The sequence below is a fragment of the Rousettus aegyptiacus genome, unplaced genomic scaffold, assembly GCF_014176215.1.
Source record: "Rousettus aegyptiacus isolate mRouAeg1 unplaced genomic scaffold, mRouAeg1.p scaffold_m13_p_1, whole genome shotgun sequence".
In the NCBI taxonomy this organism is placed as follows: domain Eukaryota; kingdom Metazoa; phylum Chordata; class Mammalia; order Chiroptera; family Pteropodidae; genus Rousettus; species Rousettus aegyptiacus.
This window is the reverse complement of record NW_023416284.1, coordinates 74,332,935-74,405,023: the sequence shown is the minus strand read 5'-3', so window position 1 is coordinate 74,405,023 and position 72,089 is coordinate 74,332,935. Positions and strand designations below refer to the sequence as shown.

Here is a 72,089-nt window from a genome sequence, read left to right as displayed (position 1 = left end):
CATAAAATACGTGATTGATCAATTTGACTAGATAAAAAAATGAGAACTTCTATTCATAAAAAGAAAACATTAAGAGACTGAAATCAGGCCACAGAACGTGAAAAGATATTGGCAATATATCAACTTTTTGTCAGCTTGATAAAAATTTACTATCCAACATAGATAAAGAAATCCTATAAATTGATAAAGAAAAGACAGCCCAATGGATAAGTAGGCAAAAGTCATAAACAGGCACTTCAAAAAGAATATCTCTAAACAACATGTATATATATGTATGTATATATATACACATATATATGTATGTATATACACACATATATACATTTATATGTAAATATATAAGCCTTGTATACAATAATATATAAATGTATATTTATATGTGTGTGTGTGTGTGTGTATACACACACACACACCTTGAATATCATTAGACTTCAGGGAAATGCAAATTTAAACCATAAGTGACATTGTTACACATCTACTATAATGGCTAAAATCAAAAAGACTGACAATACTAAGTGCTGTTGAGGATGTGTGGTGCAACTGAAATTCTCATATCCTATACATGTAGCGTAATACAGTATAAATTGGTGCAATACCTTGAAAAACTACATCAGTATCTACCAAAAGCTGAATCTGCACATACCACGTGACTCAGTAATTTCTCTACTAGCATTTGCGAGTAGCCCTCTCTCACTTGCTGTCTCTAGGTCTGCTCCCTTGTAAGTGGATGTCCAGTGCTTTCGAGGATCCAAGGGAGCAGAGCTTCATTGTGGCCATTCTCTTTTCAAGGTACCATCTCCTGGGACTTATAAAGCTGTAAGTCCTCCTGGTAACCAAATAGTGCTGCCATCCTACCATCCTAACTGGGCCTGAGCCAAGTCGGGTTCCTCATAGACCTGGGGAGCAGATCGTTGTCGCCAGGTATGTGCTGTACTTTGTAACTGAGGCCCCAAAGCAGTTCTGCTTGTGCCTATTTTCGCAAAACCCCCTTGCTTTCAAAATACTCTTGCCTGCTGGCCTTCTCTCCATAGACCAAGGCCACAGACTCCATGCTGTCCCTTTCATATCTGTCTTTGTCCCTAGGTACCTGTCATCAACCTATTCAAAGTGCCAACGGATGTCTGCAGGCTACTTATGACACTGGTTCATCAGACACTCAGGTTCCAGCTCCTGCTGTAGGCCCACTGGGACCCCTGCTACATGGTGTGTCGGTTAGGAATGCTTTGAGAGTCAGGTAACAGAAGTCCTGTTCAACAATACCTTAAATTCGTAGGCATTTACTTTTCCATTTAAAAAATCTAGAGGTAAGTGGAGGCTGGTATTGGTTCAACTGCCCAGTTGAGTCTTCAGAGAGCCAGGTGTTTCCTCTCTGTTCACTTTGACATCCTTTGTTGTTGGCTTTTTGTCCTCGTACTTCCCATCTTGAGATTGCAAAACAGTTACTGCAGCTCAAAGCATCAAAACCACGTGCAGGACAGAAACACATGAAAGAGGTAGTGTAACTCACTCTTTTTTATTATCTGTCTCTTTTATCAGTTGGGAAAGCCTTCCATACTCCAAACCTCATCCTCAGCAAATTTTCTTGTATATTCTTGGCCAAAACCAAGGCACGCTAGCACCACTAGATACAAAAGACGTTGTAAAGTGAGTGTTGGATAATTCGTAATCGTTTTTGCATAGCCAACCAGCAGTGCCAGAAATACAAACAGGAGCAATGATGTTGTTTAATCCACCTACAACTCTAAATAATCAAGGGTTGGATTTACCCGTTCAGCTTGTCTTCCTTTGAGGACAGATGTACTTGACTAATCTTTTCCATCCAGCCTTTGAAATTACTTGCTTGATTTTTCTGTGTTTGCAGTCAAAATGAGGTTTTCCTTCGGTAAATATAATGATTTCCTATTAAAAGTGCCAAATTATTTCATTGAGTGGTGACTTTAGACTCTCCTCCCTGCTACTTGTTTGAACATCAGAGTCAATTCTCCTAGTGTCATTTTAGACAGTTTGACGGAGGAAAGGAATGAGAAGCCTCTGCTCAATCAAGTATCTGATTAATACAGGTGCAGTATGCAAATTGCTGACTTTCTAAAAATTCGAATAAGATAAAACATGCTTATAGCTGCTCTCACAGTGTCTAATCTCTTTTTCTAAATCTCTTAACATCTTCTTCCCAAACACCATCTCTTACGGGTGGTAGAATGTTATGTTTCAAGACCGTTTTTACTTTTTCCTTTTTTTTTTTCTGCCCTAATTGCTTTCCTCCAGACTTCTGTGCTTCTCTGCCATTCTTTCCTGACTGTCTTATATGGGTGAAGCACAAACCCAGCTGAGAAAATGACAGGTTGCAATGTTTACCCCAGCATTATATCTAATCGCAGTATATGCCCTGATCTGGACATGGTGCCTCCCTGTGAACAACAGACACTTATTTATATATAAGGTGTTTTCACAACCCAGTTCTTCTAGCATTGCTAGTTGAGTATTTTCAAGCCTCTTTCACAATGCTTTTACAATAAGACCACGTCAGAAACTCTAGATTATCCTTTCCAATGTAGTTCAAGGAGTTAAATTTACAAGTTGTTTCTGTTTTTGTATCTACCTGTATTTCTTGTGTATAAATATACAGAGTATTGAAAATTGTTACTATTCAGTGATTCCTTCAGTCAAAACATTCTATGACTCTGCATGGAGCTCTCAGCACTTAAAGGTGTGATGTAGCGAAAAGCTAAAGGCTTAAGGGAAAACCATAATAGAAGAGATTGTTTAGAAATTGCAAGATGTGCTAATTAAGAGAGGAAAGGCAAAGAAAGGACTTATACACTGGGTTTTAGAAAACAGAAAAGAGAGAACATTCAACTGTTAAGGCCATAGTCTGAAAGATGGGCAGCCCGATAGATGAGTTAGGTGGCTATTGAATCAGAGTTCCAAAACCAAGGTTTTTGCCTGCAGCCTAACACCATTTCCTGCCTTAATGTCTCCAAACCTGAGCTTAAGTCTGGAAGGCGGAGGGAGGGCAAAGGAAATAGCCATAAAAAGGGGGCCAGTTAAAGACAGCGCAAGGCTGGTGGCGTCAAGGGACTCTGCTAGCACATGCAGTCTCTTAAAACTTTTTTTTTTTCACAGACCCAGTTTAATTGGAGCCTTAAGTTTTTTATTTGGTTTTTGCAAAACGTGTCTTTTGTTTGCATTTTTTTAAATGGCTTTATTGACATATAATTCACACATACCATACAATCCATCCATTTAAAGTTTACAATTCAATGGTGTTTGGTATGTTACCTTATTAATCTTTTTTAAATTGTGGTAAATTTATCTATAACAAAACTTGCCACCGTAACCATTTTTAAGTGTACGATTCAATGGCATCAATTATATTTGCAATGTTGTGCAACTGTCACCACAATCTATTTCCAAAACTTCTTCATTGCCCAACAGTATCTTTTCATGACTTTAAAAGATGCTCGCTTTGAGTGGGCAAACTGAGACAAGATGCATCTCTGGACCATCACAACCCAGGCCTGGGTATTTTTGTGGTGAACAGAGCATGGCTGGAATTCAACCCCCATTTCCCTGTGGCCAGGCAGGATGTGCAGCACACACCTGCACAATCTTTCACAGCAGCTCTGTTGATACTATCACCTCAGCACAGCCATCCAGACAGAGCAAGGACCTGCCCTCCGAGGCAGCTGAGGGGAGGAGAAAGAGCATATTCATTTGCTCATTCGTTCTGTGTGCTGATTCTGGGGCAGGCCTTGTGCTGTGCACACGCGTGTCTCTTCTGCAAAGGACTGCTTCCTGCTTTAACTCCTCACCCAGACCACACAACGTACTTCCAAGAGTCCTCCCCTGATTCTCCTAACTCTAGTGGAGACTTGGGGATCCATGTAACTGTATGGAGTAGATGAGATAGAAGAAAGTGGTGCTTTCGAAGATGAAAAGAGGAATGAGGAAGGCCGAGTACTCAGATGGCAAATCTGTCCCTACCCACTCACATTGGTTTCTCTGGGCAGCCATAACAAATTCCCCAGGGCTGTGCCTGTCTCAAGGCTCTAGGAGAGAATCATTCTTTCCCTCCTGTAGCTTCTGTTGGTTCTAACATTCCTTGACTGGTAGCAGCATAATTATAATCTCTTCCTCTATTTTCTTGGCCTTCTCCTCTTCTCTCTGTGGGTCTCTTATAAGAGACCCTTTCATGTGATTTGGGGCCTATTGAATAATCCAGGATGATCTCAGCTCAAGATCCTTACTTTAATTACATCTGCAAAGACCCTTTTTCCAAAAAGGGTCATATTCTAAGCTTCTGGAGTTTAAGATATGGACACATCTTATTGGGGGCTACCATTCGACACACTATGACTCTCTATGCCTTTGGTTGACAGCAGTGGAGAAGAAACCCTTTGATCCACCATGGCTGAGACTCAGTGCAGTGATCACCATTGAATATCCTGACAATGATGGCAGAACCGAGGCCCAAGGCTGGTGCCAAATCTGCCATTTATGAGTGATGCAACCATTTCTGTTTTAGGTACAAATTACATGGCACAACCTAACATTAGGTATCAGGCTTCCTATTGGGTGTGTGTTCACACCCAGGACCATGGCAGCCTCACAGAGAGACACTTGATTTTCTGGTTAGCTGTGGAATGATGGTGCTGTGTAAGCTGGCATATCTCCTCAGGTGGGAGCTAGAGATTGCCTGAACTTGAACAGAGTCTGTAACTCTTTGAGCTGCTTCTCTTCGATCACTAAGAGCTGAGATGCCAGTGGAGGAAACACTTCTTTTTAAACAGAGCTTCTCTTCTCTCAGAGCTGAGAGTAGAAATATATCCCTTAAATCAGAAGACAGGTGGAGAAGGTTGAACCTGCTAACTGTCTTCTGCAACTTCCCAAGATGTTTTCCTCCCCACTCTCCCACACCTTCCTATCCCTTATTTCGGCGAGCAAGTGCTGAGGCAGAATTCACTTTGGAGCTCAGAACTTGAAGCGCCCCAAGGTGGGAAAAGAGGTGGGGAGAAGGATTCTCAGCATTTTTTCTAGATGTTTTCTGTGAAGAGAATTTGACAGCTTTTCCCCCTTAACTCACATCTAGCTTTTTCCTTTTCGAAGAACCCACTTCTAAATAAGCAGTGTCCAAATAAAAAAGAATCGCAGAATATGGGTAACAGGGTTTACTAGGTGCTTACTGGTTGACCTGTACAAGGATGATTGACCTTTGAAGAACACAGCTTTGAATTCTGCAGGTCTACTTACTTGTGGATTGTTTTCCATAAATACTTATAGTACTGTAAATGTATTTTCTCTTATGATTTTTTAAGTAATATTTTTTCTAGCTTACTTTATTTTAAGAATACAGTATATAACACATACAACAGAAAATATGTGTTAATCGGTTATTTGTTATTGGTAAGACTTCCAGTTAATATAGGCTGTTAGAAGTTAAGTTTTTGTGGAGTTAAGGTTATATATGGATTTTTAACTGTGCAGCAGGTGGTACCCCTAACCTCCGTGTTGTTCAGGGGTCAACTGTATATATATACTAAACTTGCGAAGACTGAAAGGTAAGGAAAGAAGCAAAGCAGTCATAGGCATATGCATGGGAACGTCAGTGAGATATATAATGTCAAGCCTTCATTGATGGACAGTGTCATTGTGAAAAAATCCCCTGGAGGAGGCAGGTTGTAGGCTTCTGCTTAGGGGCAGGAACAATAGTTGACAGGAAGAACAAGTTTTCCACGTGGGTGAGAAAGACATCTAAGCAAAGACCAGATCCCGGAAGGCAAGACCAAAGACTCAATAAGAAGTAACTATGCCCAAAAAAGAATAACAGGGCTATGTGGGAATTTAGACAGTGTTCCACAGGGAAGTAGTACAGAGTGGAAGGATGGGGTTGTTTAGCAGAGGGCATCAAGCTCTGAGGCTCTGGTCTGCATCGTGCAGGCGAATGCCGGTAGAAACTGGGACAGCGAAGCGATGCCTTTGCAGTGAGGGGCTCAGACATCTGGGAAGTCCGTGGAATTAATTATTTCTATTCTTGCTTCTCAATGGCTGGGTAGGATTCACATGTATACTTAGTACATTTAACCTATAAATAAGGGCCTCTTTGGCAGGAATCCCTGACTCAAATGGCTTTCACAAAATGTGTAAGTAGGATGCAGGGTACAACAAGAAAACCAACATTAACTCAGGACCTACTATGCACCAGGACACTGTGATAGAGGTGTGTGTGTGCGTGTGTGTGTGTGTACACATATTATCTCATAGCATCCTCATAATGAGTCTCTGAGATAGTTATCGTCACTTATGAGAAAAATGAGGCTCAGAGAGGTTCAATGTTTTCCCCAAGGCCACACAGTCAAAGTCATGGGCCTACGTTCAAATCCGGGTCAGCTTCAATCAAGGCCTAGTCATTTTCTGTAGGTCGACTCTAACCCTGGCACTGGTTCTCTTTCTGCATGGAGCAGGAAGCTGCTCTGCTTTCCTGTGTGTTCTTTCCAGTATCTCCATGGCTGGGCGTGGCTGAGCTGACAGACACCTGTTTTTTTTTTTTTTTTTTTTTCCCAGACTGAACACTTGGGAAGATTCCACGCTGAGTTATGGTGACTCTACTTTAGAACCTGTTGGTACTTGTGACTTTGCCTCTTGCCATCAGGCAACATGTTGCCTTTGATCAAAGCAGCTGCTCCTCTGGAAATAGCCCAAGGCAGGGTGGTATGTGCTGACCTCCCCACATGAGCAACACTGAGTGGCGGGACATGGGAGCATGATTCCTCAGTGCATTCTGCCCACACCCTCAGCTCATAGTGGCTGCGTGGAGATCTGAATTATTCCCGTCCTCTATGTCTTTCTTGTCCAGAAGAAGCTGGACTGGGATTTCTTTTCTTTAGACGTTATTTTATTTTATTTATATATAATGCTGAAAACATTAGGAAAATTACTGTGCTTTTTAAAAAATTTATTTTTATTATGGTGACACTGGTTAACGAAATCCAGTTTCAGCTGTACAGTTCAACAGTGCGCCATATATGTATTGCATTGTGTGTTCTCCTCCCATAGTTCGATTTCTTTCTGTCACACATATTTGACTCCTTTTACCATATCTACTTCCTTCTTCCCCCCTCTCCTAGCCACTAGTCTATTGGGACTGGAATTTCTTAAGTTTTACAAAAATATATTTGAATATCAAAGGTGCCAACCTCCTCACTACACAGAAGAAAGGGAAAAAATGATGACCCCTTTGCAGTCTGGGCCCCCCACTGCCCTCCTTGCCTGGCAAATTTGGAGCAAGTTTTATTGGAAGAGCCTATTGATAATACTACCAACCATCCATTCTTGAGATTGCTGTATGGTATTAGGTCACAGTGTGACAAAATGGACACAGTAATTAAAGGAAGGCAGATACTGGAAGGGCTAGTAACCCAAAACGACACATGGTATCTATGGGCCTTATAAAACTGTTAGATCTGCCATTTATTGAATTGGTTTAAGAGCTTCATTTCCTTTTCGTTGGCTTCATAGGATATTTAAAGTAACACTGTCTCAGCCAGTCTTATCACAAGGGGTATTAAATAATAGGTCAAATTTTCAAGTTTTTCTCTGTAACCTCAATCTTAAACCTAAAGGGAAGATAGAAACTGGTATTATCTGGATTTCTAGTTCTTAAAAAAAAATTTTTTCTGCTTAATAGGTGATAAGGATCATTCAATATCTTTGACAGAATCATCCCCTATTCAGCCAGGAGGCAGTTGTGATAAAGAGGGCAGAGCTGGACACCTGAGAATTTGGCCACAAATAAGGTTCGGAAGCTGGGAATGTTGACACTGTTCCATGCTTGCACGTCTCGGACATGGCAGTGACAACACTTTCTTCTCAGGGGGGTGACGTCAGGCCTAGCATGGCCCACTAAACTCTAACCTCCTTGAGTTCAAGGACTCTCTTGTTCTTGCTGCAATCTTACCCCCATCCAAAGGAGTTCGCCAGTGGATTTGTCCCATGGATCCTTCTAGACCTGCCATCCTTCCTCCTCCCTCAATTCTTCCTTCATATCGCATTTATAGGATCAGAACTGAGACTTGTTTGGACCAGTCCGATCTCTGTCACATCTCCATAGGTTGTGGAAATAGCCATTTCCAAAGAACAATTTTCCTTTACATAAAGTCACATGATGCATAAAAAAGTCAGAAACCAATATGAAAAGGGGAAGAAAGTTGAAAGACTCAAAGGTAGGAGGAGAGAGTGAAAGAGAGTGCAAGAGCAAGACTGAGGCCCACCCTAAAATGGATTAGAACACATGCAGCTTTATTCAAAGTCTGCCAAATACATCTTGCTGTGCCTCAGAATGGAAAATGGGATAGAACAATGAGCTGGAATTTACAGTGCTTTTGAAAAGCAACTGCTGTCAGTATGCACTCTGAATATGCCAAATATTGCATTCAGACCAAAGAAGCTTTTTCTGGCCATTGTGGCCCCACGACAGCCCATAGAAGACAACAAACCCTACCTGGCTGTGACCTCTAGTTCTATTCCATGAGCATTCTGTGTGCTTTAAAAGGTCATGCATGTTTCTAGAAGGAAGGTGAACACAAGGTACATATTTTATGAATTATATATCAATAGAGTATACATTTTATGGCCTGATTTTGCCATAAAGGCCAGATGTTCTGCAGCTCTTGAACAAATTTCTCAGAGAGATGAATGAGACATTTCTGACTTGATATTGAAGGAGTCAGGCTATATCATTGCTTAGTCTTGTATTTCAAGAATACTTTATGTATACTTAATATGTTCCTGATTTCAGTTAATGGTGGTATCCTCCAACCTCAGTCCAACAGAATCTGGAACAGCCCATAACTTTCTGTCCTCTCTCTCACCCCTTACATCCATTGGGTACCCGGTCCTGTCTTTTTTTCCGATATTCAGGTCAATGTCTCAGTCTGTCTCATAGCTTACCTCACTGTGATAAATGAATTCACTTCTCTTGTCTTCCAGTCTTTCCTTGGTTCCATTCAACCTTCTTGATTCTGCCGGCTTTGGCTTTCTTCTCCAAAATCCAATCACATCACTCGCATTTCACAACCTCCACTGGGTCCCACTTTACTCAGCAGAAAACTGAGACATGTTTAGCCGTCCAGACAAGGGGATGTGAAGTAGGTGAAGCCCACACTGGGAACAGTCCCCAGGGGCTGGCCGGGCTACTGCTTTGAGTTTTATTAATAGGCCACTTTATGATTCATTCTGATTGCAAATTTTATTAAGCACCTATTATGTGCAGACAGTGTTCTAGGCATTGGAGATATAGCAATGAACACAAAAGCCACCCTGGCCCTCCTGGAACTTATTTGACTGTGGACCAGCTTCTAAAAGAATCAGACACTTGGTAGAGGGACCTAGGCTCAGTTCTCAAAAAGGCTAGGTATCACCGAGGAGCCAGACCCAGAAGCTCTGAGGTGATAGGCCTATGTGGTGTCAATGATAGAGGTGAAGAAGGGCTCCCGATACTGAAACACAGGTGCCTCCTTGCTTGCTGAGGTTGTTTGAAGGGTCTATCAGAGAAGAAGAGTGAGGAATAGGGCACTGAAAATACCCAAGGTGCTTCCAGAAATCTCTGGATGCCTTGGCTCCCATGGTGGAGAGCTTGCCAGATGCAGTGGCCTGAATTTTACCTTGGAGCTCTAAACCCACCTGTGTCAGGGTTGGGGTAAAAGGTGCTGCTATGGCACTGCTCAAGGAATCAACTAGAACAGCTTTGAATGAAGACAATCTTCCTAGGCATTAGCAGCCCTTCACCTCCTAAGACGACTACATTGTCATTAAATATCCAAATGATGATTGACCTTAAGACCCCACCCCAAGGGGATACCCCATCACTTTTGAGGTTCATTTTCTGCCACTTTTGCATATCTGCTCACAGTTATTTCGGCTATATGTGGGGCTTGGTGGCCCAAGGATGCTCTTGGGCTTTTAGAAACTCTAAAAATCTCCATACTTGTGCTCCTTGCTTCTCTCAGCAGTGGTCAGCCTGGCAAGGTGCGTAAGTCTAGGGTGAGGCCCAGGAGTGTCTCCTTCAGCCTGCATGTAGCAACGGTAATGAGACTACAGACACAGAGTAGAGTGAGAGCCCCAGGGAGCGAGGGTGATGAGGGAATACTGTCTGTCCCCCATATTTTCCCCCATGAGAGGGGTGTGACTGTGACTGGGTTGGGGAGCTAGCCGTCTTAGGGGCCTAGAGTAGATTGGAAGGGCCTCCCTATGGGGGTCAGTGTAGAGTCAGAGGACCTGGCAAGGGGAAGTTTCTCTTGGGGAAGCACAAGTCAGAGGCCGTATGGGTCCCAGTACCATGTCATCAGTCAGAGAGATGTCTTGGTGCCGGTGTCTCTGAGTGCAGATGCTGTGGCAAGAATTCAGGTGCAAATTATTTAGAAAGTGATTCTAGGAAGCATGGCTAGAGGAGAGGGAAGAGAAATAGAAGGGGAGGGATTTTTTAAGGCACCTAGAGTTCGATCCCACCAGGAAACTCTTTAGAACATGCCTCAGATTTACTCCAGCTGAGGGGCGAGAATGCTGGGCATGTCTAACAACTCCCTACTCATCAATGATTGAAAGGTGCTTTCTGGTTCATTGACCTCCAGGCCCTCTCGCTTTCCCTTCACATGGCATGGAGGGTTTCCATAGCCATCAAAAAGCAGAGTCACAGGGTTTGCATCCTCTGGATGTAGAGGGGAATGCTGACCCCTGGGCAGAGTGCCAAGGGCCTCTCATAAAAGTAAGAGGACACAAACATGGTGCCACTGACCAAGCTAGGTCAGAATGGGAGCCCAAAGAGGATGTGAGTAGAAGGTGGAGCATGAAGGAATCCCCTGAGTGGAGAAAAGACAAGCACTCACCTTTTTAATGAGGCACCTGAGCCTCTGCTAGGGGTTGAGAGGAGGTGCCACTTGCCCAGATAATGTGCCCAATCACTCTGGTCTAAAGGGGGGAAGCTGGATGATTGCCTTTCCTCCCTATTATAGACTGAATTGTGTCTCCCAGAATTCACATGTTGAAGCCCTAACCTCCAACGTGACTGTGTTCAAACAGGGTGGGGTCCTAATCCAATAGGACTGGTGTCCTTAGAAGAAGAGGAGAAGCCACCAGAGATCTCTCTCCCTCTGTGTACAAAATGTGAAGACACAGTGAGAAGGTAGCTTTCTACGAGCCAAGGAGAGAGCTGTCACCAAAAGTTGAATTTGCCAGCACCTTGATCATGGACTCAGAGCCTGTGGTACTCTGAGAAATAGCATCTGTTGTTTAAGCCCTGCAGTCTGTACATGCACACTAGTACATGCCCTCACTCTTCCTAAGCACTCCCAGGAATATCTGGAATATTGGATATGTCCCCTCACAGTTAGGGGATAAATTTTAATGAACGGGAAAGGCTGTGGCACGTAGCACGTATGTCAAACATTAAGTCTTTAACTGATTAGAGACATTCTGAGCTTCTGAATGGCCCAAATACGCGATTCCCATCCTCCATACCCGCAGTCACTGTTGGAGTCACGAGTATTTCCTATTGCCAGTCCTCCTCCCCTCCCCCTGCTCTTTCTATTTCCCTTCTCCTCCAACTCATCCTCCTTCAGACTGGTTGCCATCTCTAAAATTGTAATTTGCTAAAAGCAACAATGACAACAACAGCAAAACATAAATATATTTAAAAATAAACTAGTGAGGGGATGGGGATGTAGTTTATTTTGATTTGTCTTAGGTTCTAGATACATGAGCCAGTGCTTATTTTCAGATCTGCCTCTTCCTCTCTATGTATCTTGTAATATATATGTTTAACTCACTCTCCTCTCCATGAATAATGAGGGAGCCAGACTATAAAGACAGGAGTTTTCAAAGCAGCTAAGTGCACTAGGTCTTTTTCCAACTTAAAATCATTAAAAAATGATGCTATATTTTATTTTTATTAAGTGTCTGAAAAAATCCAGGAGACAGAGCATTCTGCACTTGGAATTTCATGGGCAAGGCCTATCAAATATTCTCCTTCTACTGATCCAAGTATTTCTCTCCCCCTCTATGCAGTCCATCTAGTCTAAGCCATCATCACCTCCCACATGGGCCATTGTCATAGCCTCCCTGCTCAATCTGGTTCCCTTCAGTCCCCTCTGAGCATAGTGACTGGGGTAACTTGGGAGAACATACAAGATCAAGTCCCTCCTCTGCTCGAAGCCCTCCCATGGCTTTGTGTCTCATAGAGGCGACTGAGTGAGCTGCCCTCGCCCCATTTTGCCTCCCCTCCTACTACTTTCACCACACTCACTCCCACCTCTCCTGCTGGCCTGGTCCTTTTGCTACATACCTCAGGAACTATGCTTTTGTTGTTTCCTCTCTCTCTAGAATGTTCTTCCCTGGATATCTACATGGCTCACTCTCTCACCTCCTCAGGTCCTTGCTGACATGTTGCCTCCTTACTGAAGCTTTACCCAATTTCCCTCTTCAAAAGTGGACCCCAACTCATACTCCCTATGGTTCTTACCCTGTTTTCTTCTTCTCCATAGCACTTCTCAAATACTACATGTTTTTTCCTTCTCACTTTACATACCGTCTCTCTCCTCTGAATATGGCTTATCAAGGGCAGGAGTTTGATTGAGTTCTACCTGCCATATACTCACACAGAACAGTGCCTGGCATGTAGTTGATGTTGGAAATGAAAGCTGAATGAGTGTGTGGAAGGCCCTGGGGTGGTGGTGGGAAAAGAACACCCTCTGGTTTTCCCTTGAACCGGAGGTGCAGCCTAAAGGCTCACAGAAACATTTTCTTTCACTTGCACAGTGTATTTCAAACTCTTATATTTGCTACCAATTCTTTAAAAATCTGTCGCTTGACATAAAATCCAGGGAACTGGCATCACCTGATAAACATGTGACGATTGAACATGTCCCCATCCTCAAGACAACGATGAGTGGAGCTAAGCAGTAGCCACCCACTGAGAATGTTAGTGAAACACCCTCTCCTGATTTGCGCACTCATGGAGCCACTGGTCCAAGGTTGATTTGGGGGAGACAGGAGGTCATGGAGTAGTGAAGCGTGGGCGGGCACCAGCACAGGTCCCAGATGTTGCTTTACCAAGGAGGGTAAAGTGTTCCTGCCATTTAGCCGCCCAGATTCCCACTGATGCTGCTCCCAGCTTCCTGATCCCTCTGATCTTCAAGCTGTAAAGCCCTTGGTCACATCCCAGCCCCTTATCAATGGTAGCCATAAAAGCAGGTGGTCAAGAATGGATAGGAGAAAATGCAGCTAAAAAGAGAAAGAAAAACATATCTATTGGTAAAGTGCACATGATTCTCTACACACATGTTAGAAGGGTAAAGTGCCCACAAATTACCATTTTTGCTAAATTGGGCAATCCCACAATGTCATTGGCTAAGTATGCCTGAGCATATATTACACATAGTGTTCAAGGAACGGAACTAATTAAAGAGAAAAAAAAAAAAGACAAGAAGACATAAGCTTCCAGCATCTAAGGAGTTATTGTGATTAACAAGCACAGGGAAAATGATATTACTTATTCCTCACCCAGTATTCATTATATCCTTTATATTTTGTCTTTTTCTCACACTTGCCTTTGGAAGAGCTGGGGCCAAGGTGCTCAGTCAACAGCCTCTGTTAATAGATTTAGAAATAAAAAAGACTTGACAGTTAATTCTATTATCTATAAATATTTCTTTTTCACCTGTTATGCTCACATTATTTAAAAGGCACAAAAATAACCTAGCAACACATACAAGTTACTATGTCCCCTACCCTTAAGTTTCTTCAAAATTTAAAGAGCACATCCTTCCCATTCCCCATCCTTCATGCTAAATAGTTTTGATTTAGACCTAAACCTTGAGATACAAAGAACTCAAAGTATAAGTAACATGAATTTCTGTAATTGATTTCTTCTCTCAGGTTATTCAATGCGACACTAGGAAAATAATCAGACTTGCTTGCATAATGACACATATTCATTTGAAAAGAAAAAAAAACTAATAACATGTTAAGTTACTTGGACCTTTGGTTCTGCAAAGAAGTTATGATTTCACACTGCTCAGCATATTATATTTTCTACATAGATGCTGAAAATGTATTTCAGGACTAATTATTGGGCCCTTGTTTATTTGCAGGTGAGAGAGATCTCAGCCAGCCTGTCATTTGCTTTAGCACTTATTATGTAACAATCACTGCACCTTAGTCAGTTTGGGCTGCTGTAATACCACCGACTGGTTGGTTTAAACAACAAACATTTATTTTTCACAGTCTGAAGAAGACTGGGAAGTCCTAGATCAAGGTGCCAGCTGATTCAGTTCCTGGTGAGAATCCTCTTGCCGGTTATGACCTCACATGGCCTTTCCTTGGTGAGTGCAGGAAGAGAAAGAAGGAGAGATCTTCTGTGCATTCTCTTTTTTGAAGGATACCTATCCCATCATGAGGGCCCCACCCTCATGACCTCATCTAACTCTGATTACTTTCTGAAGGCCCATCTCTAAATACCATCACACTGCGGGTGAGGGCTTCAACATAAGAATTTTATGGGAATACACTAACAGCATGGGCCTGAGGTTTCAAAGATAAATGAGGCAATGAGACCCTATGGGATTCAGTTTATGCAGAGATAGACGTATAAGCATATATAGCACTTAGAAAACAAAAAGACCTACAAGGAAAGTGCCCTGGAGAATAGTAGAGGGAATAATGGCTCTTGATGAGCAAAGGGGTAAAGGGGTATATCACATTCAGGAAGTGGCATCCAGCTGACAAGAGCAGTGGTGGCTGCTGCTCCGTTGGCTTCCTTGGACAGCACTGTTGGACAGTCTCTGTTCCCATTTTGTTGTCACACCCAGCCTCACCGACCAGTTCTTTTGGGGTCTGATTCTGTCCAGTGAATTTAGCCTCACAAGCTTCTATACTTTTCTTGTTGCCTTCTTTGAGGAGCCAAAACAAGTTCCCCAGTAACAAGAAAAGAGGATACTTTGAGATAACTGACCCAGTATGGCAGCCAAGCTCATTACTTCAAGCAATATTCTAACTGCTGTCTACAGAAAGTGCTCTCTCCAGCCACCTTCAGGACACTGGTGGTCCTTTGGCTGTGTCTGGTAGAGGAATGTTGGGGTGGCGGGGGAGCCAGCATGATATAGCAGGGCCTGGGGTAGAAGCAGTGCTGCTGTCTTCACTAGGTGGGAGCCACAACTCATCGCAGACAAGTCCTAGGGTTCTGGTACTGGTCCAGTCCAGTTCTCACCATGCATCATGGGGCTGATCTAAAGAGATAAGAGAATGAATGGATTTGGGAGTGTGGGAGGCAGCAATGCTGCATTTCAAGTCATCAAATGGCAGTGGTGCATTTATGTGAGAGATGAATGACAGAAATAGCCTCCTGAAAATCTGTCTTGCTGCAAAGTTGAGTTAAGGGAATAAGGCAAGGGTGGTTAACCACATTTGTCTCTCCTTTTTACATCTGGTGGTGCCAGGGCCTAACAGTACACCTTCCCCCATTTCTTTAGGAAGCCTTGAAACCCTTCAGCAAATAGGACTCTTGCTGGTACTCCCTGGTGTCTCAGCGTTCCCTGGGGTTTGCATGCACATTAGGTCCTTATCATCATCCTCTCTTTATTGTGAGACTATCTCATTTCTGCTGAGTTTTGAGTCACATCAAACCCTAAGTGCTAAGGACCCTCACCATTCAAATAAACCTGATGATTATCAATGCTTCTAGAAGTTTCCTGATGCCTTCTCTTGAAGGAGCTTTGTCAGTAACTATGGCCCTTTAACCAAGTCGCTGAATCCCAGTTTCTACATCTGTAGCGGAAGGAGGTAGAATTAGGTAATCTCTAAGATCTCCACTAAGTAAAGAGTAGTAGCAGCCGATCAGACTCCTCCTACACACATCGGATCCCCGCAGAAAGTAAATTGAAAGGATATGGAAAGGAGAGACAGCACGTATTGAAATTCTCATTAGCCCCACTGCCTGGTTCTCATTAGTGAGCCTCCTGGGCTATGGGCACAAGGGCCAGGACTTATTTTCATGGCTGAATAGCACATGTGAAACGCAGGCTATTTTTAATTTATATTATATGAGCTCCACACTTTACTATCTTATGAAGTAATGGGCAACGCTCACAGAAAACCCCACCAGAATGACGGGCTAATCCTTGAGGGGGAAAATATTGCTGTTCTGCCTAAGCTTTTGCTCTCTGCTTAATTAATCTCTAAAACTTTCAGACCTTAATGAGAATAATTAGACTTGACAGTACTGAGCTTAATGCACAACTACAGACAACAAAAATCGTGTTCAGTTCATAAGCTTCCCAGAGCTTGCTGAAAGGCAGGCTAATGTTATTTACAGCAGCCCCAGTTAGGGGCAGACGAAGGTTCGGGACTTGAAATGTGCCTAGAGCTCCCTGAGGACAATTTCTCTGAGGAGCAGAGTACTATAGGCCCCCTTTGTGGCTTTCACTCCATAACAAACCGTGGTCTAGACAGGACCTGGCTGGAAATTCCCTGATTACCACCCCGGCCAGACTACATTTATCGTCACCTTGAATGTAATGCCAGTGCAAAACCTCCGGGCCTCTCCCGTTCAAATGATGAATCGAGGGAGCCAGAGCACCGCTGAGCACTCACGGCGCTCCAGTCAGTGTCTGCCAGCTTCTGGAAATACCTCATTTTCCAGAAAAGCGTTCATTTGTCAACAGAGGGATAATGCTAAAACCTTAAAGACAAATCAGACAGAAGGCAGGGGTGGGAGGATCGGGCAGAGTCTGGCCTGGAAGAGGCAGCCGCTTTGGCTCAGTACAGCTTCTCTGATTTGTTAGCCTCGTGCCACCCTCGGTCTTCTCCAAGAAAAGGTTTAAATCTCCTTTGCAGCAGTTTGGGCTCATCTTCCCCAGATGGAGAGTCTAGAGCTTTCCTCTGGTGCTGCAGGGATGGCTGAGTTTGTCTGTCTGCCTCCGTGGGAGTTTCTCACAGAGGGAATGAACAACCAGACGGGTTCTCGGCCTTTCTGCTGCGAAGCTGCTGGAGCTGGGAGCACAGACTTGGCGAGATCCTTAGGAGTGAGGATGGGTTACTGCACATTCACTTGGTGGTAGTTATTGCAGGAGGCATGAAAGTAGGGAGTGAAACTTCCTGAACTATCTTCCAGGTCCATAGCAAGAGTCATAATGTCTATTTGGAGAGAGTTCCTTCTCAGAATTAAAGAACAACATATAAGCAAAATGACTGCCCAGTACTTCTCAGTTTTAAAAGAAAAGACTTTAGAATTCTTACAGATCTAAGGAGATTAAAGCAAAAGTGTGCAACACATTGTTAGAAGCCAACATGTGACCCCTTAACTAGAAACTAACACACACGCCAACGTGAGGACAGGAACTTTGACCCTGTAAATGGCACTAGGGTAGAGATTTTGTTTTTAATTTTCAATCAAGGATCTAAAACAGACTTCAAAGGGCATTTAAGCTGACAGTTTTATTTTCTCCTTGAGGAAGACGAAAGATGAATAAGCGTAAAGCCAGATCATTCTCAAAATAATTGCAGCCCTGACATATCTAAATGAGTTTGTAAAAGAAAATACAGTGGCAATTGATCTTATTAATTAGAGATGCACCGGAATCGTAATACCCACTTATCCACAGACTGCCTGCAGCTACAAAAATAAAATAATAAAGTAAAATAAACCACTTTCTCCTGGCGAACACAATTTCTCTTCCTCTCTGCACAGAAAGGCAGTTGGAAAGAACCCCTGCTTGCGCCACTTTTCCCCTCCGCAGTAGGTAACAGTCTTTAGAGAACAGTTCGCATTGGTTTCCCTTCTACCCAGAGATCCCAGGATTTACACTGGATTATGCAACGCCATGCATAGTGCAGTGGCTTGTCACAATTGATTGAACATGTAATCTGACAAATAAACAAACAAAAATGTGCTACAAGAAAATGGGAGAGTGGTTTTTTTCAGCTTGCGTGTGTCATTTACCTGTGAAGGATGGCAGCGGGAGCCCATGGCAGGCGGGCCCGACTCTATCAATTGCTCATTCTGTCTCCACACCCCTGGAATCCTATTTCTACTAACAGTCACTTAACATATGGAATGGACTTGAAGAAAACAGCAGGGCGATAAAATGCTGAGTGACAATTACCTCTGAGTGTGGCCCAGCTCTGAACAATTAGAGGTGAATCTTCAGGTTGACCAAATTTAAAGCTTATGCGAACTTTCACTGTATTATTACAAAAGAGTGAGAACTGGAGAGAGAAAGGAGGAGAAGAGGAAAGAGGAGGAAGGGAAGAGGTGGAGGAATAATAAATTGTTTAGCAACGGAAGGAGCATCTGGTGCTACTCCAGTGATGTCAGTGTGTGTGTGTCTGTGTGTGTGTGTGTGTGTGTGTGTGTGTGTGTGCGCGCGCGCACATACATGCATGCGTATGTGTTTGGGGCAAATGAGGGCAGGGGAATTGAAATGGAAGGGCAGGCACCACCGCGCTTACAGTTGTGAGTAGGAGTTCAATCCCAGTGTCTGGTGGATCACCCAGACAGGCACCCAGGCATGGACCTGAATCACCTTTTAAGGAGAAGCTTTCTCTAACTTGTACTAAGGTGCAGTGGGGGCCAGAGGTGGTCTGGCAGAAAGAAGAGTGATGTCACTTAAAAACAAAGCAGGGCAACAAGTTTGATGCTAAAAGTGACCCAAGTCACTTTTTATTTTCCGACCTGTCTAGAACAGAAAAACTCATGGCCAGCAGGCTCCGGTACAAATTGGTATCACTCGCATAAAGTAAAATAAATAAATCACTAGCCCATTAACTAAAGACAGGAATCTTTCAAAAGCAAACTACATTTTAACATTACAAAGGCTGGGAATTGGCTTTATTGGAGTAAAAGATTAAATTTGTTATGAAATTCTGAATAATGTAAAGAAAGGCCTGGCAGCTTCTGTTGGGCATAAGACAACCAAAGCCCATCTCACCTTGACCTTATATCTAGAAAGCAGGGTAGTTATTGAGGTGTGACAAACGTACTGGCCCTGTGGCCCCTGGTGTAGGGACTCAATAGTTCCGATCCCAAAATTAACTAGGGTGACTGCAGATGCAGGAGATGCTGTGCAGATGCCAGGGAAGGCCATGGAAAAATACAGGCCCTGAGAGCAAGGCTCCAGTTTTTCCTGGAGCAGTAGACATGCCCCAGTCAGGGAAAGCAAAGGAATGCTCCCAACAGATCAAAGCCCCGAGTCTCTCAAAATGGAAATGAACATTTTAAAAAAGGCCTTCCTCAAGGGAGAAATATGTAGTAAATCAGAGCTTTTGAGAGACAACTGGGGCCTGTGCTGGTTTTTGAATAACTTGCCATTTAATACATGTTCTATTTTTGACCCTTTAGGGAAAAATATACAACCCCATCTGAAACTTATGGGCCAAAATAATTTAACTTTTTTTAAATCTCATTTTTATAAGTTTTGTAACGGAGACAAATAATCTGGAAGCTTTCTTTTTACAGTTTCATGATGAGGCCAGGTCATTTAACAAGAGATAAGTGGTTTTCTCTGCATACCAATCCATCTTGGTGAGTTTTTTGGCAAATTAAGTCCAGTGACTGAGGTCTCAGGACCCATGAAAAGAAGAAATACTTTTGGGTGTCCTTTGCAAGACTTTGATGATAATGTAAAGTACCAATGTATTCATTGTATATTATCTTTTCTAAAACACGTATGCGTACATACGCAGAGAATTTGAAGCCAGATTATCATATTTCATGTGTCCCCAGTCCTGGTGAAAAGGAAGTATTCGATGTAAGTTCAAATTCAGTTTTGGGATGTCTTTCTCATCCTTCCTAATCCCTGTGGTTCTGGGTACACTGTCTGTACACATATCTTCTTGCTGTCTTGTTAAATCTTACCTGTCCTTGACCATCTTTGGACTCGGCGCATAGTTGGCCTGGGAAAGTAGCATTCTTCTAAGAAGAGCCTTCAATTGTTAAAAAAAAAACCACACAGGCTCATTTTACCTTTGCTTTGGAGATAGAATCTCATTTTCATAAGCAAATGCTGCAAGCAGAAGCCCCTTATTTACTCACATCACTCCCGCACTTCTCTTTCTGCTGAGTCTTGAGAGCAACTATCTCCACAGCAGCCAGCTGGCACTCCCACTGAACTAACTCTGATTCCAGGGCTGACAGAATTCAGGATCTGAGGAATGACTCAAAGACCACGTGGAGTTCAGTTTTGCATGACTTTTTCTGAGTGCAGGCCAGCAAAGACCATGGCCTCACATAATTTTTCTGCTGGGTGTGGAATAGTGCCCTAGAAAGATGATTCATGAGAAGAAATTGTCGAGTTTCTGCCTGGAACTGAATGGAAAAAATTTGGTTGAAAAAAATCTCAGTCATGCACACAAAACACACATAGAACTAAATATATGTCTTTAGCTTTGGGACTCTACATTTATTATTTCTCTCACTTGACTTGAAAAAAGGTAAAAATCTGGCCGCAAAACTCCTGTTGGGTTATAAATAAGATTTTTTGATTATGCATTAGAGTCTGGGCCATAATAGTAGCTAATATTTGCTTTGTGTTCCTCAGTTCAGAAAATGCTTTTCCTATATATTTAAACTTCACATTAACCCTGAATGTAAGTATTATTCTTTTGCCAACATTAACTAACGAGAAAACTAAATCTGTATAAGGCATCTCATGGATGGTACCAGCATGATGGAATGTTGACCTCTGGGGAGCTCAATTAAACCCAAGCCCTCTGCATCCTGAGACCTTTCTTTGAGCCACAAGGTGACTTGTTGCAATCTAACACCAGTTCTCCAGGACCAGCTGGGTGTCCACATTTTAATTCAATTCTGACACTAAGTATCCGGAGTTTGCATCAAATCCTGCATGTTCAAGAGCAAGGTTCCCAACAAAGACCGCCTTTACTTCAAACACCAGCCACAAGTGGGGTCCCAGGCTACCCCTCTGTCAGACACGGCTACAATTTCAGAAGTTCCCACAACTCCTCCTTGTTTCAGAATTCACCAGAACGACTCACAGAATTTAGAAAAGTGCTATACTTACAATTACCATTCTACCGTAAAGGATACAAATGAACATCCAGATGGAAAGACACATAGGGCAGGGTCTTGAGAAGTGGGGGAGTGACTCAGCTTTCACACTCTCTCCTGGAATAGGGGCATATCTCCTCCCAGCACGTTGATGTGTTCACCAACCAAGAAGTTCTCTGAGCCTCCTTGTTTCTGTTTCTGTTTTTTTTTTGTTTTTGTTTTTGTTTTTTTAAATCGAGGTTTCATTATATAGGTATGATTGATTAACTCATTGGCTATGTGACTGAACTCAATTTCCAATTCCTTTCCCCTCCTCAGAGGTCAGAGGGTCAGAGGGTGGGGCTGAAATTCCAACCCTCTAATCATGTTGTTAGTTTTTCTAAAGATATCTAGGGGCCCTGCAATGAATCACCTCAGTAGCATAAACTCAGGTATGGTAGAAGGGTGCTCATTATGAATGACAAAAGACACTCCAAACACTCAGAATATTTCTAGGGTTTTTGAAGCTCTGTGTCAAAAACTGGGGACAAAGATCAGCTAGATTTTCTGTTATGTCACAGTGGTCTGTAGCAGGTAGGTTTCAACAAGGCTACCTATCACTTTCCCCAACCCCTGTAGGCACAAGCAGCCTCTAATCTCAAGGGGTGGATCTATGTCCGCTCCTTCGAATGTGAGATAACCTTGAGTGGTGCTGTACTAAAAGAACGCAAAGGAAGTAACATACTACAACTTCGGACCCCAGGCCTTAAAAAAACTGATAGCTTCTACTTTTTCTTTCTTGGAACATTCACTTTGGAAGTCAGTGGCCATGCTTTTAGAAAGCTCAGCTTAGAGGTTTGCATGACCAGAGACTTTACTAGGAGAGACCCTAGAGGATGAGAGGTTGTCTTGGATGTTCTTATTCCTGCAGATCTCCTGGCTGGATGCAGCCATGCCACTTACCCCATCTACAACACATGAAGAGGAAGAAACGCCCAGGTGATCCAAGTCAACTTACAGCACTACCAGAAATCATACATTTTTGTAGTTACATGCCATTAAGTGTAAGGCAGTTCGTTACACAATAGCAGATAATTGAAACATGGACCCATTGAGATCCTTTTGATTATTTCGAATTTTGGCAACAAAACCTCATGAAATGTCCTTCCCAGTGGCATCTCAGTTATGGAGAATTCTGTTACATAGAGAAGAATGCTAAAGTGAGTCTCGATGTCAGAAAATTTTAGGGGCTCATGTCCTGTGTTAAAAGTTATATTGAGCCTGATTAATTTTCGTTGTGCTTTCTCCAGTGTTTCTTTTATTTGTCTTCTTGTCATTGCCTTCCATGCACTTTTCTGTGTCTTTCCAGTTCATCGACTTCGTGAACTTAATACAAGAACTAACTGTAAACTAATGAAACTTCTTCCTAAACATCCATGTAGGACTTACTCATCCAAGTAGATTTTATTACTTATTATAATCATTTTCAGTGCCTACATTTCGTAGAACCTATAACCAAAGATCCACCAAAGCAGTGGTATTTCAAAACACATAACAAATTCAAGAGGAGAGAATACAGTTGGCAAGGCAGATTTCCTCCATGTAGTCATTGAGGGACCTGGGTTCCTTCTATTATGCCGCTCTGCCATCTGCTAGGGCATGGCTCAGTGCTGGGTTCTTATAGTCCTGGAGGACAGGAAAAGTCATAGAGGAGCTCATATGCAATATTTTAATCCCAGGTCTGGAAGTGACCCACAGCACTTCCCATTTTCTGCTGAGAACTTTGTATGTGACCACACCTGGTAGTCACCAGCTAGGTAGCCATGTGCCCAGGGGCCATTTTACTAGTATGGAAGCCACATACTCAGCTTTCACGCTTCTACAGGAGAAGAAAGAATGAGATTTAGTAAATAATTAGAAATATATGGCACACATGTCTTGCAGTCTTTGAAGACAATCTCAAAAAAAATGACATTAAAAAAAATAGCATTGTTGTAATATTTAGATTGGCTACCAACAAAGCTAATACTTTAAATGGACCACTTTTTTTGTATGTATAAAATCTGAAATATTTATTTTAAAGCTCATTAAATTATTTCGAGTCATACCTAATGTTCTACCCTTTTCACTACCTTTATCTTCTTCTGAGAGCCAAGCCAAAAGTGGCAACAACTCAACAGCTTTGGGTCCCAAAGAGATGTGGAATAATTGGCACATAGCAGTTCACATTCTGCCTGCTAGTTACTTCAAAATGACTCCTCCAATAAGTATGCAGAGCCATTTCCTCATTTCCTTGACTTCTAACAGCCCTTTTCCACCCTTGTATTTTCACTAGTGTTAACTTGTGAGGGAAAGCTTGCACCTCATCTTCTTATTTTGTGTTACTTACGAATTGCCACATATCAAACGGACATATTTGATTCAGTAGCATACATTTAAATGTTTAAAATATGAGGAGTGTTTAAGGGATGCCATTTCACTTAGCAGTCAGTGCTAACATCATTCTTTGAAATGCTCCCCATTTCCATGATGTAGCCAAAGCTTTATTTATCATCAGATTTGCATTTTGTGATGTATTCTTGAACCAGCCAAACTCATCTAACAGCAAGCTCATTTAATGCAAAGTAGATTTAAATGTGGCTGCTTTAAAATGGACCACCCTGTTTAAATGATCCTCTGGAAGTAATTAGAAGAAACTTGAGTTCCATAGATAGGAAAAAAGAGGCAAGCTAAATGATCTCTCTCTCTCTCTCTCTCTCTCTCTCTCTCTCTCTCTCTCCCTCTCCCCCTTCCTCCCTCCCTCCCTCCCTCCCTCTCTCAGTAATTGTTTAGCATGCATCAATAAAACTGCTTATCAAGAAATGATTTATTTTTAATGTAACTTTCCCACACACAGTTAAATAGGATGTAGTTTAGTAATGACACACCACATTTAGACATTCAAAGTGAACAAATCATAATGTTTCCAGCTTCTAGCATTCCTTTTCTCTTCAGACAGGAGAATGAGAAAGAAGGAAAGGAAAGGAGAGAGAGAGAGAAAGAGAGAGAGAGAGAGAGAGAGAGAGATAAGTAAGCGAGAGAAAGCACGAAAGCAAGAACAGAAAAAAGAAATAATAAAGAACGAAACGCACGAAAGAAAGCAAGAATAAGAAAAAGAAAGAAAGAAAGAAAGAAAGAAAGAAAGAAAGAAAGAAAGAAAGAAAGAAAGAAAATAGAATTATGAGACAGCCTATACTCTAATTTTGACTTATATTCAGAAGCATCTTGTTGATTCATGAGTGAACTAAAATTCTGTCACTTAACTCTACTTCCATCCCAGCCGCAATGACTGATGCTAATGTTATTTGGAGCTATTCACATAAAAAGTCACCATCCAAATGAGATCTGGTAAGATTAGCTTGATTGTCAAATCTCTCATCCCCTACACAATGAAGAACCTCATAACAGAACTGCTGTTTCCCGAGTCCTGGTGGATCCAATTTTTGAACCAGTCATTAAAAATAAAAGCCCGTTAAACTTTCAGGACATGCTTGTACATTTTTTGGAGCCGCCAAGTTTTAAAGAGTTGAGCCAGTTCAGTGGTGATATCACCAGACCAGCGTCGCCTAGGCAATGAAAGAAGTTGCCATGGAAACCTCAGTGCTGCGCCCATCAACAGCTTTACAATTTTGACAGTTCAGAAAGTGACTATTTAGGAATTTCAATTAGAACTGAAATATACACATTTAGGTGAACAAAATGCTTAAAAGTCTATAGAAAATAATTGGTGTTTGTTTGTTTGTTTGTTTGTTTTTAAATTAGGCAGATCCCTAAATATATTCTTCATGTGGAAATGATTTTTGGGAATAATGTAAAAAGCACTCTGAAAAGAAAAAAGATGTTAAAGTTCTTTTAGCCCCTTTCCTTCCTTGGAAAGGAAATAGGCACCAAGAATAAATAAGTTGTGAAAAATGATCAGCAGATTTTTTTCAAAAAAACAGGGTAGCCACAATATGCTATGCTTGTTAAGTCGGAACTCATTCATATTATTAAGATAATTTTTTAGAATTATTTTATCTGTAATTCTTCATATTTGTACAGTTCTGGTAGGGGATTCACAACTCTACTGTAAGAGTTAGAACTCTTCTTTCTTTTTTATGCTAAGGGAAATTGGGGCTCCTGAGGATGTGAGACAGCCTCCAAGCAGGGGAGTGCTTGAGATTTCAAGTCAAGACCAGACTCTGATAGGATTAATCTCTGGTTGCTCCTTAACTCATGGAGGACGGCTGCCCAAATGACAGCAACGATGTCCTTCAAACAGAAAGTCAGGGCCCATTACGAAAACAAAACAAAACAAAGCCTTAAGCCATTTAAGAACAAAACTTAAATCCATAATAAAGGAAACAGTTCCTATCATCAGAGATAGCCAATGTTAATGAAAATAATATTAATTTATACCAACTAATGTTGCTATTAATACTAATATCAAAATCTCTTCTAAGAACAGATGTGCTAGTTATTCTTGGTTAGTCTCCTCTGTCAGGTCCAGGCTCTATGTCCCCATAGGCTGACCCCATGGACCTCAACCCCTAGATATGCCCTCGGTTTCTGGTTGGTTTGGGCGCTCGAGGCATAGAGACAGATCAGACTTGGTGGAGAGAAAGATCAGTGTGTTCGTTTCCTCAGTCCCTGCCTCGCCTCTTCTCTAGATCCAGCCTCCAACTGTTGCTATCCTGGGTCATTTCTCCCTCCTTCGTTGACTTCTGAAACCTGCCATGACCTCTGTAAACAGTACCGACATTCAATAACTCTTCAGTTAAACTTCTTGTACCTTTATGTCCTTCCCAGATCTAACTGTTAAAACAGCAAACATTCATACAAATGCTTACTCTATTTTTGCCACTAATCTAAGCTTTATGAATATTAAATTTATCCCTTCCAATAACCCTACGAGGTCGTTGCTATTACTATATCGATTGAAAGACCGAGGCAGGACCTGTAGGTATGCTTTTCACATCTATTCTTTCTTTTATCTTCCTGAATCCCCTGTGGGGTCAGGGTAGGGAACTGTGTGTGGTACAAGTGAAAAGTTAGGAGAGAACTCAAGGGCTCAGCTACTCAAGGGCACTCTTGACTCTGTCCATGGATTTTCTCTCTTTACCCTGTTCTGTCATTAGCTCTGGTTTTTGCCAGCGGGAGGTGTAGGATTCAATAATATGGTTTTAATCCCCAGGTCTGGCTTTCTGCCAGAAGCCCTCACTTGAAGAATGAGAAAGTAGAGATTTATTGCTTCAGATGGTAGAGAGACGAAGGGCCCCCTGGACTCTTTTATTATATGGGTTCTTGCTCAGGATTATATGTAGAATACAGTAAGTGAGTAGAGGGTGTACTCAGTCCTAGCCTGGTGATGTTGGATGCCCTGAGATATTTTTAATCAGGCAGTTAAAACTACTTCGGGATGAGAAGTATGAGGAAAGAGAAGGAGAAGTCCTACCTGAAAACCTGTTAAAAGGTTTTAAAAGTTCCCATACTGAGAGAGGGGACTTTCCCCACTAGGCTACCAATTGCATCTTCTTGTCCCATCTCCATTCCATGCTCCTTCCACCTGCACCTCAGGCTACAAGTAGCTCATTTAGGAAATTTTCTTCTGCTGCTTCCCCAAGGTTTTCTTGTTTATTTTAATTAGAGTTTAGCTTCTAAGAGAAGAGAAGGGGACAAAAAAGCACTCTTGTAAGGTGTGACTTGTCCTGGGTCCATTGCTGCATGTGGGTAGCCCTGGCCACTTTGATTAGTAATAACAGGGACACACTGCACAATCCCTAAGTATCAACTGTTATCCTGGGCATTGAAACAAAGAATTAAAATAAATGAACCAATAAACAAAATTCTTGACCTAGAAAGATTATGAAGGCAAAGAAGCATCTCACTGGTCACTGAAACAAAGAATTGAAACCAAACCAAAGCAAAAACAGAAATACATTCTTGTCCTGGAAAGATCTGAAGGGTAAACCAATATGTCCTGCACTATTGTTTTTCCAAGGCTTGGTCAGGTAATTGTCACCTAGAGAATATTTATAGATATTTGATCAATCAATGAGTGAGTAAATGGATGACTCTTCTGTTTACAGATAAATGCACACCTGTGGGAAGATATGACGACCAACAAGTATTGAAGAGAAAGAACATAAGATAGGGGTCTACTGCCTGCTCCAGTGGAAGTCCTCCTGACTGGCCCCAGAAAGGCTGAACCTAGCCTAGGACTTCCTTCTACGTCTGTAGCACTGCCTGGGGCTTGGAAGTGGGGAGCTCACAGGTCTGGCTGGGAGGTTGTAAAGGTGGGAAAAGCTCATTCACAACCATGTACTCCTCTCTCCAAACGGCTTGGAGTTGCCAGCCTGGATCCGGATTCCTCTGCCCTCTTCCAAATCAAACATGTGTGGCTAAAAGGGGTTTAGCTCACCTCCAAAGCAGAGAGAGCCTGGGACATGTGGCAGCTTCCAATTTTGCTCAAGGTCATTCCACAATTCACAACTACGAGCTCAACACTCTGCTTCTCTTAATACCCTCATTTCTCCAGTGAAGAGGTCATAGGATTGCTAACAGCATCCTGGATCTGCCTCATTCATTTCAAAGATGGTATTAAGAAGGAGACGACCCAGACTCTCTGAGGCTGTGTAGTATACTGTGATGACTTTAGCAGAACACTGTATACTACTCTGATCTCATCCAGGGCTGACTGATGCCCATGAAGTCTTGAGCCTTGGAATGGACATGGTCCAGGGCAACAGCTTAAAGCTCTGGCCGATCTAAAGGGCTAGAAGGAATGGGATAGAAGATCGAAACTGCTTTAGTTTTATTTCTTCAGCAAGAAGGATTGGCATCTAGAGCTTCCCCTTAGTATCAAAGAGGTAGTTGAAAATACATATATATTTAGACAGAAAAAGGAGAGAAGAAATATAACATTCCTTTTGCCATCCATGCTGGCCACAGACCTCAAAACTGCTCATGCCTCTGTTATCAGACTCTGTACACCTCTAGTATCAGTTCTCCAGTGCACCTTTCCAACGTAGACTCTAGCCTTTCTATTTTAAACTGAGGTGGGAAGAAATGATCAATGATTCTTTCCTTTTAAGCAATTTTGAGGTTTTTGGACTTAAACAGCTATAAGACTTCTGGCTAAAAAATACTTTACGCCCTTTGTTGCTTTGAACAAATTGCTTACATTATTTAAAACATCTGTACCTTCAAATGTTTACAATTGCATAATGCATTGAAACATACCTTTATTCTCAAAGCATATTCATATTCTAGTTCATGGTTACACCACAGCCCCTGTGATGTAGCTCAGCAGAAGTATCAACCCCATCACTTTGATGTAGGGATTGATCAGTCACAGACCCAATGCCACCAGATTCCCTGGGGGAGAACTTGAACTGAGCCTGTCTGACTCTAAGGACCATGCTCTTTAATTAAACTGCTGCATTCAGAATTTTGTTTCCGTTAGGACAAGCTGGTAAATCTCTTTCTTTAGTGTCATTACATCCCCATTCAATGAGCATTCTTTCCGCCACTACTAGGAAATGTTAGGTCAGGGGATATAGAAATGAGGAGCTCACAGTCTATTCAGGGAAATAGGCAAAGAAGTATTTTGCAATAAGTCTTCATTCTTCACCCAATTCAGAGCCCATATTAGTAACATCCATGAGAAAACCCACAGCATACACATGCACACAAACTTGTGCAGTGAGGGAGTGTGAGGTCATATAAACTGATCTGAAGTAGGGAAAAAGAATTTCCTGGATTTTGTCTAATGAATTTCATTGACGTTCATGGACCACCTTTACATGTGATGCAGCAATGATTCCACCTCTCCGAAGAAGAACCCTGACATTAGTAAAATCACTATGGGACTGTTCTGGGATTTCCAAAGCTGTTAATGGAAAAAGGATTGGTGACTTCAAGGCTTCAGTCAGATTGAGCCTTCCACCCTTCCTTTCGTAGGCTCTTAGTTCTTAAGTAGGACCTGCTATAGGGCTGAATTTTTACAAACTTTTTATATTAGAAAATTTAAAATATTCACATAAGTAAAGAGAATAATCACCACATGTACTCATCAGCCATCACTCGGTTGCAGTAATTATCAGTGTCAACCCTATTTTATTTCTCTACCCCCTCCACTTTGGTGTTTTTGTTTGTTTGTATAAGACGACATCATTTCACTCCTGTATACTTATGGGAATTAGTATTTCAAGCATCAGTTAGACACAGGGACAGGAACCTGACCTGGCAGGCACTAGATTCCCTGAGCTCTAGGGGCCCCGGTTTCTGAAGAATTTTTCCAACGGCCTCATTTGCTTCGTTAAATTACATCTATTAATCTGAGGGTTGATTTTCACATTTCCTTCTCGACGGTTCTTATTATGTTTGCTTTGAGGACCCAGTTTGTACACCTCTACTTAAGGAAAAGCTTGAATGGCTTCATTTGCTTTGAGAGAAAAGCAAAAGGAGCCAGTCCACATTACGATTTAATGGAAGAAAGCAGATAAGCACAACTAAGTCATTGAGCAAAGATGAGTGCAGTTTGAAAAACAGGGAGATTTCCCAAACATTGAGAGAAACAGATCTGTTCATTGTACAGCATGTGCAGAGTTACCTGCCACCCATTGTTAGTATCGAATTGCAGGTTTTTAATATCAAAAAGGAATTTAGAGACTGTTTGACCCAACATCCTCTCCAGAAGATGTTATTAAGATCCAGAGATCGGGAGATATTAAGTAATTTTCTTATGGTCACACAGATTGCTTTTTCATGTTAAAGCCTCGGCACCTACACACCCTGCCCTGCTGCCTCCAAATACTGATGACAATATCAAAGGATAAAGATTGATCCTTTCAAGAACTTGGCAAGGGGTGAGGCTAACCATAAGCTCCTTTAACTGCCGAAGTTTTCTTCAAGGAAAACACTTGCTATGTTTGTAACCAATACATACTAGGTTGGTGCTAGATACATACTAGATCATAGCACAGAGCTGCCTGTGATAAAAGGAAATAAACATTTTCAAGGAAAAGGCCCTCTCTGTTTCATAGTTAACTTAGACTTGACAGTAGGGCCAAGATGAAGCTGGAAAGCCCAAGCCTCTCTCCATCTGGGAAAAAAGGCAGGCCTGGGAACCATAACTTTTTCTCTACTGGTGGAAAAACAATTCCAGGTGTGTACCTACCTGATGATAAGATGCAGTATCTATAAAGATGAAAGAACATAAGTTCACTCAGTATAAAAAGTTCATAGACTTGGGTATGACAAAGCACCTGACTGTGAGAAATCACCTTTGCAGCTCTGCAGTCCTGATTCGTTTCTTATGGTTTCATGCCCGTACAGTGCCCATGTCGATTATAGGGACTAGAGGTGGCATCCATATGTAACTTTTATTTAATTACAAAGTTGTGATGGTACCTGGATGGCTTGCTAGAGCAGATGCTCCTGATGCAAGAAAGTGAGCCACTCTAAGCCCCACTATGCCCAGAGTACTGCCTGCCACTAAGTAAGAAGGGAGAACAATAGCTCTCTATGATACGGGTTATTGAACATTATGGGCTACCTCAGAATGAGTTAACTTCTCTTCTGTGACTGATTACAATTCCCTACTGCAACTCCTCTACTAGATAGATATTTTTGAAATGACTAGAAATGCAGAGAGAGGTCCAGCCTGGAACCTGTCATGGAGTTCCTCCCCGAATTAGCTGAGGTCCCAAAAGGGTGATGTGCAGCTTGTGACCTGTTCCAGGAAATACTCTCTACTCTGAAAACCAAGCCTCAAATATTCTCGGCTTGCCATCTCCAGGGTAATTAAAGGGAGAGAGTAAATCACACACTGAAAAACAGCCCTGAGAGCTTAAGTACATGTCAGTCAGCGAGACTGGCATCTACACAGAGTGGAGGGGACCTGGGGTTTGCGTTACACACAACACCCCATGAGATCATTAGGACTACTTCAAGTCCATGGCTTTCCGAGTAGCCACAGCCCCTCCCTTTTGCCCAAGTAAATGCAATCAAATTCAACTGGGAGCAAATTAGGGAGGCAAAATAAAGCACGCTTACTGAAAACCAGCAAGAAACTCTACTGTCTGCTATTAGAAAAATTAGAGACCATTTAACAACACGAGACCATTTTGTATTGGAAATAAAAGAGGCCCTGAATGGAGAGGGCCAGGCCAGAGCTAAGGGCTGGCATCCAGGTGAGATCAAATGCAGATCAAGGGGCTGGCCTGGGACTAAACTGGGTTCACGTAAGTCCTTATTAGCTGATGAGCGGAGACTGCCCGGCGAACCAGATGTGTGAAAATTGGCCAAGCACCAACTTTCCAAATCTATGACATGTTTTCTCAGTAGACTTACTTGTATAATTTCCCATGTTAGAGGAAAAACAGCATTGGCAGCATTTTCCAAGAGACTGGCACTGTGTCAATTTTAGTCCTTAAAACTTGGAGTTCTAACAGGGCATACGTAACTGAAGTTGTGGCCAGTCCATATATATATATATATACACACACACACATATATGTATGTATATATGCTTTTTTTCTTCCCTATTTCCTTTTAGAACCTCATAGTCACACCTCATATATTAAGATTCTAATTTGTTTAACATCTAGGTGCTGAGCATAAAGGCACCACTAAACACTGATGGATAGGGTAGCTACTGGGGAGCGATAAATGGGGGAGGGGGCGTGCAAAGAGAGAGAAAAGTACACAGATGATTTTCATTTCCTAATAGGCATTCTGCCTGGAAACCTGTATAAAGACCTGAAATATGTATTTCTCGAAGGACTGTGAATGTTTAAAATGTCATCTTAAATTAGTAAGTGTCTTTAAATCTTCACTCTTTTGTCACGTTTTAGTAATGTTTATTACCGACCGTAAATCTTATTCATATCCACATAAATTGAGCCCCTAGCCATGAGGGAGACAAGTACTCCTACTCCCTGATCTAAAATTCTGGAGTGGTGGATGACATCAAATATTATGACTGAAAAAAAGGAAACTTTCCAGAGGAAACTGGTTTGGGGAGAAGGGACAACTTTTGACCTCCACTGCTGAGAAAAAAATGTTAATATCCCTAAAAGTCTATGCATATACAATGTTGAATTGTACACTTGAACTTACTGGATTTCATTAACCAATGTCACCATAAAATAATAATAATACTGTTTTTAAAAGATTTTTGATGAACCAAAAAATAAATAAATAAAAATAAATAAAATTAATTTCAGTGTTTTTAGGGGTTCAAATAAATGGTCTTTTTCCTACCAAAAGTTTAAATAAGTTGTTTCAAATATGTCTGCATTTCAGATTGATTTTAGGAAGTACATTAAGAGTAAAATAAGTTCAATGGATATAAAAATTTGTTCAAATAGTACCCCCCAAATAATCAAATTATAAAGCTTAGAGTTATCTGCAATGCGATTTTAGTAGATGCAAGGACAAAGAGTGGAGTGAATAAAAAAGTGGAGGAAAACCATAATTCTAAAAAATCTTTGAGTGACTTCTCAGACTTCTCAGTTTCAGAGGCCAATAAAAACCTTTTGTAAATTTCAGGGACTGACGTATGTTTGACAACGTTTTATTTTTCAAAATCAGGACATTTAAAAAATGTCATTAACTATTGTTTGTATACTCTGAACAATAGAGATCCTCCTACTCAGAGTTATAAAAATGGAGTATATTTAGCTTTAGGGAAGACTTACTTCATTTTCTCATTTTATGGTAAAATGTCCCTAGCGATGGAATGCAAATGATAACTTTGGAGTTGCTTCTGGTTTCAGGGAGACCTATTTCCAATCCCAGTGAGATCAATATTTCTGGAAGATATTGCCCACCCTGTGCCATGGGCTCTGCCCCAAGAGACTCTAGGCTGTGGACATCTCGAGTTCCCAATCAAAGAAATGTGCAGCTTAAACAACAAGGTGTTGAACAGTGAAAAAAGCTTTCGTTCTGCCAGGGAGGTCAGAGATGGCCTGGTAGACACGATGGCTTGCTGAGGTGCTCTGGACTAAACTAGGTCCTCCCTCACTGCTGGAAAGTCCTTCTGCCTTTAAGTTTTAGTGCAAGACACAACAGTCTTATAAATCCTGACCAGCCCCTTTTTGCCTAGGTAGAAAATAACAATGGTTGGCAAACTTGGCTGATCAGCAGAACCATGTAGAAAGCATTTTTTTAAATGCAACTCTGGTTCCCAACTCTGGAAAGTCTAATTCAGTGACTCTGAGATGTGCTCTAGAAGCTGGACTTTTTAAAAATAAAACTCTTGATGGTTCTAAAGCCTGGGTTGCAGAACCACAGCTGAGCGCCTACTCTCTCCTGGGATCCCCCTCTCAGGACAAATTTGGTATCATATTCCTCACTACATTTAGGGCACATACTGATTACTTTTATCCCTTGGTAACTGTCCTTCCCAACTCCCATGTCCACCTTTGCACCAACACACACACACACACACACACACACACACAAATGTGCACACGCACCAAATTATGAAAAGTTTAGACAGGATATGGCTTACTCATCTTAGCTTCACAATATCTAATGTAACACCTGGCACATCATAGGAACTAGTTAAATCAGTCTTTATATAATATATATCAGTAAATGAGTCTTTTTCCGCCTCTAAAATTTTGCTTTTCTCTCTTTCCCCTTGGTAAGTAGTGAGCCAGGGTAATAAAAAATTTAGACTCACAAAGAATGATAAGTAGGAAGTTAGGAGACCATGATGTTACAGAAAAATCTCGCTTGAGTATGGGATACACTTCTAGAGCTAAGGCAGCACTTTGACTTAGCTTTAAAATTCAACAATGAGATGTGGTTCCATAGTGTAGCAGTTAGCATGTCGGCTTACACACAGAAGGTCCTGGGTTCACACCCCAGCGGAGCAATGGGCCATGGTCAATGGCCATGCCACCCTGAATAAACCTGATGTCTGATCTCAGCAGCTAAGCAGGGTTGTGTCTGGTTAGTACTTGGATGGGAGACCACCTTGGAAGTTCAGGTGCTGTAGGCATAAATAATAACAATAATAAATAAATTTTAAAAAAGTAAAATTCAATGATGAACAAATGAACACAATTTTCTATTGAACATTATAAACTATTTCTTAATGCCTAAGTCAAGGAATTATGTAATTTTAAGAAAAACACAATTCCAGCCTAAAGGGCTAGCCCCTAAATTAATTCTTTTTATGATTATTATGTTAAAACAAAGAATTTGTTGGTTTTTTTTCCCCCTCTGCTTTCTCACTAGCACAATCCATTCCCTCAGTGATGAAATAATTAATAGAGAAATTCTATAAAAGACTTTACCTGAGTTCTTATTAAAGATATTTATTTTTAAAATATATTTTGTAACTGATGTTATCAGCTGTCACTAAATCAGCTGATATTCTAAAAGACAAAAAAGAAAATAGTAAAAACACCAGTCAAAAAATGAAAAGGCAAAATGCTCATCATTTTAAAATGAGAAATTTTAAGACTCTCCCCAGCATTCAGTATACAGCCAGCCTGTAATCTGAGCATTGCCTTCACTTAGTGAAATATTTTCAGCAGCAACCGAAGTTAATATAGATTGGTGTCAACTACCACTTGTCAGACGATGCTGGAAAACCATGTCACCATGAGAAATGGACCAGGAAAAATAAATAACCTCCAAAGTGGTAGGCTACAAATATTGACACACATCGCCAGGATTCTACATAAATGAGAGAAAATGTGGCACAGACTTAAACTTCAGTGCTTGCACATTTATGTATCTTAGATGATCTGCTTTTCATAAATCTGCTTAGCACTAATGACTAGAATGCATTTTTAATAAATTAATTTTGAATAGATGGTGCTCTAGAGGGAAGTTGGGCCTTGCCTTCATGTTATTAATAGTTAAAACGGAAGCATCAATTTAGGAGCACATCTGCAGCTGTTGTCACAGAGAGTCCGACCAAAATGACCCCCGTCACAGATGACCCCGATCACGCTGCAGATTTGCATAGTCCTTACAACTATTCAATGGGTTTTCACAAACGTTATCATTTTTGACAAATGATCCATTATGTTTAGAATGTCTGTTTCAAGCTGTTTATCCTATAGTTATGACAAAAATAGTCTGATCCATGCACCTCCTTTGTGTGTGTCCCACTGTGAACCTGCAAGGCAGCTGAGTGGGGCTGTGGTGAAGCACTCTCCGTGGCTGTGTGATGGAGAACGGTTTAACTGGGACAAAGAGGATCGGGTTCACGTGCCTGCTTTATCCGACTGACCTAAAAAGAACAAAGTCTGCATCAATGCCTGTAGGTTAATCCCTAAGATCCCAAATGCTCAAACATAATGTTTACATGAATGTCAACACTTTTCTAGGTCACCAATGCCTAAAATTGGGTGATACAAGCATGAGAAATAGTTTAAGACCTATTGGGTGGCCGAAATTTCTCCTTTACACCTTTCTAGTATATAGGACCTAACTGGGTCTCCTGAGATCTAATTCCCTGTGGCCCAAAGGATGCAAACTCCCACGGAGCGGAGCAAGGCTATTTCTGCTTTGTTAACTCTCGAACACACAACACCTATTGCAGTGTGACACTTAGTAGGTACTTGATATATTTGTGTTCAAGGAATGATTGAATGGATGGATTCTATGGCTTCGGCAACAAGCGAAAAGCTTCTTCGCACTTTCTTTATTACCCAGTGTCATAATCCATGTGCCTCCTTCTTTGCAATGACCTATCTTCTCAGACAACTTGGATGGGTGTGATAATTACCATTTGCCTTACATAAATAAGAGATAATTGTTTTCCTTATATTCACCAAACTTTTAGAGATTTCCAGGGATATTTTTCTGCATAAACATGACGGCCTCATAATATCTCCGGCTTTGCACTGAAAATTAATGACTATTTCATAAAATATTGAGACCTAAGACTGGCACTTAAAACAAGATTATCCTTTTCTTTTCCCTTAAAACAGCTCCCTATTAGATAACTGCCAGACCTCAGTAATGTTGTGAAATAAACCTGCAAACACTCTGATATCAGAGTGACATTGCATGCCTGGCTCTCACACTGGCAGGCTGGTGGCTGGTTGGTTATAGCACCCATTAGCATGAGTTAATGAGTAAGCATTCCCTTCACTGTCACATTCCTCTCCTGTTATTAGCCACAACCTGAACTTTAGCTTAATTGCAGAAGCCAGCCCGCCCCTGGCAGAGGAGGGCATGGTCTTCATTGTTGTGATTGCATTCAAAGTGCTAATTGGGGGGACCATGACAGATAACACGTCCCAGCACCGCAGAGAGCAGTAGGTGGGGTGCTGGGGATATGATTCAGAGATGAAAAATTGCATCTTCAAAGCCCCGAGGATTTGATTTTCCTCATACTTGCTTGGCTGTGCACGCTAAACTAGATTTCCAAGTACGAGAGGATCTTACAGATCTAGCGTCTCACATTTTACTTTAGTCCCTTACCAGCTTTTCTGAATTCAAAACTGATCATTTCACTGACTTTGCATAAACTCCCCCACTCCCACAGCCCCCTCGAATTCCCTACATCTCTCTTGAAGCTTCTGTTTGTCTCTCCAAAGATTTTGCTTTCTTTAGCACTGGACCAACTGGAGAATTAGAAATATTTGAAAAAGAAAGACATAGATGTTTGTACCTGCAACTCTAGCTTCTGATTTTTAAACTGTGTTAAAATTCGTTTGTATTTGCAGGGTGCTTTGATTTTGGAGTATTTAGAATCTGCTCACCTTTCTGTATTTAATTTATATGGCTTTATTACTGACTGGACATCATTTCTTTGTACTCATATGGCTTTATCTTAGAAATGGATATAATCACACCTTATGTCCACCTGCTGCCTGTATCAATTACGATCTTTTGGCTACAAATGACAGTAAACAGCCCAACTGGGTTAAACAAGAAAGGGATTCTTGACTCTTATAATCGAAAAGTCAAGGGAAAGAGCTGGTTTCAGACAGGCAGTGATTCAGAAACTTAAATGTCACGGCACTTGTTTCTCTCCTACTCTGAGGTACGCTGTGCTTTCCTCAGGGTTGCTTTATTCTTAATTGGGATCTCCCTGGGGGTTAGTGGATTGGGCTGTATCCTCACAGGCCTTTCTCTAAACCTCGCAACCAATGGAGAAGAGAGAAATTGCGCTTCTTAGACATAGGTTTCACTGACCTAGATTGGTTAGACTTGGGTCATGTGCCCATACCTGAACCAATCACTGTGGACAGGGTGCAGGTGGAATATGCTGATTGGATCATCCTAGATCACATGTTTCCCTCCTGGAGCCTGAGATGGAGTCTTCTTTATGAGAACAACAAAATGAGAGTGTTGGGCGGGTGCTTCCCCAAATAATATTGGGGTAGTATTGCCTCAAGATGGGAAAGTGGATGCCAGTGGTATAAACAATGAATATCCACTAAACTGACACATAAAAAGGAGCAATAGTTAAGATAAGGAAAGCACTTTGAATCATTTTAATTAAAAAGCTGTATGAATTTACAAAATGCAGCAAAATTTTCTTTTTTAAAATCCTGACATGGAGCAATAGAAGTAGCACATGCAGGAACTAAGTGTTATTTGGCATTTGTCTGAGTGAAAGCCTTATGATTCAATTGATATAATGTGACCAAAACTAAGTTCAAACTGAGAATATGTTTCTGCCAGATTGAGGTCTTTCTTTGCAACTTTATATTTTCCAGTGTGGGCATTGTAAGAAACAAGTTTGTTGCAATAAATTGATCAACATTGCCTAGTGTTCTATTGTTCTTGCCTACTATGGACTTTGGGAAGAAGTCAATCAGAGAAATTCTTTAGCCAGTATCATAATGAGTAATGGGAGCATTTACATGATTGCTAATGGCTGAGTTTACATGATGCCTCAAAGCATCAGTGGGGATGTTTGGCAGCAGCACATTATGACTGTGATTATCACTATAAATTAAGTTTATGTTGATATAATTAGCAGTTAAAAGCTAAAGTAATATTTATACTGATACAAGTTCTATCGAAACCATTTTAGTGCAAACAGACTGTGAATGTTGATACGGTGGGAATAATTTGATCTTGCAAGGCATATTTTCCTAGAAGTGAGATATCCTATTGGTATATAGTTGGCCAAATTGCTTTGCAGATTCAGAACCCATAACTTAGCCAGGCAATCCCCACTGAGTGTATGTATGATCCTCCTCGGTAGCACTGACCTTGAACCATCCAAGCTGGAAAAAGAGAGAAGAGGAGCTGAGATAGAAGGTGATATCTAGGTAACTGGCTGTGAGTAGAGGCCTGCAATGATGAGGACAGAGTCTTGCTTGTGTGGATTATTTGTTACAAGGGTCACCAGGTAGGAGAATGAGTTACTTCATTACAAGAACATGATCTTCCTTGGGAAACTCTGGCTGGGGTCAAGTATCAGAGACATGTAGGCTTCCCTCTCTGCCTTGGGGTAAGGTGAAAGTCTGAAGAGTGTGCAGCACCTCAAGGTCACCAGCATGAGGAGGACTTTTCTTTCCCCAGAGTGGGCCAGATTATCCTGACTCTAGGTCCTCAGGAACACTATCTAAGAGTGCCAAGCCACTCTGGTTTCGATGAGATTTTCTCTACTCGAGAGATAAGAGAATGGGGTGGAGTAGGAAATGTGACTTTTAAGAAGCCTTACTGCAAGTAAGTGGTTGGAGGTGGAACTCAGATCTGAGGCCAGCTGCCTTTAAAGCCATTCTGCCTCTGAAGTATTCATTTAATTAGCAACTATTTAGTCAGCCAACACAAAATTTTGAGTACCTACCATCTGCCAGGCATTTTTCTGGGAACTTTATATTCATCAGTGACCTGAATGGGCCAAGACCTTTGTCCCATGGAAAACTAACTGTATTTCAGGCCTCTCTTGGAAAGTGTACGATCTAGTGAGGAATCCTAGAACACCCATCACATGCTTGCCTAGAGCCCTCATTCATGGGTCTGAGTAGGTCAACATCCTCTCTAGAGGCATTCATAGTGGTCTTACATCTCTCTTTACCTGTCAAAATTGGAGGTTCTAGTTAGCACTTTAAATACTAAAAGGGAAGCATTAGTGGTTTTTACAAGTTAAGAGAAGCAGGAAATGGTGGTGGTAACAGCCTCTTCTTGGGACAAGAAAATGTGTTTATCATGCCTCTGACAGAAAGAGAGAGAGAGAAATAACTGGCATCTCGAACACCGAATTTAATCTTACCCCCTCCTTCTGTTTTAAGTTACTAATAAAACCCCAACATTTCCTGAGGACCCGTTAGGACCTATTATAACAGACAAGTTATATATGTCATCTCATTTAATCCTCACAGAGGCCTAAGGCAGTGGACGCTGGTTCTTATCTTATAAGTGAGGAAACTAAGCAGCAACTGGTTAACATGTCCACATAGATTCTAGTTGCTGAGATGTGTGTCAGACCCTAGCCTGTCACCACTGCAGGGCTGCCTTCTGTCCTTCCTCTCTAGGGCAGGGGGCACTCAGAGGAAGGAAGGTAAACAGCTAGCCTGCCTTCCACCACCCTACTCCACTGTGCTCTCTTGGGAAGCAGGTGGAAAATCCCGTAGAGGGAGGCAGTTCTCCTGAAAGGGACGCAGATAACTTAACTTTTGACCAGAAGCAAAGAGAGAGTGGAGAGGCAAAACCTGAAGGAAAGCAGTTCCCTTTTTCCGTTTTTCAAAAACTGCAGTGCTAGTGGTCTCTAAAGTGATGTAGAGAAAAAAAAAAAAACCATCAAGACAGAGGGAGTTAAAAAGAACAGTTGCAAGTGTTCAAGAATAACTAAGAAAATGAACTGGGGGAAGATGTTGACTCCAAATATTTTGAGGTTTATCCAAACCAGCAATATCTAAAGGAGGCAGTCAATTTTAGAGACCCTGGATGACCCCTGGAGTGAGCAGTGGGAGGGGGCAGGAGTGGTGGGAGGGCATATTCATCCTTAGAGCCCTGAGGTGGCCTCCAAGGAGCTAGGAAGAAGCAGGATTTCCAGGTACCATTGTTAGCACAGACTAGGCAATATTTGTTGAATTTCTTTTCTCCTAATTAGACCTCTTTTAAAAACAAGAGTGTTTGTAAGTGACAGATGAGGACCCATCCAGGAGGGCAGGTAATGATGGGGGGCTCAAGTCAGGTGAAGAATGATACCCACTTATGTGGCTCCCATTTGCCAAAAGTAAAAGTATGTTTCCTACAAAAGGATTAGAATTTTCTGAGAGACTGTAGAAAGCCCCAGTTGTACAAACTATCAGCTCATGTTATTCCCCTTCTGGACTGGTTTCACCTGGTCCTCCCTAAAACTTAAACTCTGCCTCCACCGTTCTTATTGCCAAAGGCACACCTGTGCTTCTCTGTGGTCAGAAGAGTTCTGGGCTGAGACGGGAGAGGTGGGTACCACCCTCACTCTGCCGTCAACAGGCTGTGGACAGGCCACCTCGTGCTTCTAGACCAGATGGGCTCTCCCCAAAGTCCATTATCTTTAGTCTAATGGTCACAGGTGTTAAATGACACATGCTCTTGTGCCATCACAAGTGCACACACTCACACACACACCAACAAACACGCACTTCTTTTTATCGGCTAAGGAAGTGGACAAACGTTTTCAAGGTGAAAAATAAAGGGTCAGAGCATCCTTTTCTTAATGTCTGCTCAGGCTGTCTTTTCTTTGGACACCTCTGTGGCAATGAAGGGAGAGCAGGCCAGGGCTCGCTACCTGGGGAGTGTGGTGTTCAAGTGTCTGGACCTGAAGCCCTGCTCTACCCTCTGTAATCTATGTGTCTTTGGAAAAGCCACACAGTCTCTCTGGGCTTCAGGGTCCCTCTCAGTGAAAGTGGGGAATAGTGGTTCCTGGCTCACAAGGCTTTGGTAGGATTAATCGTGTTAACACATAAGATGCTTCTAGAATAGGGTCTGGCACCTAACAGTAGAAAAAGGTACATGTTAGCTGTTATTACCTCACAAGCCATCTTTGGGTAAGCCTCTGGCTTTGTTTCCACTGGGATTTCTTCTCTTCTCATCTCCACTCTCAGTCCTGCCAAGTTAGGCTAAGAATGGTACTGACAACTATTTGGAAAGTCCTGGCAAAAAGTCCGTTTTCCAGCTCTGCATTAGTAAAGCCACACTTTTTAGTTTCAAAAACAAAAATGGCCAGTCCAAACCTACCCCAAAACCACTTGGAAATACAGACATTAAAGTCCTGTTCTCTGGTGCCGAAGATACTCTGTAGCTTGGGTCTGAGCCCGCCTTCCCAATAGTGACCACGGAAGGGGATGGTATTGACTGACAGGAGCTTCAAATGGAGAAGCTTACATTAATGGTGGCCTTGCTGTTAAGTGTGGCCCTGTCACCAGAACTGGGGACATTAGCTCCCCCCAGAAAACCTCCTGAGAAAGTGCCTGGGATAGGCACCATCTTTGGCAGCTTTGTCATTTCGATAATCAATTGGTCAGTTCATTAGGGCTGAGCCACAAAGAGAGCTTGGCTTTGGTATTTGGGAAGAGGAAATGTGCCTAGCAGTTCCTTTGCAGGTTACATTTATACTCCTTGACTGTCATTGCTATTATTTCTAGAAAAAAAAAAATGTATATTAATTGTCAAGTCTTCCTTTGATGGTGTTTTTCTTTAGCTTACAAATAAATCAGGTTTGAACCTAGGCTTACTTACAGATGCACACACACCCCCCAAAAAACCCCTTCTACCCTCCAACAAATTATTTACATGCTAAGGTCCTGTGTTCTAGCAAGGCTTCAGTTTATTTTAATGGACAAATAATAAATCCTTCCAAAGAGGGTATTTAGAATGGAAATGCTGATGGGTCCTTTAATTGTGACATGCTGCTAGGCACTGCTTTGACACGGAGAGATAAGGTGCCTGGGGGATTGGATGCCATGCATCAGGATGACGGGATTGGAAGGGGTTGCTGAGCTCAGACGCTGTGCCTGGGCCCAGGGGTCTCACATTAGTGCTGTAATCAGCAGCGCAAAGCACGTGTCCTGGGCTCCTCAGAAACAACATGTTGTAAAACTTGTTTTCGAGGCATTGACATTGTCATGGTGTTTATGGCTTGTTCTCTGACTGATTTCCTGCCTCCCCAGGTGGGTTCTTCGTCTTTGTTTGACTCTGTGGCACACTGTTAATATTGCTGTTTAGCATCAGAGGATGTTAGAGGTGAGAGAAATCTCAAAGATCATCTAATTTCTAAAAGCCTGACCACAGGCTGTGAGGACTAGGGGTCAAAAGGAACAACACAACAACTTCGATTTCTCTGACTCGTCTCCTTTGCTCATGTAAGTTCACCAACAGTCTCACCCAGGGCTCTCATCTGTCGGCCACTCCTCCTCTAGCACCTGCCATTTTCTTTCTCTCCAGTCACCCCCACTTGGTGACAGTTTCTGCTGCCACAGTTGCCTGAAGATTGCCCCCTGCCACTGTCCCATACTCTCTGAAAAATGTCCATAACGCCCGTTGCTTCCAGAGGCCTGTGGCATGGGATGCCAGGGTGGGATCACTTTCCTCTCTACCCTCTCCTGTCACCTGGGGACGAGGATCACAGGGTGTATGTCCTGTTCATCTTCACAAGGACAGCTCTCTCTGCTTAACTCACGACTGTGAGTTAACTAACAGAGCTACCAACTTAACTAACCAACTGCCGCAGCCGTGTGAGGTGGGCCGAGCACTACCCTGCTAGCAGACTGACACTAGTCTCAATCCCTTGGGCACCTGCCAAACTCCTTTCTCCTCTTTAGCTCAAAACAAAACCTCCGCAAGTTAGAATCTGTAAATCGGATTGTTTTGGACATGCCCACCAGTAATTAGACGTGTTACACTCTCAGCTTATGTTTGAAATCACATTCCTTGAAACATCAATAAGGAGTCAAAGGCCCAGAGGTTGAAATGTAATCTTAAGTATCAGGAACATCTTTTTTTAATTTTTTTTTTTTTTTTGCACTGGTCTCAATATCCCTTTCCCCAGGGCTTTGGTGGCCTGCAGTATAGCAGATGAGCATTAGGCACCTGTGCCACCTGCTGGGTCAGAATCTTAGGGCTTTGAGTGTGGAATCTCTCTTGCTCCTCGGTCAAGATGGAGCTCAGAGAACAGCTCATACAAGCTCTCCGGCTCCTTCTCGCATGCGGAGGAAGGGGCACCTGACACCTCTGAACTCTCTGAGGATCGGCTATTGGATTCTTGCCAGGTTCTGATTAATCTATGAATAGGAAAACATGCCACAACTAATGAAGCAGAAGAGAGATTGTCCCAGAAGATCTTTGCTGTCTAACAGAAGTACTGATGCCAGGTGGACATAGCAAATGGGGTGAACGGAACTGGGGGTTGGCGGTGAGGAGAATGGCAGATCGATATGGCATCACATCCCAGCATCACTACTCACTAGGAGTACAGCCTTAGGCAAGTCACGTCTCTGAGTGATAGTTTAGTCACCTGTAAAATGGAGATAATACCTCTGCTCCAGGGTTATACCAGAAGTCAGGGGTAAGTTAGGTGACACACACTTGTACATCCCTGTTCACAACAGCATTATTTGCAATAGTCAAAAATTAGAAGCAACCCAAACGTCCACTGAGAGATGAGCAGATAAACAAAATATGGTATATCTCCACCATGAAGTGCTGTTCAGCCTCAAAAAGGAAAGTCATTGTGACACATGCTACGACATGGAGAACATTATGCTCAGCAAAATAAGCCAGATACAAAGGGACAAATACTGTCTGTTTCCACTTATATGAGGTCCCTAGAGTAGTCAGATCGATAGAGACAGAAAGCAGAATGGTGACTGGCAGGGGCTAAGAAGGAGGGGGAATGGGGAGTTATTGCTTCATGGTACAGAATTTCAGTTTGGGAAGATGAAGAGTCCTGGAGATCGATGATGGTGATGATTGCACAACAGCGTGAATGTACTTAATGCCACCAAACTGTACACTTAAAAATAATATATTTTATGTGATATGCATTCTTCCACAGAAAAGGTAGGTAGCACACTAGCATAGTGTCTAGCACACGGGCAGATGTTCAGCAGATGGTTGCTAATTTCATCGTCTTCAAGAGAGTGGATGCTTATGTCTAGCTCACTGTGACTCAACTGGGACATTCTATACCCCATTCTGTGTTGCATTTTCTCCTTTTACAACAGATCACTGGCATGTCTCCTTTCTTTCCTTTGTGAGATCCAAAGAAGATTGTTGGTTATTTAGGGGATATTTAATTTAATAGTGATAGTAATGGTAATGTAGCTAAGATAAATTAAGAGCTTTCTCAATCTAATCTTTGGAAAGAGAATTTTCTGTCCCCCTCCCACCTACACCAAGCTGGATATCCTGGCATTATTCAGACAAGTAGGCGGAAGGTAACGTCTGAGCAACCATGAAAACCACTTGTTTAGTCTCGGCTTGAAGTCCTCTGCCGTTCATCTGCCCATTGAGGCCTTTTTCTCACAGAAAGTCCCCCCAAAGCGAGAAAACAGATTTTCTTCTGTCCTAAAAATTGTAGCCCCAGCCTGATCCTCCCTCGAAATGGTCACTAAGAAAGCAAAATGTGTCTAATTCTAACAGAGCCCCGATTCATTGCTTCCAGAGCCTGTAGTGTTTTATACTCACTCTGCAAGCATAATCAAGGGAGTGATTCTGAACCTTGTTAATCAGAAAGGGCCCTTTAAAAATGTCATGCTGTCAATATAAAACTTTGCTAAATTGCATTATAAATGCCAGATTCAGTCAACTAACACATTTAACACCGTTTCTTAAGTACAGTTTAGATTTTATCCGTGCCAGGGAGAATAAGAAAAATACCTCAGAGAGCCAGAGCCCCGGATCCATTGTGCTAAGCTCACTGCCCCCAGAGAGGGATTATAAATATTTTGTTCCAAATCCAAGCCACACTTCTCCTTGCTCTACTGTCAATGAGGTGTCCCTCCAAAGTTGTTGGCTTTAGAATTGGGTGATTCTCGTAGTTAAGAAGGTTAGAAGGGACGAGTGTCTTAGACCTGTTTTTCAATCAGCAGAGAATTCCTATAACTGTTGTTTCACACTAGAAAAGAAAGATTTCCAGGGCTAAGTATTGTGTGCACGCCTGCCACAGAAGAGAAAAACTTCATCGTTGACCTCTGTATAGTCCATGATAACCTTCTGCCTTGAAACCACTTCATTTGAAGGATTCATTGTCAGAACTCATCTCTGTTTTCTCCTCCCCTCCCACCAAATAAAGCTCTTTGACTAATCTGATGGTGTCTTTTTCCTATGATCCTCTTCAGAATTAGTGCGGTTTAATTGGAAACTTTGAGTTCTAAGTTTGACTAAACAGCACAAAAGAAAGCACATTAAGAATCTGAAAATGGTCATCAAACATTACGATTTCTGATTTTAAAAAAATCAAAAACTTTAGCTCAGGATAACTAGATGACTTCTTATCCATGGCATGTGCATAAACTTATTCCAAGATAAAAGGTTCTAAGCATATACATGGCAGTGTAATATTAACTAATTTCTCCCCTTTCCCCCTGCCACTTCTCCCTTTTACCTGTTTCTTTCCTTCTAGCTAGATCATTCCACACTCATATCAAGAAGAAATGACATAGGTAAAGTTTGAAGTATTTTCTAGGTTTTGAATGTCAAAAGTCTTGCCCTCAGAAGAAATGCAAAAACTTTATACACATTATAACATAACTAACATTTACTGGAAACTTTCTATGTGCGATGCACCATTGAAAGCACGTTTTTATCTCTTTTAATTTTCACTGCAACACAGCAAAATCAGTATTATTATCATCCCTACTTTACAGATGAGAAAAAGAAGGTACAGAGAAATGGAGTAGTTTTCCAAAAATGGCACCTCTGGTGCTGTATGCTGAATGATTGTGCCTCCACTTTCCAAATTCACGTTGAAATACTAACCCCCAAGGTGATGGTATTAGAGGTGATTAGGTCATAAGAGTAGAGCCCTCTTGAATGGGGTTATTGTCCTTATAAAAGACTTCTAAGAGAGATCTCTCGCTCTTTCTGCCGTGTGAGGTTACAGCAAATGATGACCATCTAGGAAATAGGCTCTCACGAGACACTGAATCTGCAGGCACCGTGATCTTGGACTTCCCAGCCTCTAGAACTATGAGAGATAAGTGTTGGTTGTTTATAAGCCATCCAGTCTATTTTGTTATAGCAGCCTAAATGGACTGGGACACCTGGCAAGTAGCAGAGCTGACTCACCAATCCAGGAGTGTGTTTCCAGAGCTCGCATTTCTAACCCCTTCACTTAAATGCTCGCTCCTATGTATGAAGCTCACCGGGAAACACACTCAGTATTTTTACCTGTGGAAAGGAAAGGACTTCAGCAAAACTGGGAGAAAAAGCTGGGCTGCAAGGCAGTCTCAGTGAAGGCCTCAGCTAACCATGGGAAGAGTTCTGAAGGTAGAGCAGCCCTTCAACAATACCCCAAAGTGGGGCAAGCTATTCATGTCTTTATACTCCTGTATTGACCAGTCACTGGAGGAGGGCTGCCCTGATAAGGGGCCTGGCTTCGGGTTGAAGCCACTCTCTTCAGCTGAGGCAATTCCCACAAGGGTTCCCAGTTGAAGGCTGTCTGTCTGCAGCTCTCCCAGTAGCTGCGGGTGAATCCTTCAGCCCTGAAGAGGATCTGGGTGGCACATCACGGTGCCCACTATATAAAGAAAGACACCCAGAAAGCAGTGTAATTGATTGCTAGCTCTGGCCTCATCCCACAAGGGAGCTCTGAGCATAAATTTTATCTCAAAATAAGAGAGCTGGGCTTTTATACTCCTTCGCCCATGGGTCTTTTGGCTAAAGACTACCCTGGGAGTGGGAGGGTTGAACATAAACTCCCAGACACTTCAGGCTCTGTATGTGCGTGGGTGAAGGCAAAGCAGCTCCAACAGCCCCGGGGCGGGGCTTAGAAGAGAGCGGCAGGTGCAGGGCATTAAATACTGAGCCAGGGTATGAGCCCAAAGGGACAGTTGAAGGACCGCTGTGATTTCGGCAATGGTCCCCAACCTTTTTGGCACAAGGTGCTCCTATGAGAATCTAATGCCTGCTGATCTGAGGTGGAGCTGAAATGGTGATGCTAGTGCTGGGGAGCGGCTGCAAATGCAGATGAAGCTTTTGCTCGCTAGCCTGTCGCTCACCTCCTTCTTTGCGACCCAGTTCCTAACAGGCCAAAGACTGGTCTTTTCTGCAGCCTGGGGATGGGAGACTCCTGACCTATGGCATCCACTACGGCTTCTATAGATCTGAAAGGATTCGCCAGGCTGGAGGTCAGCGTGAGCTAGAAAGGATATGGAGTCACTCAGAAAAGGCCCTGCATCTGCTAAGAGAGCCCTGAGCCTCGAGTAAGCCTGACGGACAGGAAAGAGAACCAGAGTCACCCTCTCAGGGAAGCCTGGCAGGTAAGCTGGACTCCAGAGCAGAGAGAGCTGTGAGGAGCATCCAGATAGGACAGTTTGCGGTCTCTTGGAGTGGGAGCAGCAAAGGAACCACAGGGACCTGGGGGAGGCAGGGAGGTAGCTGGAGTGTTCCAGAGTTCTAAGTGCTGCAGGAGCAGTAGAGCAGCCCTGAAAATGGGAAAAGACAGAACAACAGAGTAACAGGGGAGGGTGCAGCCGTCTGCGTGGATGGAGATCTGGGGCCTGGGCCAGTCGGCGGGCATCTCCAGTGGATACCAATGTGAATCCAGAGCAATAGGGACCCTTACCCTGCCTGGTATCTCGGTAGGAGAACATTGTCACCCTGGAATTTACATGCAGCCTCAAGAAAAATGGGGGACCCTGAACTGACCGAAAATATGTTCCAAGTATCTGGACAGATGAGTTTCACAATAGAAATGGAGTTAAAGGAAATGAAAGAAAATTAAATTTCTTATCTACATGCATTTATGCACTGTTTGTTGCCACGTGTAATAACTATAAATGAGGTCTTTCAGACACATCTGACTTATATATGGATGCTTCAGACGACAGGTGTTTGTAATGTCTGTGTTAGTTCAGCATAATTACTGTTTTGTTGAATTGTTGTCTTCCTGACATACACCATGCAAGGACTGAATCAACTGACCCAAGGGCGGGAGATTTCTCAAGGTAAACATAGGCCCTAAGGGAGAGAATATACTTTATGACAACACGGTGATTATGTGTCTGCAGTTTTGACGTCATAACGCATTTGCCCAACACAAAACTATGCGTACAAAACACACACGCTGGGGCCGGTTTTTTTTTTTTTTTTCCTCCTCCATGTTACAGTGAACTAGAAGAACAAAAAAGCTAAAGAATATATGCCCGCTTAGTACTGTGAGTGAGAGAGAGTGTGTGTGTGTGTGTGTGTGTGAAAGAGAGAGTGTATGTGTCCCATGCAAGCTCCTTTTTCACCCAGGGTCTCAGAGCTGCAGTTTCCCACTTGGAGCTTTTCTTGTCTATTTCAAAGCCACCTTCACAAGTTTAACACAAAAGGGGGAGAACAATGAAAAGTGAGCTGCCGCTTGGAAATGAACAGAGAGAAGTGACTGACTTTGGGCAACTCTAGTGGGGTAAATGGACTATAAAATGCAATTTTAAATTAAATAGGTGCTTTATGTGCAACACAATATTGATTTTGTTTCCACAGGCAGAGGCTGAAGAATTGCGCATAGCACATTTGATTGTGTGTGTGTGTGTGTGTGTGTGTGTGTGTGTGACAATTTAGAAAGAATATAAAGGTAAGTTTTAATTTAACTTAACTGCCCAGAAAGGACTTAATGATTAATATCTTTGGTTTCAACTCCCTTTGGTCTTGATATAATGACTTCCCCCTTCTAACCTGAATGCTTTTATCACCCTTGTCAAACCATTTCAAAAGTGTCCCACTCCCCCAAACCAGTGACTGTGAATCACCCCTCACCTGCATACTTCTGCTTCTTCGTGCTCATGCATTCATTCTTTTCCTGGCAGATGAGTGACAAGACAGACTGCTCCCAACATGCATAAGCAGAAAGATATTGGTGCGCTTCCATCATTTTACCACCAATATCCCTTCTACTTTTTCAGAAAATACAAACAAGATGTATAGGTCACATATAGGGGACCCTGGCATTCTTTATCCAAAGTGCTGCTTGAAAGATATCTTCAGTAACATATAAAAGGAGAGTGGGAGCTCAGACATTCTCAAGATGGAAGGTTAGTGCTGGCCCTGAGCAAAACTAGGAAGTGGAGGAGGTTTGTCTTCTTCCTTAGCCTCACCACTTATGAACACTGGTGTATTCCTTTTAAACCCTTTAGCAAGTCTTGCATAGCCCCAAACCCGGGCCTAATATTTTCTAGAATCTTCCATTGAGTAGAAGAGTGATCAGATTAATTAATTTATCCTGAGAATTTAATGCATTTGAAGTTCAAAGAAAAAAACTCTTGAAAGATATTTTCTCATTATGTCTTCAAGGACTTTGTTGTAAGGCTATATTATGAGGTTCTAGGTGGATATGAGTTTGGGGTGAGTCAGGGAAGAGGGGGACACTATTCAACCCACTGCAAGACTAAAACCTAAAAATAAACATTAAGGAGAATCCAAAAAGTTACTTTCATTCCATTTCTTATTCCTGCTTCATTCATCTATCTGTATCTTAGTCAACTGGTTCTACTTCTCCTTCCCCATGGGAAGATATGCCTGACCCAAAATTATGCATAACTCCCCCACCCACAAAACAAAACCAGGAGTCTATAGACCCCAATTCCAAATTTTTGAGAGAATCTTCTTGGCATAGCTTGGATCATGGGTCCACACCAGGCTGATAAATTTTGAGCCAAGGAATAGAGTCAAAGCTATAATATAGCTTTGGCACAAAGGCAATTAATTCCCTGGGTTGGCTTATGGACTAAAGGAATGCCCCGAACAGTGCCTAATACACAGAGAATTGGTTATATTATGGTATAGCCATATGAAGGAAGACCATAGAACTATTAAAAATTATGTTTTAAAACAAATGCTACTGACGAGGTAACATACTGATAATTAAGTGAGAAAATCAAGTTATAAAATACATATATATATATATAATATTGCATTCATGTTATTCATAAATACAGACACACACACAGAGTTAAGGCTAGAACAATATACACTAAAATATTTACAATACTATTAATAGATGATAGATTGTATGTGGGTTTTTTCCTTTTTGTTTTTCAATAATTTACTTTTAAATTGTTTAACATTTTATTAAGTATGCTTGAAGAATAATTTCTAATAAAAATAATGTCTTAATAGTATATTAGTATAAGTATAATAAATGAAAAATTGGGATTATAAGCCTAGGAGACATGTATTGGATATTGCCCAATACACAGAAAAAGAATCCTCTTTTCTCGACTTTCACTGGTACCACCACCTGTAAACTCGGGATCCAAAGAGGCAGTCATATTCTTCCACATGGGCCAGAGAGGCAGGCAAAGTCAGTCTGAAGAGAGGAGAGAAAATAATGAAGCTAGTATCAAACAGGGACAGAGACAACAAACACAGAGACTCTGGACAGCTCTTCAGCCTGATTTAAATCCTCTCCAAGATCTGTTGACTTTTCTGCTCTTGGATTAGCTCTGATGCTTCTTTATATTTGTAATAAATGTCTTTTGTGTTTAAACTACCTTGAATTGATTTCCGTTGTGTGTGAATAAAAACTTTTGACCAATACAAGATCCTTCACAGCTCCCCAAATTATAATTTACAAATAACCATCAGATATGCTCAGTTCTCAGAAGAGTTCAGTGAGTAAGAATCTTCAAATCTGAGACTCAGCCTTCTGACTAAAGCTATAACCTTGGGTGCCTCAGGTGCAAGCTGATGAATAAGGGAAAAGTAATAAAAGTAAGAGGTCGATGAGAAAGAAAAGATGAGCAGGAAGCATATCAAAAAGAAAGCCAGGGGAGGGGGGACAAGGAGAACCACATGATGCGAGTTCTGGAATCTAGAATGCCAGCAGAAGTTACTTCAGAAGGCCCCTTACCCCTGACCTTTCGTAATCTTCACTTCACAGTTCCATGAACAGTCAACTTACCTTTTACAAAGGCCAAATGATTTTCAGTTGAGTTTTTACTGACATGGTCTTCATGAACATCAGGTAGTTCAGTATACCATCCAACCTCTTTGCATCAAAGCTCCTGCTAATGGCCACAGAACATCTGATGGCCTCAAATAATAGATCTCTGGGAGAGATATTCTTTTTTTTTTTTTTTTTTTTTTTTTAATTTTTTAGGCGAGGCAACCCTCGGTTGACCTCACAGATTGCAAGGACCTTGTCAGTTTACAATCCCTTATTTTTTTTATTTTTTATGCCTACAGCACCTGGTCTTCCTAGGTGGTCTCCCATCCAAGTACTAACCAGGCCCAATCCTGCTTAGTTTCTGAGATCAGATGGGATCAGGCTTGTTCAGGTTAGCATGGCCGTGGACAAGATATTATTTCTTAGCGCCACCTATGATGAATAATTGCAGACTGGCAGTCAAGTGTGACCCCAAGTCAATTTTCTGTATTGACCACAGTTTAAACCAACATCTAACAATAAATTCCATTTTGCAGTGCTCTTTAAGAAAATGTATTCCAAGGACCATTGAAAAAGTCAGGCAACAATTCTGTATGGCCTCTCAGTTCCAAATATATTACTGTCATTGTTAAAATAAATTTCACATTAGAAATTATTATCTATTGAATAAAATAATCCATTGAGTCCACACTGGTATAAATTTAAAAATTTTAGAAAACTGGACACAAAAGAAAGTGAAATGTCATCTAATAAATGTAGAGGGATGATAAAATTAGAAAACTATCATTTGGCAAACATCACAGTTATAATTGATTCAGACAAGGAATATCAATGGATGCTAAAAATGGTGAGTGAAAGCTTGATGATAAACAGGATTTTGACTTAATTGTAAAGTATCTCCCCACAAAATTATTACTAATTAAAAAGAGGAAAACAGTAACTTTATAGCAGAGAAACCCAGCAGACTGAACTCTAACCAAGTGATCAAAGTTAGCCTCACCGCTAATTGGACAAATCTATACCACGTGCCTCCTGATACAATGTGTAAAGGGGATGTATCACTTTTGTGACATTTCTGCCCAAAGTGCATACTCTGAATCTAATCGTGAGGGAAACATGAGACAAATCCAAACTGAGGGACATTCTGCAACAATACCAAGGTCATGAAATAAATACTCTAGAACTAATGTGGTTTAAAGGTGACTAAAAAGACAAGATCATTTAATGTAGCACATGATCCATGATTGAACTCTGAACTAGAAAAAAATTATTGCTATTTACCATAAAGGACAGTATTTAGACAATTGAAAAAATTTGGACAAGTTTTGTCAATTGAATAGTATTATCTAAGTGATTTGGGGGTAAAAGAACATAATGCCTGCAACTTAAACAGTTCAGAAAAATATGTATCTTATTAGATATAATATTAAAATTTTAGGCATATATATATGCACATGTATACATCTATCTATCATCTATATATCTTCTATTATCTATCTATCATCTGTCTATTATCTATCATCTAGTAACCTATCTATGATCTACTTACCTACCAATCTAGAGAGAATGACAAAACAAATGTGGCAAAGGCAAAATACTGACATTTTAGAAATCTGGGTGAAGTTTGGGATTTTTTTGTTCTATTACAACTTTTCTCTAAGTCTGGAATTATTTAAAAATAAAAATAAATACCATTCAAATCCCTTAGGACCAAGCAGTAGTGGCTCATATTTCAAATAGTTGATAAAATGTTTTGTTCCGGCAAAGTGTCAGCTTTAACTTCATCATCGAGATTACTCAGTTCATTTCCCAAGTCCCACTGTTACTCTCCCAGCTGCTCGGCGTTTGTCAGCACTGGTTCCTCCGAAGCTGTGAACACACCCGAAGGCCTTCCATGTCTTCGCGGACAGTTCCGATTTGCATGGGGCTGGGTGTCTGCAGTCCTGGCTCAGGAAGCAGGCTGTCTGTCTACTCACATCTTCCCAGTACCATAGCAACAAGGGGTTGTCCTGTACTGCTGGATGGGAAGAGGAATGCTGCTCCCTTCCAGTGAGGACCTGAACAAAACACTTCTATCCAGTGAGATAGAAGTGAGGGGAACATCTCATCCTTTCCAGGAACAATCTGTCAACCTTCAGAAACATTTTTAAATATTTTTTTCCTAACCATTACTATCAAATATGTCTTCTCCTGGGTTCCCTAGTACTTTAGAAGAACTAATACTTCCCTACTAGAATTCAGAACATACCTTGGCCCCTACACACACACACACACACACGCACACACACACGTGTGCACACAAACGTACTGAGAATTTCTCTGCACCCAAGACTTCCCTGGGGGCCCTTTCAGTCTTACATTACTCAGCACCTAGATTCTTCAGCTTTATTGTGGTTTTCTTGAGAAATCATGACACATCCAGCAAATCTTCCACCTCCAGAAAGAAAAAAAGAAAACTGAACATCAATGGTTAAGTGTGACAATTATCAGTCAGGAACACTTGGCAAGTTGGCTCCAGGTGTGAGCAGGGCAATGCTGGTTTTCCAGGAAATTATAAGTGCCCAGTGTAAGATATCTGTGTCTGGTTCTGTCAAACACATAATAAAACCTTGGAACTTATATGCTGATGGTAAATATCCTTCACAGTTAGTTGTCTCTCCTTAGGGTTTTCAATAAGGCTTTCATTGAGAGTAGGAAAAAATGTATATTGATGTCCCTGAAGGGAAATAAATGAAACACTCTAGTCATGATGCCAGACTGTGTGGTCATCACGCTGCTGATGTGTATGCTTTAATTTGGGCAGTGACGCAGAACTCTCTGGAGCTGGCCCTCAGATACTCAGCAATGAGAGCTCAGAAGGCCCTCCACAAGTCACTGTCCTCCACAAGTCACTCTCTAGACAAGACCTGTCTTGAGATAAAATTGGCAGATGCTAAAAGGTGGTAGTATCTAATGGTCACTTTGTCTTCTATAACAGAGATTGGGACTCGCAGACACAATGTGCCATCTGGAGTGATGGGAAGAAGGAAGACACTAGGGGCCAGAGATGTCGCAGGTAATTTGTGAGGGCATTTGTTTTGAATGGCCATTCCTAGACAATGCTTTTCCTTAAAATGTGTAGCTCGCTTAGAGCTGTGAGTGATTAAATAACAGGGTCCCCTGCCTGGAGGATGGTGGGGATGATGATGACCTGCACATGGAGGAAGCCAATTGCGGTGGACTTGGGGAAAGAATGCTGTGCTTGGTAGCCGGGAAAGAAGTTAGCTCTTCCTAAAGAACAATAGAGTGGAACTGATGACTGATTAAAGCTTATGCAACTTACTGTGATGTATTCTGAGGAGGTTGCCTAAATCTTTTCTTAATTTGGGTTTGTGTGGATTTCCATCCTGATTATTTATTACATGAAGACCGTTTGTTTCAAAGCCAGACTTGGCAAAATTCCTCAGATACTCACCTTAGTTACTAGACATCGTAAAATCCTATGTTGGTGCCAATGGAAGAAGATGCTTCAGAGTCTTGAAGTTTCACTTTGAAAACTTGTGCTAAAATGACTGGGAAATCATCTCAGGGCAAGACTGGAAAATTGCTGGTGCAGCTGGCTACTAAGCCAGATTTTGTTACCCGAGTTTGGTCTTCCTAGTAAGCAACTTAGCTATATCTAAGCAGACATCACGCGTTTACCCAAACTGCAAAATTTCCAAATCTCAAAGTGAGTTCTTTAATTTAGAAATGATGTGTCACAATGTTCAAATAATTTGTCATGTTTTCTCATCTCACTCTCACAAATGTATACTTTCTTTCAAAAAACGTTTCTGAGTGCCTCATAGGCTTCATAACTTGGGATAATGTGGGGGAACAGACAGAAATGGTCTCTGCCCCCATAAATTTAGACTGGCCTAAAAGAAACATTATAAATGCTACTTAATCCCAAAGAAAACAAATCTTTCTTATTGAGGAGAAAACTGAGGCTCCAAGGTTCAGGGATAATTCTTTATGCCCAGAACTAGAGGAAAGAGTTACTCCCTTTTCTATTATGCCATCCCATTTCTTAGGGCATATAGTTTCAATTTGGTTATTTTATTAGATAACCTTTCTTTGTCACACACACACACAAAAATAAGTTCAGGGGAGACTTTGCAGTGTAAATGTAACTTATATTATAGGAGATTATTAAATCGAGATAATTTCCTCCACTTGTTCTCTTTTTTGGCCCGTTTTTGTTGTGCTGGTAATTTCTGATAAAATAGAGTTCTCATTTCCATTATACAATTGCAGTGGCACTAAAATTTGGAGAAGGCATTACTAAATGTAGCTTCTCAAATCTATCCTTTTCTACAAAATGTCTCCTATTACTGAAATATCCTCTGTATATCCTCTAGCACAAAATTGCTAGAGAAATGTTGAATAAATAAATGATTGGTTTCAATATTATTTTAAAGAAACAAAACCCTATGTTTTCTTCCTTCAAATAGAGCATGATCTTAAATTACATGAAATGCCCTGATTATTCACTTGAACCTACGCAACCTATAAAAACCAATGTCAAGGTGAAATAATCTTATATATAATTTTTTCAATTAGCCAAGCTAATTAAAGAGGGCTGATTCTCAAATAATTCCCAAAATTAATAGTACCAGAATTGTTATAATAAGATGTCTCAAAAGATCTTTCCCAAAAGGGATGATTTAGTTGAGAATGAGTTGAATTGTATGTACAAATATTTAGGATCATCTTGAAGCATGTTTCAACATGCCTGTTGACTGTGTGTCTTTATAGGAATTTCATTTTCATTCAGAATACATACTCAATCTTTTCTGTAATGACAAAATTAAAATTTTCTAACCTTTCATTTCTACTGGGTGAAAATAAAGGCCCCAGTGAAAAGGCAGCAGCCAAACAAATAGAAGAGTGGAAGGTGAAGAGTTCCAACAGGAGTCGGACCAGATAACTTTGGGCAGAAGGTAACTGAGTATGCTTCATGGCCTTTCCAAGTAGTTCTGTGCATTAAAGTTTTTTCACATCATTGTGTAATGCTTGAGCATGTACTTGAACTCTAAATTAGCACCACTTGGCTTTGGTCCACTTTAAAGGCATGTTCCTCTTACCCAACAATGCCTTAGCTCAAATTGTACAGTTGACCCACGTGGAAATCCAAAAAAGGAATGGGATCAAGTCTCATGCACCCACTGACTGGCCAGAACTTGTAGCTTCAGACTGCGGTTGGTTCCACTCCTGGATCCCTTTCCTCTGTAAACTGCAGCTTAAGACATTTGATGAAGTTGAAGTATCATGTTGTGAGTTCCTTCTAAATCCATGATTTTGTTCTCCACCAGAAGGGAATGCTTGATGAAAGATGGTTCAGTCATTCAAAATGACAGACTGTATTTTGCAGAATAATTTCATTTTCTTCTTTTATTTATTGCCCAATAAACTGAATGTTCATGGGAAAGAATTTTTAGGCACTGTAGTATTTGTCTTTGGAATGTATTTTCCTACATATGGTAGCTCACAGCATTTGTAGAATGGATTGCAAACAGAAATCTTTTAATACAATTCTTCATTACAAATATGAGAAAACCGAAGGACCGCAACCTTAAGTAACTTGTTGAAGCTATGCAGATTGGTAGCTAAATCTAAAACCCAGGACTCGAGATTCCTAGTATTCCACATATGATTTCATAAGCACACGCAGACATTCCAAATCAGATTTCTCTCTCCCAAGCTCCTTCTTGATTTGAGTATCATTTACTTCTGGAACTAATTACAAATGTATAGTTTAAGCACTAAGCCCAGACCAGCTATTATTGCTTTAGGCTCTGTCAGAGTAAATACATGCAGGGATTTTCTGACTGTGCTCTGCAAAGCCTTCGCAGGGGCCATAGCTCAGACATGTGTTCGTGAAAGTGTGTGCAGATGTGCCAACATATGTGGCTCATGTGTTCCTGTGGGGTGGGTGTGAGGGGGAATAGGACATCTTCTCCTCCAACTCTGACAAGATTACTTCCTTTCTTACCTACTTACATATTGAGCTTCTGGTAAGAGTTTGTTTGAAAAACATCAAAAAATGCCTGTGGTGTCAGGCATTCCTGTCACAAATATCAGCACAGCTCAGAGATACCTTCTCCTGAATCCTGGGGAAAAAAATTATATTTTTATTGTAAATTATTTTTTGTGGTATAGAGTATATTACTGCAACCTCTGCAAATTTGGGCTTTCTAGTCTTTATGCTCCATTTATTATGTAGTGGTCGGCTTTTATTTGTTGGCTCACTTGCTGGTATATTTAATGATTAGCATGGCTAACAGACATTAAATACACAGTTTCATTTTATTGTTCACACGTTACTGAAAGTCAAAACTTTACAATAAAGCAATATGTTGATGCAGAGAATTTATTAGTTTAGGCCACAACCCCGGATCCTTCAGAAATAACGCATCAGATAAAGCCACATCAGGATATTACTTTTGATAATAAATGAACAAACTGGACCATCTCTACACCCAATCTGTAGACCGGATGGGATAATGTGGGCATCCCCCTCCCACCCTTCCACATTCCCACCTTATAGCCTGAAAGCAGGTCTTGAGTTGGTGGAATAGAAATTGTGGAAAGTGTTAGAATTTAAGCTGTGCATTCAGATAAAAAAAAAAATGACTTGATGTCTGTACCTTATTCTTAAGTAAATAATATACCTAAAGGTATGTGAAAATTATCTCTTTTATAAGCATACAGTTTTGCTGGTTCTGCCTTGAGGCAGACAACTGTGAGAGAGGTAATACAGAGAATTCTTATTAGATGGTTTGCTGTAACAAGATAAACTAATTAGCTCTTTCCTAAGACTCTATTTTGAGGTTGGAGAGACCATGAGAGCAGTGGAATCTGAAGTGGGAGAGAAAACATTACTGAGGAAGGAGGCCAAACAGAATTGGGTGGTGATATGCAAGAGAGAGATGCTAAAGACAAACTGAACTTATGTTACAGATTAAAAAGGATGTATAAAAAGCTAAAAATTGGAATCTGAAGTCATTTTGTTCCCAGCTTGTTCACTTGCAAATAATCCAATAAAAACATATAGTATGCATTATAGACTTCTTAAAGGTAAAGGTTGTGTCATTAATTTCTGCATATCTGGTGCCTAATATAGAACCTAGCATATTTAATCATTCCTTACATTTTTATCACTTTCAAGTAAATAAATGAATGCTTAACACACACACATGTGTATGGACATTTCCTACCAGAGGAAAAGATCTCTCCTTTTTTTAGGTTAACCCATTCCATAGTATTTCACATGAAATTAGATGCTATTTTTAACCACGTGCATGGAACTATCTTGAACAAAGAAATTGGCCTTCTCTAAATTCTGATACTCTTAGACAGAATTGAGATAAATATTTAACCATCCTTCCCTATGCCCTCGTGGATCTGAGCCGGCTAATTGAACACTGAATGTATACGTTAAACCACTCATATCTCAGTCACAGAGAAGGTAAAAATTGGTACAAAAAGAACATTCTTCTTCTTCACCATTAACATAATGCAAAACAAAAATCCACAAGAATATTTTAAGATATTAGGTTTATAAAGAGCTTTGACATACACATATGAATTTTATGATGATCCTTTGACATTTGTATAACTATGCACCCATAAAATTGCTTCAGAAATTCTTTAAAAAATAACAACCACACTTATATTTTGCTGTTTTTCTGAGAAAAAAAGGCACAGTATTTCTTAATCCATTGAGTTTCCATTCACAGAAAGGGCTAAGTCAGGAAAGAAAAAGTCAACCATAGAAAGGCATTATATTAGCCAAATGAACCAAATCAGAAAAGGAGAACACTATTTGCAATTTAACCAGCCAAGTTAAACATGACACGATTAGAGTCAATCTTTGGGGATCAAGTTAGTAGTAATTGCTCCTTGTTTAATTTAGCCAATTAAAGGCCAAACTCTTTTCCAAATTGGCTATTTTCAAAGCAATCGCACCTTTGCACTCAGAATTTTTTTCAGCTTGCTATTTTTAATTTAGGTATTTGACTGCTTAATGGATGTATGTGTACATGGACTCATGCCTAAATATTTGCACATAATACAAAATTAATATGCATTTTTATTGGGCAGAATAATTCACTTCTTATTATAATAGGCTGTTTAACCAGCTCAGGGTCATATATGTTTTTACATGTCCAATAACTCCCAACATCTGAAGAAAATATTTAAGCTGTAAAATATATTGCTCAAGGGAAGATTCCTAGAAAATAACTATTAAATTTCAAAAAAAAAAAAAACCTGAGCAACTAGGGTTTTAATATCTAGAAAAAGTATAAAAGAGAACTATTAAGTTCATTTTCTACCAATTCTAAGTGAATTTTCATTTATTTTGTCACCATGAGTCAGTTAATGTTTATGGGATGTTCATTCTGTGCAGAGAACTGTTCTTGACTAGATGATTCCAACCAAAGCCCCAGAAATTATTCTTGTCTCAAAAAACAGCTACTCTAAGAAAATGAGAAGACCCAAATCATGTGGGGCATAACTACAAAGGAGTGAAATCTGGAATTAGCTACTCAACTTTCTACAGTGGGATAAAAGGATATACATTGGTATTAAGACCAGATTCAGCAAAGGAGAAAAGAAAACAGTTGGGTGAAAGAGATTGGCATAGCTCTATGAATTGAGTCTGACGGAGTTAATCAAAAAGGTTTTCTGGTGAAGTCAAGTAGAGTAAGCACTACAGAGAGCATCAGAGGCCTCCCAACTAAGGAAGTGCTGAAAGTTAACTTTGCAGGGGGAAAAAAAAAGTAGGCACTCTAAACTAAAGGAAATATAACTTTTTAATGCCTTTGAAAATTAAGGATAAGTTTTTACATAAAGTGTGGATCTACATATGGAGGCTAGACTAGACTTTAATTTTCAGGATCTAGGGACATTTTCTGCCTAACAGAATGTGCGGTTGCTTCAAAATCTCAATACCATATTGTATGCATTACGGTTAATTTTACAATCCGCTTTTTTCTACACATGTTCCATTCTTCGTGGAGATGAAAACCTTAACGCTGTCACCTGTTCTGGATGAACTTGATTACAAAGGGAGGTAATCTGAGAGCAGGGTAACATTATGGTGAAGTGAAATAAAAACTGAAGTGATGTGGCGGAGCTCGGTGCGGTGAACTGGAATAAACACTGGGTCCTTGGCTTCTAGAACAAAGTACTCAAGGCTCCTTTGCTCTCCTTGGATTAGGTGTGGGGTGGAGAAAACTTCATCCTCAAAAGGAGATGTTGCTGTCATCGGTCACATTTTGTGTTGTTTCATAGGCTAACATTGTGGCAGGTATAATGAATGCAAGTATTGCATATTGAAAGATGGACTTGTCCCTGGTTCGACTCCTCTGAAATGATCCCTCTTTTACTATCAATTTTAAATGTTTTTTCTTCTCCCGTAGAGCGAACCTCTGGCTGGCCTAGGAAAGCCTGGGTCCAAAGCTTCCTTCAAATGTTGTCTAGGGTTCTTGTTTACTCTCTGGCTCTCTCTGGCTCAAGTTCGGATTGGCCTTTCTTTCTTCAGAGGAATGCAGTCTGAAGGCTTAGGCTTGGGGGGGGGCAGAGAAAAAAAGTACCATCATGCCTCTGTCTGCTGTGATTCTAGGCAGAGCTCAGATATCTGGCCCACCCCACAGAGGTGCACTGAGGTCTGTGGGCTGAAATCCCAGCTTAAAACAAAGTGTTGCTTAGCTTCACATGTCATTTTTCCATGGATATATTTACTTTGGGGGCCCTGTGGAGAGGTAGGTCTACTTGAAGACAGAACATACATATTCTCAAAAGTTCTGGCCCAAATACCCAACTAAACTATCATAATGATCATCTTTTAATGTCATTACAATCTATAATCTCCAAAAGACATGAGTTCTACAATTGCCTAGTATACTTTGTTGTGCAATCTTGGGCAAGGTGTTTTTTTCCAAAAAAATTTATTCTCAATAGCAAACCTAAATGATTGATCAGCAAAGAACCTTGGTCAGGTACTATATGATATATTAAGGGAATCAACATTTATTTTAACAACATATATGGAGCTTTAACTGAGTAAAATATTGTGTAGAGTGCTGGAATTACCAAAATCAACAAGTCACAACTTCCACCCTCAATGTAGAGAAAGGCAGTTATATAAAACACGGTTCTTAAATATAATCATAAACAGATAGACCAGCAGGCCCACATCACGAGATATTCAACACAAAGATGGCATTGAATTTGTTTCTGTTTTGTTTATTTTGTTTTTTAGATTCTACATATAATCAAAATCATATGGTATTCATCTTTGACTTCTTTCACTTAGCATAATACCCTCTAGTCCATATTGTTGCAAGTGGCAAGATTTCATTTTTTATGGCTGAATAATATTCCATTGTATATATGTACCAGAACTTCTTTATCCATTCATCTATCAAAGAACACTTAAGTTGCTTTCATATTTTGGAATTGTAAATAATACTGCAATGAACATAGGAGTACATATATCTTTTCTAATTAGTGTTTTGGGTTTCTTTGAATAAAAAGGCAGAAGTAAGATCTAAAAAATAAAGTAAATAAACAAACAAAACAGAAACAAATTCATAGATATAGAGAACATTTTGATGATTGCCAGATGGGAGAGGTGTTTGGGGGACAGATTAAACAAGGGGGAGAGGTTAAGATGTACAAATTGCTAGTTATAAAAACAGTCATGGAGCTGTAAAGTATAGCATAAGGAATACAGTCAATAATATTGTGATAACTATGTGTAGTGTCAGATGGGTACTAGACTTATCAGGATGATCACTTCATAAGTTATATAAATGCGTAATCACTATGTTGTACACCTGAAACTATTATAGTATTGTACACCAACCGTAATTTTAAAAAATTTTAATTATTTAAAAAAAAAAAGAAGGATGGCATTGAGATGGAGGTCATGAGTTAGTTGAAAAGAGACCCTCTAAAGAAGATTAATTTTATAACCTGTAAAGAAAAAGAAAAAATGGAGAAAGGAAAAGATAGTGACATGTAAGGGAAATGACATCAAACTAATGACTGCCTTTTAACTCTTTCCATTCCATTAAGAATTTGAATATAGTAATCATGAAAAGGAATAGTAATTGTGTCTTTTTTTTTTTTTTTTGATGCATTGAAATCTTGATGTCTTGTAGATCCTGGAGGAACCCGGCCCCTCACAGTTAGCCAATTCCTACAGATAGTAAAGGACATACTTGCAAGCACATCTTTCATATGCAACCCAACCAATCCAGAGCCCCATACTCCAATCATGTCCTTTATGGGGCTTTCATACTATAGGCCACTATCCCTGCCCTGATCACCCCATAGCCAGTGCTATGCTTACAAGAAGAGGATGAAGAGCTAGCTTGCTTCTTTCTGCCATGTGAGGATACAATGAGAAGTTGCAGCCCAGGCAGAGGGCTCTCACCAGAACCTGATCATACTGGCATCATGATCTCTGACTTCCAGCCCCCAAAATTGTGAGCCACCCAGTTTATAGTATTCTGTTATAGCAGCTCCAACTAAGACAGCCAGGTACTAAACAACTAGGGATATCCCCTATGCCTGCTGAAATTATTCAAACTAGCCAATCTTAAGCCTGACTACCTTGCCTCACCCATTCCTTCCCATGGAAACCACAATAAAGGCTCTGATCCATGTTTTGCCCTTGCTCTCTCTGCCTCCTGACAGACCCTGGTGCTTCCCTGTGCCCCTTCCCACCCCATGGCAATGCACGCCACTCTTCTCTTGGGAACTGTGAATAAATAGTAAGCTATCTTTTCGATGGCAGTCTCCTGATCTGTTGACCTCACCAGACCTGAATAAAAATAAAATCAACATTTTAAAACAATGATTTATGAAACATATGAAACATATGAAAGATTGTAAAAGACCAGAGAGAAAGAAAACATAAGAAACAAAAGTTTCAGAGGAGCGGAAAGACCTCAATAGTGCAGCTGGAGATAGTGTGGGACAGAAGCCTGGGTTGTTCAGCCACTCCGAGTGAAGGAAAAGACATTTGAAAAATAGAACTTAGGCTGCATAGGCAAGTTCAGCTTTCGTACTTCTTTTCTTGTCTTATAATTTGTTATACATGATTTTCTGTTAAGTACATTTCTGTCTCTTAACCAGGTGGTCAGATTGCTGGCAAGAATTGACAGGTTTATTTGCACTATATTTCCTGGGATTCCTAGATTGAAGAGAGGGTGGTGGATGGCTAGAGAAGTGGATCCAGAGGAGAGGAGAAGAACATGCTGACAATAGAACTTCTCAGCATCTGTTACTCCATACACTAATGCTATTTTTATTTGCTGGAAAAATAAATCTAAGGATGCCACTCTCCTATTGTAAACACTCTGATTTTCACTACTACAATGTTTGGCACACAAAAACATCAGCAATTGAGTTAAAACCTATCTTTCCAGTACTTTCACCCTGTGGACTTTGTTGAATCTTCAGTTTCATGAAATTTCTCACCATTTCTTGAATAGTCCATGCTTTTATAGCCAGCGGAGCACTCAATCAAGATCAATAGAGAAATGGGAAAGTAATCCTTTATTAAGAGATGGACAAAACCTTGCTTACCAGAAAGACAAGGCTCTCTGATAAAAGCATAATTGGAAAACATGGTTTCCTTTCAGGGCTGACTCTGTCCCTCCTTTCATCACAAATATCTGATTTATGGCTTCCGAAACCGGGGACACTTGCCATGAGAGAGGATATTGCCGGACCTGCTGAGCAGATGCCAGAACCCCTTAAGCAACCAGCTGCCCTGCACAGAAAGTACTCTTTTTCAGCTACTCACTGGGAGAAAGAGGAAGAGAGCATTAGGAAGAGGGCAAGGCTACGTAAACTGTTTGCTACAGAAAGTCTGGATGTGGGGAGCTGAGAATCCTCCAAACGCCTTTTACAGCTCAGGGAATGTCAAGTTCTGATTCATCACAATGCAGAGGGCATTTGTAAAGGCACTTCTCTTTCTCCAGCCCGTGTCTGGGAAAGGTGAAAGTACCTTTCTTTGAGTCAGAGAGTAAAATATGAGAAAGAATGCAGTTTCTCCATAATCCTTAACAAATGTACTCTAGTGTTTACATTTATTTTCTCCATTTCTCTCCAGTAGGATGGTAACCATATTATCCACCAATACAGTGTTTAGCAATAATAAATTTCCATTCAGTGAGTAATACATGAATTAATGAATGAATGAATGAACAAATCCCAGGCAAAGGGAGAGAATGTACATAGACTTTTATATTTTTTTAATAAAGAGCAAAAAAATAATCCACAGTGATAAAGACTTTTACATACAAAATGTCATTAAATCCTCAAAACAACCCTGAAAAGTAGAATTATTCCCACTTTTCTTATGAGAAAACTGAGGATTGGAGAAATCAAATTAACCACCTAAGTACGTACAATTAGTACATGACCCTAAGACTGAGGCCAAAGTCTTTCAGTTGTAAGCAGACAATACTAAATAGAGCTGTCCGATCAGTTTTATGGAGAAACTTGCCACATTAAAATAGGAGAAGAGCTAGAGAGAGAAATAATGAATTAAAGTTCAGTGTTCAAACATATAAGTAATGCCTACAAATCAGTAAGAAAATGATATAGAACTTAACAGAACGAGAGGCCAAAGGTATGAACATGTAATTTATAAAAAGGAAAGATTCCCAACCTTTCTAGGAATCAGAAAAACTCAAATTAAATTGATGAGATGTTTTTACACTCAACATTGGTAAAAATTTAAGAAGTTTGATAATATCAAGTTTTAGTAAGAATATGAGGAAATGAAACAGGTATCACCATACATTCTTGACAAGTGTAATGTGGTATAGCCACTTAGGATGGCGGTTGTCAGTTTCTCTTAAAATTTAAAACACATATTCTCTATGACCCAGCAGAGGTCTAGAAGGGAGATTCTGTATGTTTTAGGCAATATGTCAGACTCATTGAATATCAGGGAAAATACAATAACTTCTATTTATATTTAACTTTACTCTATCCTTTTAAATTTTCTCTTGAGAGTCTTTTGTGTGTGTGTGTGTATGTGTAGGGTGCTGTAGAGTGCTGCCTACATGTTCTTTCAGGGCACAGGCCCTGGATCCCCAGCTGGCAGGAGTGACTGCCAATGGCCTAGTGGCTAAAGCTACTAAGAAATCGCCCTGGGCCCAGGGGAGCTCCTTCATCCTTCTTGGGTTGCCTGTATCCAGTGACTGTTCAAAGTGGGTGTAGTTGGCCTACCTTTTGCCTTAATTCTAGAGAGCTTTATAGGGCTTTCCCAGCCCCTGAACTCCTAAGGGATCAGCTGAGCACTCTTTGGCAACTGCAGTGCAATTCACCTTCTCTAAGCTCCATCCTACTCTCATCAGTAATGTTCCCATATGCAATCTCAGAGCCTCAGTGCCTGTTTCCTGGGGAATTGACCTAAGTTTTAAAATGTGCACATTAGTATAAAAACACATACATGAAAATTAAAAATATTTAAATGCACATATATTTTGGCATGTACCCAAAAATGAGTTTTACTGATACAGTTGCATGATGGGAGAAGTTTAGAGAGTAATGCCTATTGTGAGGTGAGTTCTGTTCTCCTCAAAATTCATATGTTGACTCCTAATCCCTTAGTTTCTCAGACTATAACCTTGTATGAAAATAGAATCGTTGCAGATATAATTAATTTAGATGAGATGATATCTAGGCAGGGTGGGCCCCTGATCCAATATGGCTGGTGTCCTTATGAAAAAGAAATTTAGACAGAGACACACACACAGGGAGAATGCCTTATGAATATCGATGTCATGTTACCATAAGCCAAAGAACTACCAGAGGCTAGAATTGAATCCTGGAAAAGATCCTTCCCTAGCATCCTCACAGGGAGCATGGCCCAGCCAAAACCTTGATCTTGGACTTCAGGCCTCCCGAGGTGTGAGGCAATAAGGTTCTCTTGTTTAAGGCGCTGGGTTTATAGTTCTTTGTTTTGGCAGCCTTAGCAAATGAATACAATGCCTGAGAGAAACAATCACGAATATCCCCAGGGATATAGTCTTTGTAAGTTTATAACAGCAAAACAGAAAAAAATTATAAATAATTTAAACAGTCATCAGTAGATAAATAAAATACAGCATATTCATGTTATGGATAAATTTAACATCAGTTTAAAAGCAGTTTCATTATACTGACACAAAATATTCAGCAACCATTATTATTGAGTGAAAAAAGCAAAAAGCTAAATGATATGCAGAGAACAACACCATTTCATAAATGTTTAAGAAATATAAAAGAATTCTATACCTTTTATAAATCTGTCCGTGAATATGAATATACAGAGAAATGACTGGAAAGGTAGGCTTTAAACTTTTGACATTGTTTGCCTCTGGGAAAAGGGTTAAGAACGGAGTTGCTAAAGGGATTCTTCATCAGTAATATTTAACTTTTAATAAGAGAACATACTCACGAATTTCCTTCATGAGTAAAAATTAATAAAAACAAGTAAAAATTATCTAGGGAATGTAATGTAGGATCCTGGAACAGGAAAAGGACATTAGGTAGAAACTAAGGAATAAACACTGGACTTTAGTTCATAATAATGAATAGATACTTGTTCATTAATTATAACAAATGTACTATAGGAATGTAAGATGTTAATAACAAGTAAATCTGTGTGCAGACAGTTATATGGGAACGCAGTACTATCTGTTCCATTTTTCTGTAAAATCTAAAACACAAAGTTGATTAATGAAAAAAACATCTATGGCAGTTGAATCATTAATAAACTAAAGATTCCTGGGCTTCTTATCTGGAGATTTTAATTCAATAGGTCAAGGGCGAAGCCCAATAATTTTCATTCTTATTAAGCATCCCGAGGTGATTCTGATGTTTTGGGTTACCACAGGCTAGAATAAAAATAAAAGAAAATCCAACCATACCTATCTGGTTAACAAAGGTGGTTCTTAAGTCTTTTCATGGTTTTGCTTGAGGAAAAAGAAAGAGGAAGAAGTGATATGGAGCATATTTTCACTCTGGGATGGGAGGTCCATTAGGCTGGGCTCAGGTAAGCTGGCCCTGAGGGCCTGACGACTAATAGCCAGGTGTAAGGCCATAAGGAACAGCTTTTCCCCCTACCCATTGCCAAAGTTTGGCATATGGTTGGTTCTCCAGATCTTCAGTTTATTTTAAGAATTGTTATAATTTATCTCCCAAATTAAAATGTTTTATTTTCAGTTAAAATTTTTATGTGTAACTTGAAAATATGGCATATTTAAGCCTCTTCCTCTCTCCCTACTCCCCACACTACTCAATTTATTGTTCCTCATTTGTACTCCCATAAGACTTTATACATATACCATCACAGAGGTTATTACAATAGATTATATATGTGTGTTTATATGGCCTCCATCACTGGCCTTTGAGGACACTGAGCCTCCTCATCTTTATAAACCGTGATGTTTGGTGCCATATAAGGCACATATTATTCATTCATTCATTGATTTATTTTATAAATATTTTTTGAGAGGCTAATATGTGCTGGGCATTCTCCTAGATAGTGGTAAGACAGCTGTGAAAACGATAACATTTTTTGCCCTTAGAAGTTAACCCTCTGGTGAAACAGGTCATTGTTAGTTAGACTGAATTGTCTGTCTCAGGCTCTACAATCTTATGAATGAAGTTGCAGTAAAGTGCGATTAATTATTTTAATTGTAAATAAGACACCTCTATGACAGTCTTTAACATGGAAGAACTCAATTACGAGAGCTGACTTTTCAATAACCCTCAACTATGCCTAATACCAATGCTAACCCTACTTACTGTTCCCAAGCTGGGTTAGTGCTATCTGAACTTCATTACCAGCTTCCAGAATGGTCCAGCCACATTTAGGGACCCCAATGCCATAGAGTGCTGACACCATTACCAATGCCATTATATGTATGGCCTTAGGAACCCCTGGCCTCATTTTGGGAGAATACACTTAATAGATTAAGATCTTTACCTTTTAAGCACTTAATAGAAGAAAGGAGGAAAAAAATTCATCATCTATGCTCTCATTTATAGTGCCTTTAAAACTGGAGGGAGTTGGTAAACAAGAAAGAAAACCAGAAAACTAAGAGAAGATAAAGCAAACTAGAATATTGAGGTGAGGAGACCATTACAAATTCAGGACACATCTAGAGTCTCTGTAAGCCTTTTGGAGGCCTGGACATGGGAAGGAGAGAAGAGGAGGAAGGCAGAAAAGTGACAAAGGGGCTAGAATGCAAAGGGTTAAAGGTGAACAAGGTGTGGCTGAGGGAAGGAAGCAATAGTTAGCTCTTCTCAAGCACAGCAGTCACTGTGACAAGTAATTCACACACATCTCTCATTAATCTATCCCACAGGTTGTGAAATGAGAACACTGTAGTGCTAAGCTTCCACGTTCTCTGAAGGTCTGAACTGGGATCCACACCCAAGCGGGCTCCAGATCTGAAGCCACAGCCTGAACCACTGCATGCACTGCCCTGCTGAAAGGCAAAGAGCAGACTCCCTGAAGACTGGGAGGTATCAGTGGGCAGGAGGACTCTGCAGTCCACATGGTCAGTTACATCTAGGTATCCGCAAGAAATCTGGGTCATGAGTCATGGAGCCTATGTAGAGATATTGCCTGGAGTTGTATTTTCCCAAAGTTTTTCACCTAAGAGCAGGCTAGTCTATACAGTGACTTTGTGCCAATTTGAAAAAGACACCCTCTCCGGGTGGATTAAGTAGAAAAGATGCCCATTCCTTGGGGTCTGTGACCTGAACCCCAGGCAAGGCACAGATTTGGAGCAGCCCTGGCTTGTTCTGTTATTTTTATGCACAAACTACACAGCCATCTGTGGGTCTGGTGGGGCTCCAAATGAGAGCAAAGGAGAGAATAGAGGCGGAGCAGCTGGGCCCAGGTGTTGGTCTGGGTGGGAGGGCAGCTCGTGTTTGCTCCACAGGATAGAGAGTAAACCGTGTCAGGCAGCGAGTCTCCTCTTTTAATATTGGGCATTGAATTATTCAAAAGCGCTTTGATTGAAAAGCTGGTCTTCCCCACTTCTATTAATCAAAGGGCTAAAGCATAAATTGGCTTTCAAAAGGTAGTTAGAAATGAATTTTATCCTTTAAAAAGGAAGAAGAAAAGATGAAGTGCCAACCACAAATCTTCACAATGGAATACCCAGGAAAGACAGACAGTAATGGTAAGTAGCAAAACCTTCGTATTGATAATATGCCTGCCCATGAGTGGTTCAACGCCTCTTTCTATATTTTTAAATGTACTCATACCTCTCAATCTTCCATGTATTTTAATTACCATTATTATAAGAAATGACAGAAAAACAAAATGCCTGTATAAGCTCACATAACACATTAGCATCTAAGAGAGATTAGAATTCAGCCTCCTCGTGTCCATTTTCAACAAGATCATATAGCTAGAAGATGACCCAAAATGGCAGAACGGAAGCCAAGATTTAAGACCCACTTTGCTCATGAGTCCCTTGAATGAGCATGCATAACAGCTAAAATGAACAGGTTTCATTTATTATTATTAACAAACATCACAGTGCCTACATCTCAGAAGCCCATGTACAACAGATTTCACTGCCTACCCTGCAACGCAGGACTCACTGGCTCCTAGCAAAAACTCAGAGCCTCCAAGGATGGCACAAAACAAATGTCTGAATGACCCGTTAGGCATTTGTCCATTAATAATAATAACTACTTCACTAAGAGTTTACTGTTTGTGGAAAATCGTACTAAGCATTTTGTGTAGTTTACTTCTCAGTACTCTTACCACAACCTTATTAGGAAAGTATCATTGTCCCCATTGAATACAGACTTGAGAGGACCGATCCAAGTTTGTGCAGCTGATGAAAGGTCAAAGTTGAGACTCAAATCCAGGGGTTTAGTCTAACCTTAATATTCTCTCTAACCAAAGTATGTCCCTAAAATGTAAACACTGATTCTTTTCCACATCCTTGCAAATACTAATAAATGCTACTGTCTGTAAATGAAATCAATTGTATTAGTCACAGTTCTCCAGAGAAACAGAACAAATAAGATATATAGAAAGATAAGTAAGAGGGTATTTATTATAGAAATTGGCTTGTGTGGTTATGGCAGCCGAGAAATTCCATAGTCTGCCATTTGCAAGCTGGAGACCCAGGAAAGCAGTGGTGAAAAAAAAAAAATCCAATCCAAAGACCTCAGAACTAGAACCAGAGGAGCCCATGGTAAGTCCCAGCCTGAGTCCAAAACTTCCCAGAACAAGAGCGCCGATATCCAAGAGCAAGAGAAGATGGATGTCTTTGTTCTATTTGGGCCCTGAACGGATTGGTAGGTGTCCACACACATTGGTGAGGGTAGTTGTCTTTGCTCAGTTTGCCCATTCAAATGCTATTTTCTTACCAAGAAGCCCTCACAAACACGCCCAGAAATAATGTTTTACCCGCTATCTGGGCATTCCAGATATAAAATTAACCATTACATAAATTTAGTTCCCAATTAACATTTTCAATGAAATTGACTACACTAGACCAGACTAGATAATATCGAGTGCATCCCAGGCAATAAAGGTAGTTAGTTTTGTGAAACAGTTGTTTCAAATTGTGTGTGTGTGTGTGTGTGTGTGTGTGTGTGTGTGTGTGCATACTACTGGTTGGTGATGTAAAGTATCTTTTTGTGGGTCACAACATCAAAGCCTGAGAAGCACCAAGTTTGGAGCCAGTCCTTGCTGTCACTCAGTTTCTTAGAGCCTCCCTTCTACTCACAGCCACTTCAAAAGACACTGTGCATCTTGGAATACACTTAGGAGGTACTACTGGTGATGTGTTTAGTAAAAACTGATGACATAAATAAGAAATCTTCCTTTCAACTCCAAATGTCTCCTGGGTTTTAGTTTATTTCCTTTTTTAAATTACATGTGGGCCTTCTGTTATAGGAGCTAGTTGTAGGGTCTGTGTGATCCAAAGTTGATGGAGCAAACCTGGAGTCTACAAGTGGGTCCCGTGGGGGCAAGGGGGGGGGGGCAGAGGCTAAATAATTAATAATTAAATAATTTAGTCTTGGAGCAGGCTTGGAACTTGCAAGAGTAGAAGGAGAACTTTAAAACTTTTAAACCAGGTATATCATGGCCATTGGCTTTGCTGAGTGAACTGGTATTTGAGCTAAACCAACTGAGACCATGAAACCTACTGTAAACATGATTCAAAGGTGTCCAGTGTATACATCAAAACTCTGTCTCCCATTGGAGTCAAGTTCAGTGGTGTATGGGCTAAAGTAAAGAAAGGAGAAGCAGAAGGCCTCAATGGGAGGAAGAGATTGAGTACACACACACACACACACACACACACACACACACACAAAACTATAAGAGGACACTTCCAACCTTCAAACCCATTTTCAGAGTCAAAGTGGTGACAGCAAAAAACGGAAATGTGAATGGCCCAATAATGTGCAGGGGCTGAGTTATGGGGATGGCTAAGCCGAGTGCAATACTTTCCCTCCCTCTCTGTCTTAGTCAGCTCTGGCTGCTGTAACAAAATACGACAGACTGTGCAGCTTAAACAATAGACATTTATTTTCTCACAGTACTGGAGGCTGGAAGTTCGAGGTCATGGTGCCAGCACAATCAGGTTCTGGTGAGAGCCTGCTTCCTGACTTGCAGATGGCCGCCTCCTTTCCGGGTGTGCACAAGGTGGACAGGGAGTGAATTTACTCTCTGGTATCTCTTATAAGGACATTAATTCTATGGGATCAGAGTCCTACACTTACGACTTCATGTAACCTTTGTTACTTCTGTGAAGGGCATGTCTCCAAACGCCGTCACATTGGTGTTAAGGTTTTAATATATGAATTTGCGGAGATGTAATTCAGTCCATAGCACCCTTATTTCAGCATACACCCTAACACTACACTGACCCATTTGTCCTTCGTTCACACCAGCCAAGAATCACAGGAGCCCTGCCAACTGAAGGTGTTATCGGGGTAGAG

The 72,089-nt window shown here is 40.9% G+C and overlaps 1 long non-coding RNA gene, 1 other non-coding gene and 1 pseudogene across 2 annotated transcripts; 1 reads left to right on the top strand and 2 right to left on the bottom strand.

Moving 5' to 3' along the window:
• Positions 1 to 14,636: 14,636 nt before the first annotated feature.
• Positions 14,637 to 20,148, bottom strand: LOC118603021. Its single transcript, XR_004951122.1, has 3 exons — positions 20,078 to 20,148; positions 19,901 to 19,968; positions 14,637 to 15,275 (listed from the first exon to the last, which is right to left on the bottom strand). It is a non-coding gene; the product is annotated as an uncharacterized LOC118603021 (long non-coding RNA).
• A 13,800-nt stretch (positions 20,149 to 33,948) lies between these two features.
• On the top strand, positions 33,949 to 34,064 carry LOC118605288 (annotated as a pseudogene).
• A 17,291-nt stretch (positions 34,065 to 51,355) lies between these two features.
• Positions 51,356 to 51,474, bottom strand: LOC118606656. The gene has a single exon (XR_004952570.1). It is a non-coding gene; the product is annotated as a 5S ribosomal RNA (ribosomal RNA).
• Between the last annotated feature and the right edge of the window lie 20,615 nt (positions 51,475 to 72,089).